The sequence below is a fragment of the Castor canadensis genome, chromosome 14 (assembly GCF_047511655.1).
Source record: "Castor canadensis chromosome 14, mCasCan1.hap1v2, whole genome shotgun sequence".
NCBI classification, from domain to species: Eukaryota; Metazoa; Chordata; class Mammalia; order Rodentia; family Castoridae; genus Castor; species Castor canadensis.
In genome coordinates this window covers 108,988,951-109,044,859 of record NC_133399.1, presented here as the reverse complement: position 1 = coordinate 109,044,859, position 55,909 = coordinate 108,988,951, and the positions used below count along the sequence as shown (strand labels likewise).

The 55,909-nt window shown below is 46.8% G+C and overlaps 2 protein-coding genes and 1 non-coding gene across 6 annotated transcripts; 1 reads left to right on the top strand and 2 right to left on the bottom strand.

Annotated features, from left to right (window-relative positions):
* The first annotated feature begins 4,857 nt into the window (after positions 1-4,857).
* On the top strand, positions 4,858-24,169 carry Ctsb (cathepsin B). Of its 2 annotated transcripts, XM_020157002.2 has the most exons (11): positions 4,890-5,008; positions 10,819-10,898; positions 16,287-16,437; positions 16,952-17,037; positions 18,479-18,593; positions 18,896-19,014; positions 20,590-20,675; positions 20,920-21,063; positions 21,462-21,578; positions 22,521-22,649; positions 23,167-24,169. In XM_020157002.2, the coding sequence occupies exons 3-11, from the start codon at positions 16,312-16,314 to the stop codon at positions 23,262-23,264; spliced, it is 1,020 nt and encodes a 339-aa protein (XP_020012591.1). In that variant the 5' UTR covers positions 4,890-5,008; positions 10,819-10,898; positions 16,287-16,311; the 3' UTR covers positions 23,265-24,169. The 2 variants fall into 2 exon arrangements, with proteins under 2 accessions (XP_020012589.1, XP_020012591.1); XM_020157000.2 differs by lacking the exon at positions 10,819-10,898 and having other exon boundaries at positions 4,858-5,008.
* A 3,739-nt stretch (positions 24,170-27,908) lies between these two features.
* Fdft1 (farnesyl-diphosphate farnesyltransferase 1) lies at positions 27,909-53,893 on the bottom strand. Of its 3 annotated transcripts, none has more exons than XM_074055291.1 (8): positions 53,724-53,893; positions 47,806-47,903; positions 46,695-46,878; positions 43,183-43,311; positions 40,428-40,619; positions 35,561-35,737; positions 34,374-34,526; positions 27,909-28,429 (listed from the first exon to the last, which is right to left on the bottom strand). In XM_074055291.1, exons 1-8 carry the CDS (start codon positions 53,799-53,801, stop codon positions 28,208-28,210), a joined length of 1,233 nt encoding a protein of 410 aa, XP_073911392.1. In that variant the 5' UTR covers positions 53,802-53,893; the 3' UTR covers positions 27,909-28,207. The 3 variants fall into 3 exon arrangements, with proteins under 3 accessions (XP_073911392.1, XP_073911390.1, XP_020012588.1); XM_074055289.1 differs by having other exon boundaries at positions 53,703-53,891; XM_020156999.2 differs by lacking the exon at positions 53,724-53,893 and having other exon boundaries at positions 47,806-48,615.
* Positions 32,097-32,260, bottom strand: LOC141416955 (U1 spliceosomal RNA). Its single transcript, XR_012441603.1, has one exon. It is a non-coding gene; the product is annotated as a U1 spliceosomal RNA (small nuclear RNA).
* Positions 53,894-55,909: the final 2,016 nt, after the last annotated feature.

Here is a 55,909-nt window from a genome sequence, read left to right as displayed (position 1 = left end):
ACTGATCTATTTTCCTATAGGTGCACACCTGGATGTTTGCAAATTTTGGCTATTTTTTTTCCCAGACAGGGTCTTGCTATGTAGCCCTGGCTGGTTTCAAACCTGAGATCCTCCTGCTTCAGCCTTCCAAGTGCCGAAATAACAGGTACTCACCACCATGCCTGGCTGGCTAAAAATCTTGCTTTTATTCTGTAATTCTAGGGAAGCACTTCCTTCCATTCAGTGGAATATATTCTAATGAGCTGAGCAGAAACAAAAACAAAAGCGGATTGGTTATTTGGAAGTTACTCCCCTTGTAAGGCGGGGCCAATAGTTCAATGACTGATTAGTTCACATCAGGTGACTTCAGGTTACCTTTTGCAAGGATTCAGGCCAAGGGAACTTCGTGACACTGGCAATTAAACTGCCCCTTTGCGACATTGGTGGTTATGTCTCTCTAGTCCTATTTCTGCCTGGTGATGTGGAACTTCCGCATGGGCAACTCCATTTTGATTTGTAGCCCAGTCTATTGGGGCCTAGTGCAGGATCTTAATCCATCACAGTGGCCTCCTTTAATTTTTATTTAACAGAGGAAAGCAACCCTCCTCCAAAGACATATTCTTTCTACCTGCAGGAGGTCTGAGATCAATCTGTCAGGCTCCTAATAGGCCCAAGGAAGGACAATGAGCCAAGGTCTTATGAAGGCCTCCTGCTGCCCAACTCTCTGAGGACAAGTAACCTCCTAGGCTGAGGGGTGCTGACTGCAACTCTAGGTTCCATTGTAGTTGGTTTTAACCATATCTGCAATGGGCTATTGGACCCAGTGGGAGCCAGTTCTGCCAGGAAGTACAGAGTATCCAACTTTATTTAAAGGATTGTTTTCCGTGCTGGGGTTTGGGATATAAGACAGGAAACAGAATAAATGGATCCCCACCAGTTTAATGCTAATGTGATGATGACATTCAACACAAGAGACAAATAAATACAACCACCATCACTAGCCAAGTACAAAATCAGAAGAACAGAGGGGTTGTGTAGCTTATACAAAGTCCTGGGGTACTTTTCCAGGCTATATATTTGCATTTTAGCAGCAAGCTCCTGAGGACAAAATACTTTGGCCAGAGAAAGTCATTCTTTCTCTGTCCTAAAATCCCTCACCCACCCTGAGCCCATCTGTGAGACTGTGAGTGGCAGCCCCTCCGGTTGTCTGAAGAGTAGAACAGCAGGGACTTTGTCTTCTCTTGGGAAGGGGGTCTTATTTCACAGAGTTGTTGAAAAGTTTCTTTTAAAAATATATCTGCTTCAGAATTATGAAAAAATAAATTTCTATTACTTTAAGTTCTTTAAAAAAGGCATATCTCGGGGCTGGAGGTGCAGCTTGGTGGTAGAACATTTGCCCAGCATGCATGAGGCCTGCATACAATCTCCAGCATCGTGGGAGAGTAAGGGGACATAAAATGTCTTACCTAAGAGCTGATCGATAGGTATTCTTTTTTCACTCACCCTCCTTCCTGTCTATGGCTAAATAGATTTTGCAAAAGAAAGCTGACTTGTTCTGTCCTGTTAAATACTGTCATCTGCCCTTTGAGGGTGGTGAGAATGTTTTGTCCTATTACTCTCATTCCTTTTGTTGGTTTGTTCTGCAGAGCAGGTATCACACTCAGGGCCTCAGGCATGCCAGGCAAGCGCTCTGCTACAGAGTTCCTCCCCACCCAGCCCGGCTGCTATCATTTTAAGCAGGTGTCGGCAAGAAGGTTCGTCTCCTGTTACAAGACCCTTTCAGCTCTAAGCCTGTAGGCAAGTATGAACATGTTTAAGCAAAAACTGGAAGGAAAGAGGGAAAAGAGAGGACTCAAATGTGTATTGTTTTTTGCTGTCATTTTTGAGACGAAGTCTCACTGCATAGCCCAGGCTGGACTTGAACTCAAGATCCCCTGACCTCAGACTCCTGAGTGCTGGTATGACAGGTATATACCACCACACAAGGCTGGATTCACTCTAATCAAGAGTCACCCTGGCTGGGTGCCATGTGCATCTGTAATCCTAGCTACTCAGGAGACAGAGATCAGGGGGATCTTGGTTCGAAGCTAGCCCAGGCAAATAGTTCCCCTATCTAAAAAAAACTCATCACAAAAAAAGGGCTGGTGGAGTGGCTCAAGGTCTAGGCCCTGAGTTCAAGCTCCAGTACCGTAAAAAAAAATAAAATAAAAATAAAAATCACCCTTTAGAGTTCATAACCAAAAGAAAGAACTAGCAGTGCCAAAACCATCAGATGTCATGGTCAATTACCAGAGAAGCCATGGAACCTCCAGAGAACTTCAGTTAACCATTCCACCAGTTGACAAAGACACAGCCACAGACAGGGCTGAAAAACAGACTTACAAGTGTTGGTAAAATGGAGAAGAAATCAGACATGTCCTCAGAGAAGGGAGCTCTTAAATGGCAGGGGGGAAAAAACAACTAGGTGTGTGAACTTGTCTGGCATACACAAGACCCTGGGCTCAATCCCCAGCACCACAAAAATAAATAATAAATAAATAAATAAATGATGGTTTCTACTTCTATCCTTTTCCAGGACTTCCCTCATCAACTTTTTCCCCTTGTAACAGCTCTTTGAGATATAACGGCCATACCACCATGTCCATCCATTTAAATCATCAATTTAATGATTGTCAGCCTACTCACAGGGCTGTGCAACCTTCACCACAATCAGTTTTAGAGCATTTAGTACTCCGCACCTCCCATCTCCACTTCTCGCCCAGACTGAGGCGATCGCTGATCTACCTTCTGTCTAGAGACTGGTCTCCTTGGGACATCTCCAGTGACTGGGACGGTACTAAATGTGGCCCTCTTTTCTCTCACTTAAAAATCTCCCCATGTTGTAGTATGTAGCACTGCTTCACTCCTTTTTTGGCTGAATACTATTTCATTCTGTGATTATATGACATGTTGTTTATCCATGTGTCAGTTGATGAACTCAGGTTGCTTCCACCTTTAGGCTATTGTGATAATGCTGCTGTGAACATTTCGTATGAGTTCATGTGAGGACATATGTTTTCATTTCTTCAGGGTGAATACCTAGGCCTCTTTCCCACATGGTCAGCAGGCAAACAGCTTTTACACTACACGTCGAGACCCTCTCTAAATTCTGAGATTGGTCCCTGAGCTCCTGAGCCCAAAAACCTGGCAGACGAGGCCAAAACTCTACACCACTTCCAGGGCTCACTTCCATTCAGTGCACACTTGTTCATTCACGGCCACACGCCAGGTACTGTTTGTGCTACAGGTGGAGGGAGCAACACAGGAGAGAATTTGCCATTCTGGGACTTAAGATTCTATGCGGCCACTAAGGAAGACAAACACATATACAGGTGTGGCCTCCCTGAAACTTCCCAGGACAACCCAAGAAGGGTCAAACTCTATTCTGGTAATATTTTTTGTTCTAGTTTACTTCAAGTGGTTTTTTTGGGGGAGTTGGAAATGGTGGCACAACCCTGTAATCCCAGCTACAAGGGAAGCACAGATAAGAGAGTCAAGGTCCAAGGCCAGTCCCTATCTGAAAAAAACTAAAGCAAAAAAGGGCTGGTGTGTGACTCAAATAGTAGAGCACCTGCCTAGTAAAAGTGAGACCCTGAGTTCAAACCCCAGTTACCAAAAAGAAAAGTGATTCTAGTTTGGGATGAGGTTCAGAGACAGAGTTCTTGCCCTAGCATGTAAAAGGATCTGGGTTCATCCCCAGCACAAACAATAACAATAATAATAATAATAATTTCTACCCTGAGAAGAAACTGAGATAAGACATGTAAAGAACTCAACACATCCCTGTCTGCTGTAGAGAGGAGTCAGGCTTACCAGCATCACGTATGTCCTTCCTCCCCATTTGTGCCACCTTACTGAGCTCCTTGACACACATGGAAGACAACATAAGAAACACACATTTGCGGTCTGGAGTCAGCAGGCAGCTGGGGCCACCTTGACTTGGAGCCTTCTCCACCACTGGCCTAAGTTTCTTGAGTCTCAATTGCGAATTCAGTAACCACGCTTGGGCTATAGAGATTTTTCTTCCTGTCCTTAACTTGGTACCAACCAGGCCAGGGTTACTGTGTCCCCATAGCTCTCTGATGAACCCTAGCAGGCTCAGGAGTCATGTGACAGTTGAGGGTCAGACCCCTGCAAGCTCTGGCAGTAACAGGCCGCACCTGCCGCACCTGCCTCACCTGCAGCTGTCTTATGGTGGGGACAGGACAGAATACCAGGCTTTCATGAGCCGCTTGGGGGAGGTGGGGCAGGACCCCAGTGGAAGGCGAGTACCACGACTTGGCAGAAAGGAGGTTCATGGCACGAGTTTCCTTACGGGAAGCTCCTAGGCAGAAAGGAGGTTCAAGTCGTATTTCCAGGTGTTGTGGTTGGCCTCGCGGTTAGAAGAATTCTAGTTTCCATGCCCCACCTTGGGGAACAAGAACCCTATAGTCTATGGCCTGTCCTGGGGGACAAAGGTGAGCAGGAGAAAGGCGAGCAGGTCTGGAAGACCTTGCTTCGTATTCTTCTTCCTTCAGTTCTAAGGATTCTGCACGCAAGTCATAGACTTTGGGGGCGTCGTGCTCTGCACCCCAACAAGACGTTCTCAAAGTATGAACCCTAAGAGGATCCACTGTGATGCCGGCCTTGTCCACATTCCCAACCCTAGCGTGGTTTCTGAATGAACGAAGTAAGGCACAGCGGCCCCCGGGCGGAGAACCCCGAAACCTGCCTGGAGGCGTCCGGCGCGCGCTCTCAGACGCGGGGTCCTGCGGGGCCCTGGGGTCCGAGGCGAGCGCATCGCAGGCGGGGGCGGGGCCTCGCGGCGCGCGGGGGCGGGGGCGGGGGCGCGGCCGGCGCGCGGTCACGTGGCGAGTCAGCCCGGCGGGGCGGGCGGGGTGGTGCGGATAAATAGGGGCTGCGGGCCCGGGAGGACACGGGTGGCTCGGACGATTGGCTTCGGCTCCTTGCGCTCGGCCGCTGCAGGCCCAGGATCTCGGCGCAGCGCTCGGTGAGTACGGGCGGGGCCCAGAGCCACCGCAGCGGAAGTGACCTTGGCGGAGAATGGGGCACCGCCGGGGCGCAGGCAGCAGGACCAGGCCCCTGGTGGCCCCGGCTGGGCGCAGGCGCGTGCTGGAGCTACAGGGAGAAGGGGTCGCGGCCCGCGGGAAGCGGGGACGCTCAGGGATTGGCTTCGCCCAGCAGGCAGGGATGGCGGCTGGGCCGGACGCTCCCAGGACCGGTCGGCTCTGAGCCAGGGCGGGTCCGCAGCGGCCCAGGCGGTACTGGGGACGGCAGGGAGGAGCCTTCAGGGAAAGGGTTTGGCCCGGCCGGGTCCTGGCCACTGCAGCTGCAGTCTCTGTTCCCAGCCCCTCAGCTCTGGGGCCCAGGGCGCTCGGGACAGATTACTGGGATGATATACCGATTTGCATCTATTTTAGGTTTCTTATTCGAAAGAGTATGTCTGGGCAACTTTCTCCATAAAACCCTACACAATTCCTGGAACCCCAGAAGACCGGTCCTATTGAAAACAGGAATGTAGGAGTGGGTGGATGGGGTGGAACCGCATGAAGAGTTAAATCGATAAACAGGAAGAGAAGCTGCGCAGAGTGAAGGATAGGAGACCGTGTAGGGATTGGGGGATCCAGCCCCCTCTGTGGAGATCTCCTGTGGAGGGGGGCGCCTTAGGCCACGGTGGTGTGCGAGGAAGAAGCAGGGCAGCCTCAGCTCCTCCCTCATTTAGACGTCTGTGCATTAGCATCCAGGGACAGTGTGAGACCTCCTCAGGCACATTAGGGGGAAGTGAACTGAATTTGGCCCCTCAGGCGACTGGATCAGCCCCTTCCCCAGGCACTTGAGAAAGCCACACAGGGAAAAGGACTAAAGCCCAGAACCTCCACCCCCACGACTCCACCTGACCGGATCCGCATACTCATACGAAGAGAGTTTGTGGAGCTCAGAGGGAGACTGGTCCCCAGGAGCTTCGGTGGGAGGAGAATGTGACCAAGGTGCATTTATCTTGAATCTACGGATTCCAGAAGGCAGGAGGTGAAGAGGCATGGCAGGTTGTGGATTGGTTGAGGCTCTCCGCTTTTCTTCCCTGACAGCCTGTCAATGGAAAATGGCTTCTCATTGGCCTTGGTGATGGCGACCTAGAACACGGGAACTTTTTGGAGAAGGTCGTGGTGCCCGAGTGTTGAAGGCATCCTGGAGGAAAGTGGCCCTGCTCCTCATTGAGCTGATCCAGAACTGAGGGTCCAGCTCCTGGGAAAGTGCAGAGGCCTCCTCTGAGTGATTCACAGGCTCAGGTGGCAGCACAGTCCAGACCCAGCCCTGGGTCTAGTGGCTCCCCTTGATCTTGGCTTAAGACAACCCCCTTTCCAAAGGGGTCAGGCAGTAGGGGGTGGAGGCCCTGGGCTCCATGTTGAAACTGCCCCTGCGATGCTGATTCAGCCGTCTGGGCTGAGGCCCATATGTGATGTGGGCGGAAACAGGGAGGAGCCATAGGTCTGCTGATGTTTGATGGTCTGACACAAGGAAAGTATTAGAAATGTGTGAGGTTGAACAATGTGAAATAGAAGTTTTGAAGGTCAAAAGGCACTTTCATGTGATTGGTGTGAAGGGAGATGGGAGTCTGACAGGAAGTTGAACCTAGGCAAGGTGTATAAGGGGTTCTTTCACATTGTTCTTGCTGTAGTTAGTGGTCTCTTCACCTGGTCCATCATCTCTCAGTGCACAGTCTGGGAGCTGGCTGAGAAAGGGTGCCTAGGAGACACATCTGGAGTCCTTACATGGCTATTGTAGCTGTTGGTTATTTTCTACCCTTGTACAAGTATGGTGGAAGATGTAAGGATCAAACCCCACTACACTTTTAAACTTTTGGGGAGCAGTGCTGGGGATAACCCTGGGTTTTGTGCATACTAAGCATGTACTCTGCCATTAACTAGCCCAACTTTAACCAACTTTCTCATTTTTAACTTCAGGCCATAACTCCCCCTTTTGAGGACCTGCGGCCCCCCCAGGCTCATGCTTGTGGGGGTCCTGGTGAATGGCTCTCTCCAAAGAGCAGGTTTCCTGGTCTCGCCCTCCTCTCTGCTAACCTCCTCCTGCACCTGCCTCCTATCTTTCAGGAAGACACTTACCTCCTTCTGTTCCTTTCCTTATAATTTTCCTGTGCTTTAGTTGCACTTGTGATAGTATCGATCCATAATTTAAGTGCATATAACTTCCATTATACTGTATATCTCCTTTTTGACCCACATTAATGAGATTTATGTTGATACAAATCTAGTTCATTCATCATAAATGAACCTGACTTAGGCTATTTCTACTTCTAATTTCCCTCCTTCTTTTCCACAGTTGCTCACAGCGCTACAGTATCTCCCAGCCACTTGCAAGAGTTTCTCTTGGCAAAAATAGAAGTAGAATCAATTGCTGAGTCAGAGGCTTGCACATGGATTGCACATCTTGTATTTTGCTAGACACTGACCAAGTACCCTCCACTGTGGTTGTATCACTTTCTACTCCTGGCAGTGAGAGAGCTCCCTTCCAAATATACGCCAGCCCTAGATCTTACCAGATTCTAATTTTCACCAATCTGATGAGTTTGAAATGGTACCCATTTTAATTTTCATGGCTAGAAATTCAAGTTTAATAATCCTTTGCGCAAGTTAAGCAGTGGTTAGTGAATGTTTATCTGAACCTCCCCGCAAGTAGATTGGATTTTCTGTTTCTTGTTTCATTGTAGCCCAGGTTGGCCTCTCATTCACTCACAATCCTCCTGGCTCGGTCTCCTGAATGCTGGGATTGCATACAGGTGTATGCCACCAAGTCTGGTGTTAGATCATATTTTTAAAATTTTAAACTTGAGATGTGTGGGGTTCAGAGACAGGCGGCCTTACCCTTTCATTTACAGATGAGAAAGCCAAGTTCACCTGCAAGTTTGCAACACAGTTAGAGTCAGTTACATAATTGTGATGGAATTTCACTTAGCATTTGATCTTAAAGTTATGGATCCCTCCCTACTCAGGTATACCCATTCAAAGCATGCCCGTGATGTCTTGTCTCAAACCTCAGCTGCTCTCATCTGTAAAACAGAAGCTTTATACAAGACTGGAAGTCCTTTTCCAGCACTGGTGTTTTATGAATGCTGCATGCTGGGAGGGATGTGTGGTCTGTGATCTTGACTGTTATCTGTAATTAGCAGGCCCACAACTCCTTCAGTCTGGTCGAGATTATCTGGTATTACCAAAGAGCATGGGTTGAAGAGGATGGGATTGATAACTACTAGACGACATTTAGATAATCTTCAATAAGACACGCAGCCATGTCAGGCTGCTGTGACCCTCTGACCTGCTCGTCTGGACTAGTCAGGATGTGTTCACACACACAGGAGTCACATGGCTTCCTGGCTTGCGCAAGTCTGGAGGGTGCCACCAGCCAAGGCTTCTGCTAGTTGAGGGTCTGTCAAGCCACATTAGAATGCTAGGAGCCCTCCACCACCCCTTCTCAATTTACATGGGGTGTACTTTGTTTGGACAATCAAATCAAACTCATCAATATTTAAGGCCTTGTCACTAATAGCATGATGGGCTTTTTTTTTTTTTTTTAAAACTAAATGGGATACTTTTGAAAGTAAAAATAATTACTCTGGACAGTGTGTGCTAACTGCCCTTTGCATAGGGGGATGTATGGGCAACCACCAGTGACCAGGGGATCTCCCTAATTGGGGCTCCCTGGTGCATCTCCTCCATCAGCTTTGTGAGGGAGCATCTGTTCCTGGGGCCCCAGGGAAGAAGAACAAGATCACCACTCTTAGACCAGGGCCAAAGCCTCCCCAGCCAGAGCCAGCCAGGAAGTGTGGTACAGCCTTCAATTGCTTCAGGGAGCGGCTGTGTTCTTGCAAGCTGAGAAGCATGGAACACTAATCTCATTTAAATCTCACAGGATCCGTAAAAGCTTTGTAATGTGCCCATTTTAGAAACAGGCGTGGGGACTGCATCACCCTCTGCATCTCATAAGCATCTCAGAAGTCACTATCAGAGCCTGAGAGCAAAAGCTTCTAGGGCTTTCCAGAGCACGGACTACCCAAATTGTTTTGTTTTCCACCAACAATAAAAATGTTTTCAACTGCCGAAAACCTTTGTGGTGTCCACTGTTTTAAGCCCACAGTGGTCATTTTCTTCTGCGTTGCTGTGGCTGACCTTAAACAATGTTCTATATAAGCATTATAACCAGATGTTCTCCAGGGCATGAGAGAAGGCTTGAGTAGGGCCAGCCCCGCTGCACCTGGAGTGGATGAGAGGCTGTCTTGGATAGTTGATGGCAGATGGGCCACAGGGGAAGTGCCTGTGAATGGCCTAAAGGTTCAGTTGGGTGACATGGAGTCGGCCTTCTTTTTATTCATTTATTTATTTATTTGTTTGTTTATTTTGTGGTACTGGGGTTTGAACTTAGGGCCTATACCTTGAGCCACTTCACCAGCCCTTTTTTTGTGATGTTTTTTTTTTGAGGTAGGTTCTCTTGAACTATTTGTCCAAGCTGGCTTCTAACCACCATCCTCCTGATCTCTTATCTCCTGAGTAGCTAGGATTATAGGTGTGAGCCACCAGCTCCCAGCTGGAGTCTGCCTTCTCATTCACCTCTCTGGGTTCCCTTGGAATGTCCGGGGCTGGTCAGTAGCATAGGTGGCTATCTGCTGCCTTTGTGGGATGCATTTGTGGGTCATGCAGAAATTGGCCACAGACAGCCCAGCTTCAGGTGACTAATAGGTCACTGCTGTTCACAAGAAGAAAGATGAGGTTCAGGGTTGGGAGCCTTACTTGTTTGTATGCTTCTTCTTTTTTTCTTTTTGTTCTTCTTCTTTCTCACCACCACCCACACTGTGCCTCCTGCTAGGAAGTGAACCCCAGGCAACTGTGATGACTGAGCTACACTTCCAGCCTCCTCTTTCAGGTGTGCAAGGGTGGAAAGCGTGTGGGCAGCTCCACGCTGGTTTTGCTCTTAAATTAAACTTGATCAACCAAGAACCTGTTAAACACTTTTCCATTAGGAGCAGACATAAAACAGAAATGATCACATCAAGGCTGTGATTCTGACTTACAAAGGGAGGCCTCTGGTGTCTCCTTCAGGTTGGTCCAGCACGCTTTTGCCCCACCACAGGCTGCTCCAGCACTGAGGTACACCTGGCCAAGTGGAGTCCAGGAGGCTGAAGGTCTGCGTGGGCTCGTTTTGTGGGTGTGCTGAAGTGGTTGGAACTTGAGGAACAGCTGCCTTTAATGATGGGGAGAACCAAGCTGGGTTTTTATGGAACAGAAAGAAACTCATAAAGTTCTGTGTCAAGTCATCCCCATTCTCCTGCTTTCCCACCAAGCCCTGGTCTAGAGTCACTCTGTCCGAAAAGCGCAGTTCTAGTTTGTGGGTCTGCTAAATGTAGGCACTCCCTCGATCCTTTCCAGCTTGGTGGGGAAGAAGCCAGCAGGGTGCTGACATTGACAGTAGCACTGGCAGGGAGAGTAGAATACTGGACAGGACTGTACGGGACTTTGGTTCACTTTTCCTGTGTCAGCCAGGAGATGACCTCCTGTTTAGACACCAAACTGGTCTGTTTGGAAATTTCAGAATTTCAGGTGTAGATGTCCTATCTCCTTACATCCTTTACAGATTTAGAATCTATTCTGCCTGAAGTCTCTGTTGTGTGTAAGAAAGCTTTTTTTCTTTTTGGCCAGTACTGGGGTTTTAACTCAGGGTCTCACGCTTGCTAGGCAGGAGCTGTATCTACCACTTGAGCCACTCTGCCACACCTCTTATGTTATTTTTCAGGTAGGGGCTCACGTTTTTGATCAGGGCAGCCTCAGACTGTAAGCCTGTTACCTACGCTTCCCACAGAGCTGGCATTACAGGTATGAACCACCACACCCCGAGTTTTTGTTGAAATGGGAACTCTGCTAACTTTTTTGCCTGGGCTGGTTCTTGAACCTCAGTCCTCTGGATCTCTGCCTTCTGGGTAGCTGGGATTGCAGGCATGATCTACCTCGCATGGCCAGAAAGCTTTCTGTACCAAGCTTGATTGCAGCCAAACCTATTTATTTTGGTTTTTGGAGGCAGGGTTTCACTATATAACTCAGGTTGGCCTCAAACTCACAATCCTTCTACCTCAACCTCTTGAATATTGGAATTATAGGTGTGTGCCACTACACCTGACCCAAAACCTGTTGTTTTAGTATGTCAGGACATAAGGTCTCCCATGACTTGGCATCAGCTCCTCTCCTTGGACATTCATTCCATCCGCCAGTGTCCCAAGGGCCACATTTTCCCACAGGAGGGCATCAGGGGAGTCTGGGAAACAGTTTTGCTGTGGTTGGTCGAATCACCAGGCTACAGGCCCTTCCTTTGCATATGACAACATTCTGTAGAACATCAGTGGAATGTTTAAACCCCTGAACCATGCATGGGTTTGGAAAGAGAAGAAATAATGAGAGCCTTTTTTTGTATCCAGAGATCAGCTTGAAAAGGGTCAGGGTGTGTAGTGGAACCCGGGTCTTCCAGGAAGCCCGGCTGACTTGGATTAGAAGTAACCTCTGCTCACCCCTGCCTGCCTCCACTCGGCCACACCTGAAAGAGGAGTCTGGTAGCTGGCAATGTTTTTCTCCTCTGTTCAGATCTCTTTCCATCACGAGATAAGGACTTTCTGTTCATCTTCCGTAACTTAAAAAAAAAAAAAAATCACAGAACAGGGAAATGGAAATGTTTGCTTAAAGTAGAGGAAGTGAAAGCCAGGCTGCCATTTCAGGCAAGACCTTGGAGCTGGTGATGGGCTGTGGACAGCACAGCTTGCTGTTTTCACCATTTGCAGTATCCAGTGTCATGAGAATGAAATTGGTACTGCCTAGGAATTTCTGGCTTCATATTCTTTGGGCTCTCAGCAATCGCAGGACTCTCACAGTAGAAGCCCTTTTGGACAAGAGATGTGGAGGCCCACTGAGCGGTTAGAGGCTGTGGCAGGCTGGCATGCATGCAGAAACTGGAGCCAGCTGGGAGCCAAACTGCCTGTGTTCTCTGCCACCACAGAAACCAAAGAAACCCTATTTAAAAATTCATGTTACCATGGAAACAGTCCTATCATGCTCTTAGCTTATGACTTAATATCTCAACAGATGCCAAGCCCCCCCAGAGGGCATCTGGGGACACTCCTGTTCTCCACACTCAAGATGGTGGGAGCCCAGGGAGGCCACCCTTCAGCACTGGATCTCAGTGGACCTGTCAGCCCTTAGTCCACATTTCGCCTACAGGGAGTAGACACTGTTTCTGCCCCAATGTCTCCTGTCTTAGGAAAAGGTTAAAATGCCAATTGTAGGTCAGAGGGTCTTGATAAAAGCACAGAAGGAATCTGGCTTTGGCATGTCTGCTTAGGAGATGCATTTATCTAACAGTTTGGAGACCTTGGAGGTTGCTGACACATGGTCATGTGAGAAGCCACCTCCCTGTGAGTCACTGAAAATGGGGACATTAAGTGTGTCCAGTGGAACATCTCTAGGGAGGAAGCCTCATTGGTGGCAGGGAGATGACTGGAAGTACATTTGGAGATTATAATTTTTTAAATTGTCTTTTTATCAATTTGGTGAGTCAAGATCTTTGGTAGCATTGCTGTGATTCTTCCTGAAACAAATCTTTGAAATGTAGGACCAACTTTTTTTTTTTTTAAAAGGGTATTTGTATTAGTTCATCTTCCATTACTATAAGAAAATACCTGAGCTGACTGCTCTAAAAAAGTTTTAACTTAGCTCACAGTTGTGAAGGCTAAAAGTCCAAGATCAGGCAGACCCATGGATCTGGTCTCTGGTGAAACCTCCATGGCTGGGCCACATCACAACAGATGACATTGCGACAGGAGTGCATGTGCTTAGGAGAGATTACATGGCCAGAGAGAGACAGAGGAGGGGCCACTAAGTCCAGCTTCTTGAAGGTCCCACCTCTAACATTTCCACCCTGAGAACCAGGCTTCCATCCTAACGTGACCCTTTGTGGGACATGCTCAAACGAGCTGTATTGAAAAAGGTTTCCCTGGTATAGTTGCTGCTTTGGGATTTTTTTTAATATTTTCCTTGTCATGTTGCATGGTGGCAACCCCATTGCATCTACACATACCCTGCTTGCTAGGCTCTCCTTACATACATGGGCATCTTCAATGTTCTTTCTTTTTTTTTTTTTGGCAGTACTGGGGCTTGAACTCAGATCCTTACAGTTGCTAGACTTTCCTAGGCAGGCACTCTATCACTTGAGCCACTCCATCAGCCCTTTTATGTGATGGATTTTTTTCGAGGTAGGGTCCTGTGTACTATTTGCCTCAGGCTGGCTTTGAACCGCAATCCTCCTATCTCTGCCTACTGAGTAGCTGGGATTACAGGCGTGAGCCACCAGCACCTAGCTCCAATATGTTTTCTGTTCAGCTGCTATTTGCCATGATTTAACAGTTACTATGCTGTCAGATGCTTCATTTCTGTCCTCTGCTAATACAAAGAATATTCAGTGAACATCTGTGGACCTGTGTCTTTGCAGCTTTATACTTTAGGCTAGTATATCTGTAGGATAAATTTCTAAATGATAAGGTACAGAGTCCATGTGTTCAGGGTTAAAAGTTGTCAAGGCATCGCCTAGCCAGCCTGGCCATTGCTGTCCTCCTCACTACCAGTTCTCTATCAACACTGCTCTGTCCCCACATTCTGGCACCTTGAGAAGTACCAGACTGTCCAGCCTTTGGCAATCCAGGACACAATAAAGACTTGCCTTGGTTTTATCTGCATCTCTCTGAGGTTAGATATTTTTATATTTTTGTGGGCCATTTGTAGTTTTGTTTTTTGGGTTTTTTTTTTGTTTGTTTTTGTTTTTTTGTGGTACTGGAGTTTGAAGCCATTCCATCAGCCCTTTTTTGTGAAGGGTTTTCTCGAGATTGGGCCTTGCAAACTATTTGCCTGAGCTAGCTTTGAACTGTGATCTTCCTGATCTCTGCCTCCCAAGTAGTTGGGATTACAAGCATGAGCCATCGGTGCCTTGCTTATTTGTAGTTTTTCTGTAGTTTTCCCATTATGCTGTTTGCCTGATTTTTTTGATTGGTTAGTTGTTTGGCTGTGTTGTTTGTGTGCAAGGATTTAAACTCAGGGCCTCACAGTCTACCAGTTGAGCCATGCAACCATTCCTTTGGTTTTACTTAGTTTTTTAAGATAGTGTCTCTTGTTTTTGCCCAGCCCTGCCTCAAACCTCGATCCTCCTACCTCCACCTCCCAAGAAGCTAGGACCATGTATGTGCATCACCACGCCTGGCTCTTCTAATAGTTTTGGGTTTTTTTTTTTTTTAATGGGCTGTTTTTTTTTTTTAAAGTGTGTTTATAGTAGTGGAGATGGAACCCAGAGCTGTGTGTATTGCACTCATGCTTTGCCATTAAGCTACATCTCCAGCCCAGCTTTCTGAATGTTTAAGAACATTAAACATTCTTGTAGATCGAGAGCACACAGCCCTAGTATTCTATTTCTGTTCATTTTTTGTTGATTTTTTTTTAAGGAGAGACTTTAATGTCTTACAGGCTGTGCTTTATGTCAGTCTCAGGCTTTCCTCAGATGTTTTTCTTCATAAGACTTGTTTATCTATTTATTTTTAGTAGTCCTGGGGTTTGAACTCAGGGCATCACACCTGCGAGGCCAGAGCTCTGTGCCTTGAGCCACTCCCCCAACCTCCTGGGTTTTGGTTTTTTTGAAACAGGGTCTTGCTATATAGCCCAGACTGACCTCAAACTCATGATCCTCCTGCCTCAGCCCACTTGGTACTGGGATTACAGGTGCACACCACTATACGTAGCTCAGACTTGGGTATTTTTATTTGAGTTCTTTGTTCCACAAAGACTTTTTGTGAGTGAGGAGCCAGGTGTGTAGGTGCAGCCTTCCTTGTTGTTATGGGATGGGCAACCAGGTGTGTAAGAACATATGTGGGAGTGCTAGTTCTCGTCCTGGCCCCCACACATCTGTTCCCACACCAGGAAGCAGCTCTGAGTGACCTGACAATGGTTTTGTTGATGGTACTGTCCTAGAACCTGCCATTTTATAATATATTATGACATCCCAGTGGACCTCCCTCAGCTTTTCCAGAGTATTCTTTCTGTCCTTACACATTTGGTCTTCCAGGTGAACCATCCCTTAACCTTTTTTCCCCTTTTCATACTATTAATCATTCACCCATTTACTGGTCAGAACACTGAGCATAGACCTGGCCTCTCTTCCCTTGGTCACCTGCTGACACAAATGTGTTACTTAATCTTAAACAACATTTAAATGTTTATTTTCCTTCAGTATAGTTCTGTGCCTATAATCCCAGCACTCCAGAGACTGAGGCAAGGAGGATCATGAGTTCGAGGCCAGCCTCGGCTACATAGCAAGATCCTGTCTCAAAAAAAAAAAACAAGAGTTCTGTGTGTGAGGCAGTATGGGTATGGTAAACACTGACATCTCTGTCCTATGGCCCTACTGCAGACTGTATCCCCGGAGGACAGAAAGCCCTTGCTCCTGTAAGCCCCTAGAGGTCAGGACAGGATCCAGCATGCCTACACCTTGCTCTGTGGCCCTAGTGTTGGCACCCAGGAAATGATTCTTGCTTTTCATAGCTGCTTGCCCAAGATGTTAATTCAAGGGTCAAACTGGAAATCACTGGTCTCCTGACTCATGAGCCAGTTCAAGGTCAAAGACCCAAGGTATGGATGTAATGGTTTCCCTTCCTGGAAGCCAAAAGCAAGCCATTGGCTGATGGGAAAAACCAAATCAAGGCCCAGGACCCGAGCGCCACTGGCACATCCAGCTCTACTTCCTTAGTCTCACCAAGACTGGCACAGGCCAGCTCGTGCTTGCTTGAGATATGTCAGTGGGGTTTGTGACATTACTCCTGTTACATTTTCCCTGTCCCATTGGTCCTTCCCTTAGGACATAATCACTCAGACCAACTCTTTTCTTCCAAATCACTAACTTGGGAAAGGTCTTTCAGACTTTGTGCAATTTAAAAATAGCCAAGAGGGCCCTGGGTTCAATTCAGTCACAGCACAGCCCCAGTATGGATCTGTCCTGGCTCCAACCATCAGGCCGTTGTGAGTGTAATAAGCACTATAGATTTCCCAGGGTCTCTGCCATCACAGCAGGCTTCACAGAAGGAGACATAGTGACAAAGCCAGGATGAGGACGTTGACTTGTCTTTCCAAGTTTGCTTTTGTGTAGGGGGCCTCGCCTGATATCCCCTTGTTCTCTCCTTCTAGGTGGGTCCAGGATCCAGCTTCCAGAATGTGGTATTCCTTGGCCTCTCTCTGCTGCCTGCTGGTGCTGACCAGTGCCCAGAGCAGGCTTTCTTTCCATCCGCTGTCGGATGAGCTGGTCAACTACATCAACAAACAGAACACAACGTGGCAGGTGGGCTACAGAACTGCTTCCTGTATCTGTCTCTGTGTCCCCCCATCTGTGGGTCAGCTATGCACCCTGTCTCCTGAGGGAGGGGGTTCTGTCTGTGGCCACAGGACATTTTCTCCTGGAAGTTTAAGTTCAGTACCACACCCAGTTCCTCCCTGACTCATATACAATATGAGTGTGTGCACGAGAGTGCACGTGTGTATATGCATGTGCACACAGGTGTGTGAAAGAACAAGCGAGCCTCAAACCAAGTGGACCCTTGAGAAGCCCACCATGGAAGATGTGATGGGTCATTAATGCTACCTTCCCAACCCCATTTCTGCCCAGCCATGAAGCCTGAACTGCTGGAACAGGAAACAACGGGCTGCGTTCAGCACTAGGGCAGGTCTCTTGGATCGCTCAGCTATTCTCCCATCCCCTTTGTCTCCCTTGAATTGGGCAGGACCTGTCACCTTCCCCAAGACAGGCCTTGTATGTGGGCAGGTAGATGACTGTCATGGTCATGGCTCTTTTCCAGGCTGGACACAACTTTTACAATGTGGACATGAGCTACCTGAAGAGGCTGTGTGGCACCTTTCTGGGTGGGCCTAAGCTCCCGGAGAGGTGAGTAAGGGGACACTGCCTGCCCCCCATACTCTGCACACTCCTGTGAACTGCAGCATTTCTGTGGGCCAGTGGGAAGGGGAAGAGAAAACTTTCCCCAGGCCCCTAGGCCTTGCTTCCCAAGGCTGCAGAGATGACTTGAGGTAATGCCAGGCTTTCTACTCTGCTTCTCGGAGGTATCTCAGAGTCCAGGTTGAAGCCCCAGGCATGGCAGAAGAGGTCTGGATGGATTCAATTCTGAATAATTCAAGGAACATCTAAGGAAAGCCATAGGAACCATTAATGCTTTTTTTTCATAGAAAACTGCAGTGGACATTTTCACACAGACATTACTCTTAGCAAGCATGAGGAACTTTTGCCCAAGGGTGGAGTAGTTGACTTTTGAGACTCCACTGTCTACACAATGTGAAGATATGAAAAAATGTGTAGCCGGGAGCCGGTGGCTCACACCTATAATCCTAGCTACTCAGGAGGCAGAGATCTGAAAGAATCACAGTTGGAATCCAGCCCTAGGCAAATAGTTCCAGAGACCCTATCTCAAAAAAAAAAAAAATCACAAAAAAGGGCTGGTGGAGTGGCTCAAATGGTAAGAGCACCTGCTTAGCAAGTGTGAGGCCCTGAGTTCAAACCCCAGTGCTGCCAAAAAAGAAAAAGGTTTGTATTACGTTGTCTAGCTTGAGCTTGTAGGGCTAAAAGAAAGACACAATTCTAATTTTTAGAGATTCAAAGTCAGAAAGATGGGAGAAAAATGAAAGCGTTTGTTTGGAGGGTTGCAACTAGACACATTACAGGAGGAAAAGTCCAAATGTAGGACTCTGCCTGGCTCTCCCTCCCTTTTGAGGACAACCACAGGACATGATCCTTGCACACTTTGTGCCACTGGGGTGGTGTTTGCTTTATTTGTTTTGAGATGGGGTCTTGCTATCTAGTTCAGGTGGGCCTCAAATGTTTTATCTTCCTGCCTCTCCTGGCCAAGTACTGGGATGACAGGCCTCTGCCACAATGCATGGCTTTTTGTTGTTATTGTGGTGGTGCTAGGGATTGAACCTAGGACCTCACACATGCTAGGCAAGCATTCTACCACTGAGCTGCATTCTCCAGCCTTGTTTGGAGATTTTTAATGCTTTTCGTAAACCATTGTAAAATCCAGGGAAGGGCACATTCATCCTGGTGGCCTGCTGAATGAATTGCAGATGCTGTCCTGTGCAGCTTCAGCATCTGCTTATTCCACTACACTGCTTCCATTAAGCTAAGTTGCTTTGAACAATAGGAAGAATGTAAAGGAAATCTCCCTGCCTGCTTTGTACATCTCCCGTCTCACTCCCCCTCTGGGGGACACAGCTCAGTCCAAGGCCAGCTGCTCTTACCTAGGGTGTCTTTGCAGGGATGGGGAACCAAGTCATGGGGTGGGAGTTTGTAATGTAGACCTTCCTTTGTTCAGAGTTCAGTTTGCTGAGGACATAAATCTGCCTGAAAGCTTCGATGCACGGGAACAATGGCCCAACTGTCCGACCATCAGAGAGATCAGAGACCAGGGTTCCTGCGGCTCTTGCTGGGTAAGACCCTGCTGGCCCAGAGGGTGTCGGGGACAGGAGCAGGTTAGGGAGTGAACAGCAAGTGTAGGGAGGGACTAGCGGTGAGAGTCAAGTGATGTGAACTTTGATCAATGTAATCGTCCCTGTGGTCATGAGTTATTGCAAGGATTAGGAGGACTGATATGCATTCTGCAGATCCTAGTCCCATATACCTAGGTGATGAAACTCTTCTTCTCAGTAAATGCCAGCACCTTGACCTGTGTCTGGAGAGGCCACAGTTGGGGTATGGTGGCCTCCTTACCATATGGGACTTTTTCCCACAGGCATTTGGGGCTGTGGAAGCCATTTCTGACCGGATCTGCATCCACACTAATGGGCACGTCAATGTGGAGGCATCTGCAGAGGACTTGCTCACTTGCTGTGGTGGCCAGTGTGGCGATGGGTAAGTCTCAAACACCCCCCCACACTTGGAGACCCCAGGCCTCCGCTGGGCAGAGTGACTCTGATGACTCTGGGGGATGGGACACTGTTTCTTGGCTGAGGCAGAGGGAGAATTGGGGGTCTGGAAGCGTGCCCTAGTGGCACTCCTGTTGTCGGGACACGCGTGGAGCCATGCTGGCCCCACAGAGACGAGTAGAGCAAAACATGGTCTCAGTATACTTGGTTGAATTTCTGATCACCAGTCTGGTTTTTGTCCTCGCTGCTCCTTTTTCTTGCTTAGGGAAACATACTCACCTTGGGCCAGTTTCCTTATCTATAATTAAGACTGAGGGACCCCAGGTGATCACACTGAACTAAATCCCTGACTCAGGTGCTTGCCAGTGCTAATGTCTGGCCCTGGGCCCACAGTTCTCAGCCACAGCTGCAGATTAAAAATAACTTGAGAACTTTTCAAAAAGAGTGCCTGAGCCTCATCCCACACCCATGAGGTACAGCCTTCCACAGGGATATGCTCTGAGACCCCCAGGGGATGCCTGAAACCAAGGATAGTACAGAACCCTGTATATGCCTGTTTTTTCAATACATAATTCACAAATCTAATGCTTTTTCCATCTTAACTAAGCACTTATCACTCATTATGGCCATACTCTTGCAGTTTGAGGCAAGGCAGCAAAACTAGCATGAATTTCTTTTTCTTTCTTCACAATTTCAGAGATGGAAGATTCATTCTCACCACAGATCTTAGCAATCTCAACATTTTTTTTTTCTTGTTGAGAACTTTCACCTTTTCACTTAAAGGAAGCATTTTCTGGCTTTTCTTTGGCAAATCTAAATTGCCAGCATCACTACTCTTGTGCTCTGGGACCATTAAGTAAAATGAGGGTTACTTGAACACAAGCACTGCAGTACCACAAGAGTGGATCTGATAACCAAGATAGCTACCAAGTGGGTGGTGCATACAGTTTTGATACTCTGGACAAAGATGATTGACACCTCATGCTGAATGGAATGGGATAATGTGAGATTTCATCATTCTACTCAGAATGTAATTTATTTCTGGATTTTTCCACTTAACATTTTTGGATTGCAGTTAATGGCACAGGTAACTAAAAACTCTGAAATCAAAACTTTGGAAAAGGGGGTAGGGGATACTTTAAAATCTGCTGTGCATTTGACAATCACTGTTCCAGAAAGAAGGGCATTCGATATAGACAGGGATATGAGCGTCCTCTGTCCTCTGAAGAAACCTAGTGAACAGGGATGGGAACTTGGATGAGTCCCTGAAGAAGTGGCTATGGAGGGAGGATGAACTTGGGATATTGGGTTCTAGGAGGACTGTTTTGCCAGCTGGGCAGTGCAGGTCCAGGAGTGACCTTGGTACTTGTACTGGGCAGTATTCTAAAGTGATCTGAGAGCACCTGGAACTTTCTGCAATGAATTTTTTGGGGGGCAGTAGTAGGGTTTGAACTCAGGGCTTTACACTTGCTAGATAGGAGGTGCTCTATGGCCTGAGCCATGCCTCCAGCCCTTTTGCGATGAATTTAACAGAAGCTTTCTTTTTTTTTTTTTTTTAAAGCTGTAATGGTGGCTATCCCTCTGGAGCTTGGAACTTCTGGACCAAGAAAGGCCTGGTTTCTGGTGGCCTCTATAACTCCCATGTAGGTGAGTGTGTGTATACCTTCAGCCTGTGTTTCCCAGGTGGATTCATAAGCAATGAGTCATAGTAGTTCCATGTTCCATTATAAAGGGAATGTTGAGGACAGAGGGCTGGAGGATAGACAGACCAGCCAGCCCACTGGTCAGGCTGCAGACATCAGGTTGGTCCCACCCCAGTTCTGCCTAGCCTGGAGGACTTTGCAGTGGCAGCTGCATGCTGACCCTTACTCCTGTTCCCTTGGTCCATCAGGCTGCAGACCCTACTCCATTCCTCCTTGTGAGCACCATGTCAATGGCTCCCGGCCCCAGTGCACAGGGGAGGGAGACACTCCCAAGTGCAGCAAGACCTGCGAACCTGGCTATTCCCCGTCCTACAAAGAAGACAAGCACTTCGGTAAGTTGGGGTCTGGACCCAGGTCTGTTGAGGGACAAAGAGGCCAGGGCCATTAAATTCCAGAATGCCAGGGAGGAAGAAGGGGTAACTCACGCCTGTCCCATCAGAGGGAGCCATGCTTCCCAGATCTCTGCTTGCTGCACCATGAATCCAACTTCAGCAAGGCAGCAACCTGTCTCAGAACCCTGGGGTCCTTGACCCCCTCTTCCAGGGCCTCACTGTGTCACTCCACTCTGCCCTAGCCCCAGCTCACTCCTTATTTAGGAAGCCTTCTTTGACCTTTTCTGAAAGGCTGACCCTCAATCATCACCAGGCAGGCCATGGTAAATCAGCAAATAACTGCCTGAGGGAGCTATAGGCAGTACATTCACCCCACCTGGCCCCTGTTCCTTCTCCAGGGTACACCTCCTACAGTGTCTCCAGCGATGAGAAGGAAATCATGGCAGAGATCTACAAAAATGGCCCAGTGGAGGGCGCCTTCACTGTGTTTTCGGACTTTCTGATGTACAAGTCAGGTGTGTATGGACCTCAGACCACAGCCAACATTGTGGGGAGGTTGGAAATCAGGAGCCCAGATGGGTTCAGGTTGGCCATCAGGGTGGGAAGGCAGGGCTCCCAAGGAAGGCTATGGAATCTTCTTGCCCCCTCGTTCCTGGGCAGACTTCAGCTTGTGGCTCCAGTAGTTTTGCTATCACAGCTTCTCCTTGGCTTTGTGCTCCCTGGCTTCGTTCAGCTCTGCACATGGTATTCCACAAGGCCTCTCCAGGGGCTTCTGTTTAGCTAATTCCCCTCCTCATGCAAGCCAGGTCAGCGGTCTTCTCTGTGGAGGCATCCCCTCCCTGGCAGCCATCACTCTGCTTTTGCCTCTATCCTTTAGCCCCCCCATCCATATTTGAACCCTGGGGGACTGAGTGGCCCATATCATTCCTCTTTGTCTTTGCAAATGCCTAACGTCACCCCTGCCCCCACCCCATGACTAAACATGGAATGTGTTGCTATCATGCCCACACTTGCCTTGAATTCATGATTCTCCAGTCTTAGCCTCCCAAGGTGTGCACCACCACACCTGGCTACATGGCAGTGCTTCACACAGTCCCCACCCATATTGCGAAAGGTGCATTTCCAGTTTGACTGCGTGATTCACCTACCAGGGAAGGTCTGGTTGGCCAGCTCTCTGAGCACCTAGGCCAGCACCTTCCCTATCAGCCAACACCAGTTACCTACCAGCCCTTTCTCCCTACTCACCTGTCCGATGTACCCGAGGGTCTTCCAGCATCCTTCCAGATGCTTCCAGATGCTCCACCACTGAGCAATACCCCTAGTCCTCTCGTGCTTCTCTTTCAGGGCAGCAGTTGGTTCCTGTGGAGCCTGCTTCTCGTGCCTGGGGGCGGCTAGCTGGGCTGGGGTGCTGCGGGAGGTGCAGTGGCTAGGTTTGCTCTGACCCGCCTTCTTCTCAGGAGTGTATAAGCATGTGGCTGGAGACATGATGGGTGGTCATGCCATCCGCATCCTGGGCTGGGGAAAGGAAGGCGGCGTCCCCTACTGGCTGGTGGCCAACTCCTGGAACACTGACTGGGGAGACAAGGGTGAGTGGCACCCCTTCCTGCTGAGATCGGAAGCCATGAGCCATTTCGGCTTCTCTAGTTCACCCATGGCGCAGCTCTAAACCCCAAGCCTAGGGTTTGGCCGTGACTTCCCAAGCATGCAGATGCCAGTGAGTCCAGGTGTAGTCTTGGAGCCTGAGAGAAGGCAGGGTGCACCAGCTCACAGCTTCACAGAGCTGTGCACACAGCTCCCGTTGCTGTGAAGGGGCACAAGGCGACAGTGGAAGTGTGTTGCCATGCTAAGAGCCAGGAAAAGCTGATAGGGCATATGATCCTGCTGGGGGTGGGGCTTGATAACTTACTCCTAGGTCTTGTGATGAATCTGAATGTACTGACAAGAGTCAAACCCCAAGGCATGCCTATGATCCCAGCACATGGGAGGCTGAGGCAGGAGGACCACAAGTTTGAGGTCAGCCTGGGAAACAAAACCCTGATTCAGAAAACAAAACAAAACAAAACCCAAGGCATATTTTCAAAGCACCTTACTCTTCTTTCCTAGGCTTCTTTAAAATCGTCAGAGGAGAGGATCACTGTGGAATCGAATCAGAAATTGTGGCTGGAATCCCACGTACTGACCAGTACTGGAGAAAGATATAGTCTGCATGCCTGACTGGCCAATCCTGGGAGAGTTCTTCCCTAAATGTAGCCAGCTAGGCTGGGAGAGAGATGGGGCAGGAATTTCTTCTTTGAGTTCACATAAGATGCAAGGGGTTTTAGAACCTGAAGGACTGGATTGGGCCAAACTCACACCCTGCCATCAGAGCTGTCTTCCAAGGAGACATCTCCTTTCCTGGCTCCCTCCCAGCCTATTCAGTGGACAGTGCTGCAGCGCAATCAGAGCCCCCCTCACCGCCTCCCCACTAGATTAGTGCTGTGTGTAGTGCCTGCTGTTCCAGCTCTGGCTGCAATCCCTCCTACCCCCACTCCTACATCTGAGCATCTCCAGAAGCAAGACAGACCCAAGGGCTTGGGGCTGCAGGTTTTCCACAGGGGCATAAGGCGGAGTTCCTAACAAGAGGACACGTGCCCACCCATCAGCAGCCTCTAAGCAAGTCACCTTCTAGTTCTGTGACAGGTACAGAGGAAGATGTGTGCAGCCCTCTGGAGAAAGCCACCTTTTCCCAGAGCACCTGCATTTGTCCTGCTTTGTGATGTTACAAGCCCTCTCTGGTCTTGGCCTTGGCCAATTCTATTTTTTAATAGAGTTTTTGGGGTTTTTTTGTGCACACTTCAGCTGGTCATGTCAGTGACCAACTCTTAATAATTTAAGAGCTGTACTAGTTTTACAGATTGTCCCCTAATGGTGTGGCTGAAAACAAGCCAAGTGGTCGCAATTTGCTGGCTGACCTACTGACCTCAACTACCACAGTGAACCTAGTTTGGGAGAAAACAGCTTTTGCTGGTTTTGTTTTGTTTTGATTTGTTTTGTTTTTTAAATCACTGCTTCACACTGTCAATTTAACAAGGAATGATCATGCCAATAAAAGACTGCTCCAGCTGGACATCTGTGCTCCGACAGCATCTCAGAGGCCATTAGGACAGTTCTGTGTCCTGGGGGCCACATGTCCTTGCAGCTCTCAGAGCCTTGTGCTAACTTCTCACTGTTCAGCCACATTCTCAAGGTGTGAAGTCTGTCTTCTCCTGGTTCCCTATTGCCCCATCACCCCTTCTCTAAAGTCCATCCCCAGCATTGCGCCCAGCCTTGAGCTTGCCCCTGCTTAGAGATAAGGAAGTAGATGTACTTCAGTTTTTATTAACCACGGGCCAGCAGCAACCTGCTCCAGGTCTCTGCTTATAGTTTGCAGGCAATGATCTCATGTGACCAGGCTGCCCTTCTTCCAGAACCATGTTCCCTGGGGTGAAGCCACTGCCAGTTGGCATATTCCTGAATATGTATGAAGTATGAATAGCGGAAGTGCCAGTTCCTAGGGAGCAGGAAATTACAGTGTTTAGTCCTTGTAGAGGACTAACTGGCCTGCCTGTTGGTATCAGTTATTTCCCTTCCCTCCTGAATGGATGGGAGTTGGGTTGGCTCTTTCCAGAAGCCTGGGAAGCTTGCCTTCCCCTAAATTCAGAGCTACAAAAAATGAGCTCTTTAACCCTGCTGAGAACTAGGGTAAGGCTCATGATAGAGCCTTTGCCTAGCTTGGCTCTGAGTTTGAGCTCCAGTACCACCAAAACCTGGTGATATTGTAGGAAAAGTTTGTGCTACTTCTCAGCTACTTCACTATGATGTATTTGAAATTGCAAGATTCGGTGAATTTTGACATAGTTCTGCCTGCTCCCAAATGGAGTCAAATACTTCACTCCCATATTGCCTTGCACCCTCACCTTGTGCCTACCTCCAACTCCAGTCCTCCCAGTGAGCCAGTGAGATTGCTCTTGCTGAATGAGCCTCTGTTGGAAAAACTTGCAACTGGGGAGGCTCTCGGTGCTTCAATAAACCACGGATTACCCCAGGGGTCATCCTTTTCAATTCAGTAGTTTTTGATAGGTACCTGTCCAAAGGGGGACAATGCCTTTTTGTTTTTACCTATAGAAGAGCATTCATTTGTGAATATTCAAGTTTAAGACAACCTTTTTGACCTCCGAGCACCATACACTAAGGGCTTTGCTACCCCATGTAGGCTGCACAATCACCAGGACTCTAGACCTTGTTTGAAACCAGTGTTAGGATGAATGTCAACCTCTGAGCCAAATTTGCATCCTCTCAGACCCCAGGTCATTCCTAGGTACGTTGAAGTTGGAGGAATGACGGAATGACGCCTTTCAGCAGTGGTCTCCAAACTGGGCCTTTGATCAGCATTCATGTCACCTGGGAAATTAGGCAGATTCTTGGGCATCACTCCAGACTTTCCTGGTCACAGAAATCTCTGGTCCTTGTAATTGGGCAGTTGTGATGCACACTGAAGTCTGAGAACCACAGCCTCAGAACTCAAGTTCACAAAACTTCCAAGTTTTCCCCTACTTCCTTTCCCTAGGATATGGCTCAGTGGGTGAGTAACAAGAACAAGCTGCAGGTAGTGTATGGAAACTTCCATCTGCAGAAGTTTCCAAAATATGGAGAACAGGCTCTTGCTCCCAGCTGCTGCAACCATTTATTATAAAGCCCTGGTTCAGATGGGTTATGTGGTCCTCTGAGGACACCACACACCACTGTGAGCAGAAGCCAAGCAGATTACACCAGGGATGCTTTAGCTTAGTTGCGTTGAAAGTGGGGAGTTGCTGGGTGCAGGTGGTTACACTCATAGTCCTAGCTACTCAGGAGGCAGAAATCAAGAGGCTCACAGTTCAAAGCCAGCCTGGGCAAACAGTTCAGCAGGAGACCCTACCTCAAAAATACCCAGCACAAGAAAAGGGCTGGCCAAGTGGTTCAAGTGGTAGCTTGCCTGCCTACCAAGCACGAGGTTCTCAGTTCAAACACCAGTACCACAAAAAATAGAGGGTAGGTACCAGATTTAGCAAATAGAAATGTAGACTACCAAGTTAAATTTGAGTTTCAGACAAGCAAGTACTTCTTAGTATATGTTCTGTGCAATATTGGGGTATAATTATACTAACAAACCCTTTATTTGAAATTTAACTGGGTATACTGGACAACCCTAGAGAGAAGATACTCAGAAGGGAAACAATACTTGCCAGAGCTAGAGCTGAGGCTTTTGTGCAAGTCGGTGAGAACAATTTACAGAGCTTGTGGCTGATGGAGCCTCACAGCACAGGTGCCCCCAGGCAGCAGATCAGAAATAAGGAAGGCTCGGACCAAAGCTCATGCCTAAATCTAAATTTCAACTACCCAAATTTGTAACAAACCTCCTTGAAACCCCAAGTTGAATTTTGGTGTTTAAATTACTTGGAGAATACTGTTGAGTCTGACTTACAGCCAGTTGTACTCTGGCAATTACCTTGTCTAGCTTCTGCATGGGAACCCATTCAGTGAAGTCTCCACAGATCCAAACCAACCCAATTTTCTCACAGTAGGAAAATCCACGGGTTCATGTTTAACAGTGCAAATCCAGCATTACTTCTGGGAAAAGCCCTCAAGTCAAGGATAAGACACCCTGCACAACAGACTGAAGAAACCAGGACACGAGGTTCTGAGTGTGTGTCCTAAAGGTTCATGTGCTGGAAGCTTGATACCCAGTGTGGAGGTGGTAGGACCTTTGAGAAGTGAGGCCTAATGCAAGGACAAAGTCATTGTCCTCAGAAGGGATTAATGCTGGGCTTCATGAGTCCTCTCTCCAGAGACCAAGCTATTGTGAAAAGAACAAGCCTGACTCTGAATCCTTCCTGCTTCCTGCCTTGTGATCTGTCCTGCAGCTGTGACCATTGTCATGCCATCCTTCACAAGGTCCCCAGAGGCCAAACACATGGGGCTACCTGATCTTAAAGACTTTCAGCCTCCAAACTGTGACCTCTTTTCTTTGTAAAGTACGACCCTCAGGTTTTGTTATAGCAGGAAACAGACCTAGGGCATTTAATGGCATCTACAATGTTGATGCCTACAACATTGGTCAATCTTTTTCAGACACCCTGAACAGGTGCCATGTCCCCCTTGCTCATGGGGAAGAGTGTGTCTCAAACTCCATTTGTGCTGAGGTGAAACCATTCTGGTAGGAAAATTCAGCTAGGATTAATCTGACCTTCTAGCCAATCACCAGAAAACATCTTTTGCCCTTCTTGAGACTTCAATGAATATGCCGGAAATGAACAAAAAGAGAAAAGCTGGGGGAAAAAATGTGATCCCTCAATTACTAACTCCATCCACCCCAGGCCAAGTGGGCTTTCTGGTGAACTGCACTTGATAAATCAGTCATTACAGCTTATTATAAACACCTTCTCAAAAGCATCGGTCCTTACCAGAGGCTCTGAAAGCAAGTTAGGCTTCCTTTGAGGAAACACTGCCAGAACATTCCTACAAGTCTGTATTATTATTATTTTTTTTTTTGTGGGACTGGTGTTTGAACTGTTTCGCATTTGCAAAGCAGCTCTACTACAGCTGCTCTACCAATTGAGCCACACCTCCAGCTCATTTTGCTCTGGGTATTTTGGAGATGGGTGTCTCGTAAACTGTTTGCCTGGGCTGGCCTCAAACCTCAGTCCTCCCAATCTCAGCAGCCCAAGCAGCTACGACTATAGGCGCCCAGCTTAAGTCTGTCTTCTTAGGAAGCATGCAAATATTACCTAGGACAATAAGCATGTATATTTACCAAAGAAAATGAAACGAGAAAAACAGGAACCAGATGGAAGGAATATTCACTTCATTTTCTATGATAGGTATTTAAAGATTGCTTCAAATTAAGTACATTTAATTATCATTCCCAGGGTTCACACTTACGAACTTGCCACGGTGCCCACATGCAGCCACTTCACCTCAAGTGAAGTATCACATTCTTCTCAAGTGCGTTTCACAGTTTCTAAACGTCGAAGTGCTGAGTTCTTTGAGGAATTAAAATAGCAGGAAAAAAATAAAGGGAAGGCAATATCCTTGAAGAAAAGGTAAATCTGTTTCATGTGAATTTCAGCTTCCAGACAAATTCAAGTCAGTGTTCTCCAGTCTGGACATAGTCTTCTGTGACCTGGGACAGGGTGCTCAGGTACTGCCAGCTCAGGGCAGCCAAGAGCATGACAAAGGACAGGTAGATGGGGGAATAGTGGCTTCGGGAGATCATCTGACAGTTGGGAAGATTCTGTGTCCTGATCGTGGAGATGATTTGCCTTGTTTTACTAGAAGATGGGTCCGAGTTGGGGATTCTGTGATAAATCTGTTAAAGAAAGGAAAGACCAGTCAGTGCTGCGGAGCGGGTGCTTCATAAACGTTTTCCATGGTTACTTTAACAATCTGTAACAAGCACATTCTTCAGCCCATCTCACCAGTGAGGAACCAGGTTCAGAACATTGAAGTAACCTGAGTAACGTCACTCTGCTGATAAGGCAGGGACATCAACCAGGCCTGTCCTACTAAGCCAGGGCCCCACTGTGCAATGCTGTATCTGGGAGCCACCAGGAGCCTCAAGAGCAGCAGCTGCTCCATGTTCACTTCATCTTCAGATCTCCAACGCCTTGTGGTGCCAGGCACATGGTAGGTGCCCAGTATATGTTGCCATGGTTCAACCAGGCTGACCAGAGCAGTATGGAGAAAGGAAGGATCCCAGAAAGACTGGGCAAAAGCCACTTAGGGAAATGAGATTCAACATATGATCCGGGCCAGAGAAGCAGGGAGACCCAAGGCTCATCCTGGAATCCTGCCTGGACTCCCCACCTCCAGAGCCCCTGCAAGAACCTCCAAAACCTTTTCAGAGTCCCACTCTCCCCTACATCCCTGCTCTGATCAGCCAAGGTCAGGAGTTTAGTGACTCTCCTCTAAACTATCCCAGCCATCAAACTGAGTCCCTGCCTCTATACCTGAGCCTTAAATTCACTCACCTGTTCACACTGTCACCAGAGAAATTTAAAACCTGTGCTCCGTGCTGGGGACATGGTTCAAGTGGTAGAGCACCTGCCTGGCAAGTATAAGGCTCTGAGTTCAAACCCCAGTACTACCAAAAAAATAAATAAATAAAAACTAAAACCTGTTCTCAATAACCAGAGCGGCCCTCTCTCAAACACAGAGCAGCTGCTCCTTCACGACACTCTCCAGATGCACAGGCCACCGCACACTTCCCCTTTCTCTTCTCCCACCATGCCTTCTGAAATGCTCCACTCCCATCCACTGGCTCTAACCTCCATGCTGGGCGAAGAACCATTCTACTACATGGAGACAAGCTACTGGTACAGAGTGGTACAGGTCTCCCTAATGAAGTTATACCTGTCTCATTTACCTTTTCATCTCCAGCCTAGCACTGTGCCTGGCACACAGGAGTACCGAACCAAACTCACAAGCCAGGTTAAGAGGTTAATGGCAGGAAATAATGAGCTGAGCCAGGGCTGGGGCACAGGGTAGAGAGAACAGAGCATTTGGAAATAAATTTTTAGCCAGGGGCTGTGGCACACTCAGGTGGCTAAGGCAGGACGATTGTGAGTTTAAGGACAGACTGTCTACATAACAAGACTCTCCCCACCCCCACCAAAATTTAGTGAGTTTTTACCCCAAATTTTCATTATACAATCAGTATTTTCTCCACAAAGATATCTTACATTCTTGCCACCTTCCCCCCAAAAAACACAGCTGGAATGTAAGGAAATTATGGCCACAGTAACATGTTAATGATAACTAATGTCTCGTATTATGCTACAAAGGACATCTAGAGAACAAAACTCAGGTGAGATGACACTACATTTTCTTCTTGAACGTCATTTTAAAATATTTTCTTTCTGTAGACAGGGTTATATTGACCTCAAACTCCCAATCCTGTTGCCTCCAGCCTTCTGAGTACTTAGGTTACCAGCACCACTACACCCAGCTCCAAAAGTATTTTAGCTAACGAAATTCTGCCTGTAGTAACAGCAGAACAGAAGTAAACTAACAAACCAAACTTCCCCACTCTTCCTCCTCATGGGCCACTGCAGTTACTTTCAGACCTCTTGCTATGCCCATAAAAGCCACATATATGAATGTATACAATGTCCCATATGTGAAGTATTATCCAAATTACATATCAACATACATAAATAGGTACTATACATAAAACATACCATTTTTAAATTTTTTTTAACTTTTTTGTTTCGTGAGGCAAGGTCTCTATAGGTACCCCAGGCTGGCCCTGAACTTATGATCTTCCTGATCAGCCTCTGCCTGAGTGCTGGGATTACAAGTGTGCACCACCACATCCAGCTTACATATATACAATTTTTAAAAATAGGATATAACCATTTTTCTATAATTTGACTTTTTACTCATAATTTTTTACTGACATTTTCAATGCTAGGACCTAAAAAAAATTTTGAAACACAGCTCCTTATAATTTAATGAATTCTCTACTGCAATAGCTTAGATGTTGAGCATCCTCCACAGGCCCATGTGTTAAAGGCTTGGTCCCCACAGTAGTGCTACTGGGAGGTGGTAGAAGCTGTAGGAGTTGGAGCCTAGTAGGGCATCCTTAGGTCATGCAGGTATGCCCTTGCAGGGAATTACAGGCCTGGTCTCTTCCTCTTTATTGCTCACTGGCTCAGGATAGAAGGGGTTAACTCTGCCATGAACTCCTACTATGATGTGCTGCCTTGCCACAGGCCCAAAATAATGGGGCCTATCAGTCATGAACTGGAACTCCAAAACTGTAACCCAAAACAAACTTTCTCTTTGTAAATTAATTCCCTTGGGAATTTCACTATAGGGAAAAACAAAGCTAACATTTCTCCCAAGTAGGGTTCAGAACAAAATGCTTCAGCATACAGACATCCTTGCACATTTTCTGGCTATTTCTATAGACTAAAAGTCCTGTAATTTCTGGGTCAGAAGATAAGAGAAAGCATAAAGTTAGATGAGGCTAGAATGGGAACCGCTTTCATGTAGGGTTGGGGAGAAGAAAGCACTCCAGAATGTCCCCAGGATTCCATGAATAGGCAGATGGCAATGTCATTAACAGCAAAATTAAAGTTCATGCCCCACTGCTCATGCTGGGTAACTGAGGCAGGAGCGATGTGCACAAGGTCAAAGTGGCAGCTGCAGCAGATGACAGGGGCCAGAAAACATCCATGTCACAAGAGGGAAAAGTGAAAATCAAAACAGTGCAAGGCAATACAGCACTGATGGAGCAGATGGAGAGGGACAAAGTGCAGGCACGGGCAGAGGCAAGAGGTTAAACAGGAGACAAGAGCTCACGTAAGCCCAGAGGGAAAGAAGAACTTCCTGTATCAAATAACACAGATGGGTCGAGGAAGATTTAAAACAGAAATTACTTATCAGATTTCTAATTAGGAGGCCATCACCAGTTCACTTCAGTAAGCAAAACCCTAATGCACCCACCGCCCAAGTGCCAATTTGTACCTTGAAAAGGGCTCAGCTCCAAGAACCAGGCAATGCCCTCGAGTAGCCACAGGGAGTGTGTAAGACAGACAGTTACAGGGACTTAACAAGATGGCCTTCCTGAGGAATCCACTTAGGCAATAGGGGGAATTAAAATTTTTGGGTGTTTGCCTACACATTTCTTCTACTCCAAACACACCCCAAAATAGTGGGCTGATCTCCCTGGGTAACAGGTGTGCGGCTGGTTTGAACCAAGGCTGCTCCAGGTATGGACGAGAGCCTTTGCTCTGCCTCCTCGCTTGCTGCTTGGGCTGACGGGAGACCTCCGTGAGCTCTCTCTCACATGCACTCTCACTGCACCACCAGGCAGGCCAGAGACTTACCACAAGAAAACTGGTTCAGGAAGGAGAAACAGGACCAGTTCTGTCTAGCACCTGACAGCAGCAGTCAGGCCACCTGGAGACTTCAAGTCAGTCTCCACTTCAAACTTCACTTGTAAAATGTCCTTAATGTTGATTTTTTTGTCCCAGGGAACAGCGCAAACGCAGTCCCCCACTACCACAAATTATGCAGTCGAGTTTCCCACATTTGGGGAAATCACAGGGGTCAGTACATCCGGAGTGCAATAGATAAGCCTCGCCCTGGGAAAACCACCTTCATGATCATGGTATCTCCCCTGCCAGGTAAGTATCTTAATGTTGATTTTAACTAGAGTAACTTCAAACAAAATAACCAATGCCCCAGATCAGAGGGCAGAGAGCCTTCTACTAAGGGGCCAAAAAATAGTTTTCTGAGACACCCTCGGGTCACAGCTACTCAACTCTGCCCTAAAATTGCAAAAGCAACCACAGATGATAAACAAATGGATATGGCTGAATTCCAATAAAAATGTATTTGCAAAAGTAAAGAGCCAGTCAACTCTGGTGTGCCTGCCCTTGCCCTTGAGCAAGCTATGAATCAGAAGCAGAATTTCATTCCAACAGTCAAAATAAACATGACCTTTAATCATTCGAGGCTTATGGTTTCCTGAGATCAGTGATCAGAATAAAAACACTGGCTGGAAATAGTCTGTGACCCACATGCTAACTTACACAGAGTGAGGAAACGGTCTTGCGTGGCACAATTCTGGTGAGAAAGGGTCACAGGCGCTGGAGGTGGACAGACATGGGTCTACCTTGTGGCTCATCCCTTGGTGTGAGACCTGATAGCAGCCTACTCGGTTGCTCTGCCAGGTCCAACCGAAACAGCAGAGGCTGAATGAGGACCACCAAGTCACCAGTGGAAGGCTTTTGGTCAACAGCTGAATATGTTCACCTAGTTACTGAAGGAATTTTATTTTATCTTATTTTTAAGATCTGGTCTCCTCTTAAGATTCCCCCCGCCACACACACACACAGGTGCTTCTGGTAGAAATGCTGGTGTCTAAAACTTGTCAGGTGGAGGAAGAAGAAACACAAGGAGAATGTGCAATGTGTAACAGACAGCAGGAGAGAATTATTTTAAGAATTCTGCTTAGGGGAAAACACTGTCGTAACATGATGCCCTGCATCACAGGTCTGCAAGCTTTCTATCAAGGGACCAATAGATATTTTTGCAAGGCACAGCAGAGGAAGTGGAAGTCCACAAAAAAACCATTGGCAGCAGTTGTCTCTGGGGAAGAATTCAGGACTAAGTAGAAGAGGGGGTTCTGGGGAAGAATTCAGGACTAAGTAGAAGAGGGGGTTCTTTCTTCTATTTTTTTTCCCTTTTCCGGCAGTACTGAGGATTGAACTCAGGGCCTTGTGTTTAGTAGACAGGTACTCTACCAGTTGAGCCACGCCCCCAGTCTTTTTTGCTTTTAGCTATTTTTTGGATATGGTCTTACTTTTTTTTTGGCCTGGGACAAGCATTGGACCTCCTACCTAAGCCTTCCACTGTGATTATAGCTATGAGCCACCACACCTGCCTTCTTTGTGGAGATAGGTTCTCACTAACGTTTTACCCAGTATGGCCTCTAACCACAATCCCAAGTAGCTGGGATTACAGATGGGGACTACCATGCCTATCCCCTCTTGTGTTTTCTTAGAACTTCTGTAGTATTTCCATCTAAGGACCACAGCATTATCTCCAACCTCTCTCAATCAGACATGACAATAAAAACATCTCCAGATATTGCCCAATGTCCTCTAGGAGGATGAAGACAAGTAATCTCCAATTAAGAACCACTGCTCTAGGGCCTAGAGGTTATGGAGAGGTCTATCCTCTAAGAGAAAACTGTGAATCTTGTCACCTGTTAGCCTCTATGGTTGGTGATCTGGCTTGACCAGGTATGTTTCGTTTTACAGAGTAGTTCTGATGTTTGAAATAAGATTCCTAGAAGGAAACTCAGAAATGATTGTGACTTGATGGTTTTCCTTTGCCCAAATTCCCTACTCAGCATTTTTCAAGTGAGGCCTGTGATGGGATGGAATACAGTGGACCAGGTGTTAGAATGTGAGGTCTGGAGTCTGGGATCCACTTAGCACGTACTGTGCTAGCTTACTTGCTTGGCCTCTAACGGCATCTCCCAGCTCACATCATTGCTCCTAGAAGCTCCAGCCCATAGCCTCACTTCATTAATCTGCTCTCACCAGGTTCTACAGAGCTCAGCCCGGCTCCCGTGCACATGCTCTTCTCCTAACGAAGGATGTCAACACTGGTCTCTTCAGATCACAGCATAGTGAGTTGTTAGGATCATCTAATCTCCAAATATGGCCTGTTTAAATAATACCATTCACAGCATTAAAGTAGCTACAGATGATACACAAAGTTAAACAAAAACCCACCTCTTCCATATACTGATATATTATAGCTTTGACAGCTGGCATGTTGGTTGCATCCATCATTAGGGTAACCGCTTGCCCCTTCCGGATCTTCACGACTCCTTTGAACACCTGCTGGTTATTGTAACAGGCAGCCAAGGTAGCAATGGCCATTACCTACAGATGACAAGGAGAAGGGAAAATTCACAAGCAAGTCAGCAATGGAGCTGCAAGCAATCATCATCATGAGAAGATGCAGTGTGCAACCGCCAGAAAGCCAAATAACTGACCAAGAGGAAGGCGTGTCCATTCACCTCTCTTTCTCAACAACAGCTATGTGTCTTTGCAAAATCAAATTATTCTGACCTTTACCACAGAAGTTTTATTTTATTTGGAAAAACACACACCCAAGTAAATCCAACATTCTCCATGCTACACCTAAAAGACATTATTTCAAAATTTCTGGAAAAACTCTAGTTTAGTTATTTGCCTACAATTAATAAAATCATCACATACTAAAAAAATGAGAGGAAAGCAACGTAAGGGGAGAGGATTTCCTGTGCTCCAAGGTAAACTCTCGTAGGAGAAATGGAAACCCAACACAGGCATACGATTTTGGTTCTTTCACCTAAAGCTGCTCAGTTAAACCCTATGACTTTCTTCACCTGTTAGAGTTAATAACCAAAATAACTGGTAAGACCAATTAGCAGGTATAAGCACCTAGAAAAATTGAAGAGCTAGCTCTACAGGATCAAGCTGTGTGATCCCAAGTCCAGGAAAAGACAAATAATTTAATTAAGTTATTATTATTAATTAAGGTACTAAATAATTTAATAATTTAATGAAGACTTTTAATAACAACCACACAAAAGGTTTCACCTGCACTCCCCACCATTCAGACTGAAGCCTTTGATTTAACTGTGAGCATAAAGATCAAGCTACTTTAGAACAGGTGACAGGAAAAGAGTAGATCCAGAAGGAAGGTTCTGGAACTGACAACCTTAAACCCGAGTTGAGTACAATGCTGGGGAGGCAAAGAGGGTGTTGTGAATCACTGCCTGCTCCCCAGAAAAATAACTCTACAGTCATCTTTTTAAGGAACCATGTCCCTAAACACAGCAGAGCAAAACAGTCACTATACTCTTTTACCACCATCCCCAGCACCACTCCTTCAGTCCATTTCCCACAGACCAACAGAGTCCACTCCCCACCTGCGGAATAGCACAGAAGTTAAACACAGTCTGGTTCCGGAGTCTGGACAGGTAGGTAATGACATCAGGGATGTGGCTCAGAGCACTGGTTATGAGTTCATTCATGCACTGCACGGCTACATCAACATTCTCTGGCTTGGCAAAATCCCCCAGCTTCTTCACGTATCTGCCCCAAACCTAGCCAAGAAAGAAGGACAAAAACAAGTCAATGCGTGTGCAGGAGAACTTAAGACATCGAGAGAGGTATGTGGAGGCTGAGGTGTGGCTCAACGTGAATGAGGCCCTGGGTTCCACCCCTAGCACAGCAAAAGGTTCTGCCACACATAGTACATCTCTTGGTTGTTGACTCATGGTTCACCAAGACAGAGCCTGTTTTAAGTACCATGCAATAGCCATTTATGACTCCCCATCAAGGTCTGGTCACAGCACCGGAGTGAGTTAGGGACCTGGGAAGGTGTCCCTTACAAACAATTAGTGCAACATGCACTAAGGCATACCTTATGACCTCAGGCTACAGAGACCTGCTAGATTACTTCTAAAAAAACAAATAAAAAACCCAGCTATAGACATAATCTGCTACAGCAGATTTTCAAGCAAGGAAACATTAAAAATTCTCAAGAGCCAGTGCCAGTGGCTCACGCCTATAATCCTAGCTACTCAGGAAGCAGCGATCAGGAGGACCAAAGTTTGAAGCCAGCCCAGGCAAATAATTCATGAGATCCTATCTCAAAAACATCCATCACAAAAAAGGACTGCTAGAGTGGCTCAAGGTAGTTCACGAGACCCTATCTCAAAAAACCCTTCAAAAAATAGGGCTGGTGGAGTAGCTCAAGAGGAAGGCCCTGAGTTCAAACCCCAATAAAAATAAAATTTCAAGATGCCCAGGCCTCAATATACTTCATGATTAATACCTCAGTTCCAATTGTGATAAAATGCTATTAAGGAACATACTAAGAGGAAACAAGTGGGTGTACGTTCCAAGAACATCACCTCTCTGGATCTCAGTAACTTGGAAGTAAAATAAGTAATATCTTCAATGCCGACAATATGACTGGTTTGATGATTTATGTATGTATTTTTGGCTTTTGAGATAGGGTCTCACCATGTAACTGACTGCCTTGAATTTGCCATGTAGCACAGGATGGGGTCAAATTCTTGATCCTCTAGCCTCCCAAGCAGCTGGGATTACAGATATGCACCACCATGCCCAACCTGGTTTGATGATCTTTAATATTCAAGGGTTTTCTTTTCTTTTTTTTAAATTTTAACAAGGATTTCTTTTAGTGTAACAGGATAAAGTAGGGGGAAATAGGGGGAAAGGGAGAAACATTTCCTGTTCCCCACACAGGAAATGGGAGTAAAGATTTCTCAAGGGCTTTCTGAAGCTAGTATTCTTGGGGAGTACTTAAGCTTCCTAAGAATGATGCTCACTATAACTTTTAACAGGATTAGGGTGTTCTATTGAAAGTCAAATTTTTCATCCATTTTTAATTTACACCTAAATCTACCCAGTTGGTGGTATAGGACTGTTCCGCAGAACCTAGAGAAAAATACTTAATGAAACCTGTACCAACCATCTGGCTTCAACAATTATTGACATATGACAAATATTGTTCCAAGCTAGCATTGGTGGTATAGTGGTGAGCATAGCTGCCTTCCAAGCTGGGCAAAGGGTCCTCACACCTGTAATCTCAGCTACTCAGGAGTTGGAGATCATGAGGATCACGGGTGGAGGCAAGCCCAGGCAAAAAGTTAGGGAGACTCCATCTCACCAAATCAGGTAAGGCATGGCGACTCACAACTGTGAGCCCGGCTCTATGGGCGGTCACAGGCAGGATGACAGCAAGACTCTTATCTAAAAGAAAAAAGGCAAGAGGCATGCTTCCAATGGTAGAGCCCTGACTAGCAAGTGAGAGGACCCAAGTTCAAATCCCAGTACTGTTAAAAAAAAAAAAAAAAAAAGTTCACTGGGTGTACTATAACACAATTCAATAGGAGACAGTGTTAGAACCCACAGGTTCAGGGCTCAATCCTACAAGATCCTACAAGGATGCACCATTTCCACCCCCCCCCAACCACCACCAAGATGTCTGCTGTAAGTAGCAAGCTGTCACCTATACTTCTGACTGACCAGCTATAAACTGGGGTTTCCATGACCCTTCCTCAGGGCTTGACTAACCTGTTAGAGCAGCTCACAGAGCTCAGAAAACACTTGACTTAGGCTTAACCATTTATTATAAAGGTTTATTATAAAGGATGCAGACAGACAGATGTTTGGGCAGCACTCCCTACCCTGTCCAGGCACCTCCACTTATTCACCTATCCAGAAGCTGAGTCCTGTATTCTCAGGGTTTTCATGGAGGCCTTACTATAAAAGCACGATTGATTAAATCACTGGATATGGGTGATCAACTCAATCTTTGGCAACTCCCTACTCCACAACCCCTCTTTCACCTCTTACCCCAGAATTGTTCTTAAAAGAATCTACCTCCTGTGCATCAGGCACACTGAAGCTCCACCTTCTTTGTCATAAGGCTGTTCCCCTTAGCAACCAGTTTCCCTACCCTGAGGCTATACAGAGGCTCACAGTCAAGCATTATGTAGAGACTCCTAGCACAAAGATTCCAAGGGTGCCAGGCATGGTACTGCACACCTGTAATCCCTGCACCTGGAGGCTGATATAAGAGTATCATAGTTCTGAGGCTAGTCTGAGCTACAGTGTCTCAAAAATCTGAAAACAAGGGCTGTAGGCATGGCTCAAGTGTTACAGCATCTGCCTAGTAAGAACAAAGCTCTAACTTCAAACTCCAGTACAATACTGCCAAAAAATAAAATTCCAAGTGTTTCAGGAATATATATAATCATATAATCAGTGCATATAATCATACAAATTTATTATAAATTACAGTAACATACTAATGATGTGAATACAATTAACTGTTAGCTTTACAAAGTTTATACAATAGTTTCAGTTCAGAAATACTAATATTTTTCACAACATAATTACCTTTTTTTGTGGTGCTGGGATTGAACCCATGGCCTCATGTATGCTAGGCAAGCACTCCACCTCTGGGTTATCTTCAATTTAAATGGCAGTGGTCTGTGCCTTGCTTTTTCAGCTTCACTAACTTGGCGATCACACCCGAATAGTGTATAGTTCTTTTTACACTCCATTGCATGGGTACGTCAAGAGTTCATTCAATCATTCTGCTATGGATGGATGTGTAACGATTCCAAACAATGCTACAATGAATAGCCTTGCATATCTTTTTTTTTGTGTGTGTGTGTGATACTAGGGCTTGAACTTGGGGCCTTCCTCTTGAGCTACTCCACCAGCCCTATTTTGTGAAGGGTTTTTAATGAGATAGGGTCTCATGAACTATTTGCCTGGGCTGGCTTCAAACCACGATCCTCCTGATCTCTGCCTCCTGAGTAGCTAGGATTACAGGTGTGAGCCACTGGTGCCCAATGCATATCATCATTTGCTAAGTTGCTCTCCTTGGTACTGGTGTTCACTTTCGCCAGCAACAGCTGAGTGACTCTGTCCCAGTCTTTCTTGAAGTATCTTATCAAACAGGATTTTCTGTCCATGTGATGTGAGAAATGCTATCGCAGGGTACTTTATTCTTTGTAAAGCTGTATTAACTAAGGCTGGTTAAGAAGTCTATTTGACTGGTAAACTGTCCTATTTCAAAGATGCAGAGAATCCCCAGAGCAGGACCTGCAGCATGTGCGCAGGAACTAGTACCCAGGAGTCACAGTACTTGGCTCACATTGCGTCTGAACAGTGCGGAGTGGCAGAAAGGCACTGGCCTGGGCCAGGAGGTTCAGACTCCACTTGCAAGGTGGCCCCTTCCCCTCTCTGCACCACTGTGGAGTCACCAAAGGAGGGGTAGACAAGAGCCTTTCTCTATCCTGGGTGCTCAGGAATCACCTGGGAAGCTTAACTGTTCTTTGAGCTCAGGGTGGTTTAAAGGTGCATTTTCTTACTAGGAGTAAGACTGATAATCTTTTGAGAACTATCTGCTCTTATCTCCTTGCCTATTCTTCTATAGGGTAGCTACTCTTTTTTTGAACTTTTGTAAGTACTTTTTATATTAGGAACATCAATCTTTTATAAGTGGCAAATATTTTTTCCCACTTTGTCACCTGTCTTTTTTTTGACTTTAAAAGCTTTGGTTTTAGGAAACCATTTTATGGAAGCAAGAGGTAAATGCTGGAGTAAACTCAGTCAAATAGCCATAAGTTACTTAGCTTTTCCTCAGTGTCATAAGCCCTTCTTTTCCCTGTTCATGTTTAATGAAGTCGAAGATCAACCCTTGTCTCTTATGGACATGTGTAGTTTTTCTATCTAGTGTCCCTCCCCCCACCCCACCCCCTTGTTCTGTGGTGCTGGGGATCAAACTCAGGGCTTGTGCATACTAGGCATGCTCTCACCTCTGAACTACATCGGCACCCCCTCCCCCTTACTGCCACAGGATTCTTCCTAGAGAAATCATCCTATGTGCACTGAGCAAAAACCTAATCCAAGTCCACCAATCAAAAAGGACAGGAACAGATTCTTAGAAAACCCTAAGAACCAAGCCCTTGCTAAGAACTTTCTGGTTAAGCTAGTGCACATGGGTTATATCCATCAGTCATCTGAAGGAAGTCTGTGAAAGAAAGGAGTCAAATCCATTTACAAAAGTCTGAATCCCTAGATCCAGCCAGTATATGGGAAGCAAAAGAAATCCTAACCCCTTCTATACATTCTGAAACATTTCCTCAGGTAGTTTGGCTTGCATTTCTGTCATTTGCAACCTCAAGGTTTGATATTTTTTTCATGCAAACTAAATTTGTTTTTTCCCAAATACCCTGAATGTGTTACCTCTTTAGGCCAAAACACTCTTCCTTCTTGGCAGTCTTCCAGATAATCACGAATGATGTTTGTTTTCTGCAGCAACAGGGCCACTGAATTGGCTAGCTCTGTATCTTCACCAACTATGGGGTCTTCAAACTCTGAGGCCGAGAACAGTTGAGAAAGGCCAATTCCCACCAGGCCAGCAACATAGTGACAGTACTGCAAAAGATTATTTTTTAAAGTCCTTTAATAATGAAAATTTCACTGAAATGTAAATGCCAAATATCATTAGCTTCAAAATAGCAGGTTCCAAACACAATATACAAGATCTCATTTTGATTATAAAACACAAATGTGTAAACATCTACAAGTCAGGACTGTTCTCTGAAAATTTAACACCGTGATCTCTCTGGCTGATGGGAATGTGGTGTTTAAGAACAAAATGCCACCACCAAGCTCTTCAGACTGTTGCGTATTCTGCATATTCAGCTCACACAAATGCAGCTGGGGTGTAGCTCAGCAGAATACAGCTTGTCTGGCATGTGCAAGGACCTGGGTTTAACCTCCAGCACTACAAAAAAAGTTTTTCACTCCACACAAACATCTTGTGAGGCACTGAGGCACAAAGAACTCGTTTAACTTGCCCAAGATCATGCACCTGGGAAGTCAGGAGCCAGGAAGGCAAAAGCAGGTGCCCGGAGACATTAAGAGTAAGGTTTTAACAACTTTGCTTAAAAACAAAGTCCTCTCTCATTACATTCTAACAAATGTAATTCTTAAATCTCTAAGTTTTGTTTCCCTAAAAGTTGAAGGAAAAAAAAATACTTAAAATACTCAATTTTAACTGCTCAGAACATATATTCAACAACCTATAATGAAGTTTCCTAACTAGATGTGCACTGCAGGAGGTACTATTAGACAATCAGTGCTGATACTCCAGCACCAATCACACATTTGTTGACTTAGACAGCATAACTAACAGCTCCAATGAAACTCCCATCAAGTTTTTTGGTCTGGTTTCCCTTTGCAGGGCTGGGAATTGAATCCAGGACTTTGGAGCCATATTCCCAGGCCACTCCATTACATTTTGAAGTTTCAAAACTTAAAGGGTCAGAGTGTGGACTCACACTGGAGATCCTAACCTAAGCACCTAACTGTTACAGACACAAAATATATAAACTTCTTAGATATTTAAAATGTCTTTGCTTCCATGAGTGTGTTAAGTCTCACAAACACAGTTCCCGTGGAAAGCGGGTAAGCCACTCCACTCCTACCTTGTATACTCAGTCTGGTCCCACAGTCAATTATGTCCCTCTGTCTAGATGAGCACTCCATGGCAGCCCCCAACTCCTAACCTGGCCTACATCCCACACAGCTGCTGGCCAGGAACAAACTCTGGCCAACTGGCCATTCTAAGTTACATTTGCTGTATCATCTGTTCTCAGAGCCCTTTCAGCTGCTTCTGCCTCCTAGGCAACATGCACCTTTACCCATGGTCCACAGCTCAGCTCCCACATGTGTTCATCTGTAGTTGCTATGGTTTTTGAATGCACATGTGTTTGAAGCAATCCCCAGTCCAATAGTGCTAGTGGAAGGTCTTACAGCAGAGTTGTGTTTCAGAGCTCCATCCTCAGAAATGTATTAATGACAATTACTTTTACTTTTAAAGGGCTTTTGCCAGGCCCCAGTGGCTCACGCCTGTAATCCTAACTACTCAGTATATCAGGAGGATCAAGGTTCTAAGCCAGCCAGGGAAAACAGTTTGCAAGACCCTATCTCAAAAATATCCAACACAAAAAAGGGCTGGTGCGGTGGCTCACGTGGTAGAACACCTGCCTAGCAAATGTGAAGCACTGACTTCAAACCCCAGGACCACCACAAAATTAAATAAATCAATTGGCTTGAGGCTGGGAGTTCAATCTCTTGCTTCCTTGCCTCTTTGCCCTTTCTGCTACATGCAGACCCCCCTGGAACCTTCCCAGAAAGAAGGCATGAGGAAACTGGTAAGCCTCTCTAAGTGTTTTGTTTGTTTGTTGACCCTTGCAGTACTGGAGATGGAACCCAGAGCCTCACACATGCTAGGCAAGTGGTCTACCAGTGAGCTACATCCCCCAACCTCCAAAAGTCTTATTTCTGTAAGAAGATGATGAGAAAGGAAGAAATAAGGTATTAGAAAGATGCTCACCCCTCAGCATAATATGCCTACAATCAGAAGTTAATACCTTTGCATTCCTACAAGCTATTTTTTTGTTTCTAAGGAAACACACATAACACCTTAACTAACAGGTATATCTCAAATGAATGTACTAATAAGTTTAAGTCATCATATGTTAGGATAGGATTAGAAATGATTCAAGACACCAAAGCATGGACACATACACAAATATTCCTAATAGAAAAGAAGAAAATAACAAAAAATATAGTTTTTAGAATTTAAAAACTACTGACATTTCTATACTACATGAAATAATCTGGCCATTTACCTGCAATTTCACAGCAAGTCAGCAACAATTTCTTAAATTCAGTGCCTGTACCGTTGAGACAAGTTAAATCTACTTTAAAAGTGAGCTCTCTAGGGCATGGATAATTTCACTTACAGAGTATTAAGCTTTAAGCCCCTATTAAGTGTTTATGAGGAGACATTCGACCTATCCAGATGAGTGGTAAAACCAGAAAACCTAGAACTGGTAGACAGCTTTATCCTCATTTTGCATTTCACCAAGGGTACTGCCGACTCTGTCTTAGGTACTACTCAGGGACCCTATTTGACAGAGACACTGACCTTGTCCCAATCCTGTTTGGAGATCATATCATTTACTAAAAATTCTGCCATACCAAATCCCATTTTCTGGCAAATGTTAGCAATCACTGTTTGATATTTCTCAGCCAGATTTCTAAATTCCAGGGAGATCTGAAATAGAGACAGTAAAAAAACAGAACACATAAAATTATATACTTACATAGTACCAAACAGAAATTTATACTCTTGTAGAGTTCAGACTCCAGTGAGATCAGTCAACTCCAATCATCACTTCCCCAATTCATATTGTGAAGCTATACTATCTCCCTCGCTCTAAAGCCATTACCTTTAAATTCTTAAACAACTCAATTCAACATCAGGCCTGCTGCCCAATATTTTTCCTTCAAGCACAAGCTCAACATGAGAAAGTAGTATTGATGATTTTTAAAATTTATTATTACTGCACAAATATTCAAAGTTCAAAGAAGTGTTCACAGGTTATCAAACTCCAACATGAAAACACCATGAAACTTTTTTTTTCTTTCGAGATGAGGTCTTGCTACATTGCCCAGGCTGGCCTCAAACTCATGACTTTCCTATCTCAGCCTCATGAGTCACTTGGATTTCAGGCTTGCGCCACAGCAGCTGTTTCCTCCATGAAACTTCTTAAGTGAAATACTATGAGACAACCAAGCTAACAGACAATACCTGCAACCAATTACCACCACAAGTACGAATTCGCCTGGTCTGTTCTGTGTTTACAGAAAAATTAGAAGTAACTTCTCAGGAAACACCTACATCTAAGGGCCTGAGGGCTGTGCCAACTGACACAAAATGCCACAGCAAATCAGAAGCTTGAAATAATGTTGGACTTCAATGAACAACAACTGTGAAGTCCCCCAGACCCACAAAAATCAATCTAGCCTTTCCAGATCTCTGTTCTTTCCAGAACAGCTGCTCCAAGTCAAAGCCAAAAACTAATTTCTAAGGTAGACTGAAACAAAATAGCAACTCTATCCAGACAGGAATCCCTGAATCTCCCTAGGACTCTGCTGCTTCCACAGCTTTAGCTCCTCAGCGAGACAAGTTCTATTTATAAGAGGACAGGCCAATGAGGGCAGGTGGAGCAGCGTAGTCTCCTAAAACAAACACTCCAAAATAAACACTTCTACTTCTGAATTTGACCTATCCTCTTCAACAACCTTTTGGAACTTATTGCAAAAGAATGTAATCCAAAAGGAGCTGGGTGCTGGTGGTTCACGCCTGCAATCCTAGCTACTCAGAAGGCAGAGATCAGCAGGATCTATCTATCAGGAAAAAAAATCCATTACAAAAAAGGGCTAGTGGAGTGGCTCAAGGTATAGGCCCTGAGTATAATCCCCAGTACTACCACCAAAAAAAAAAAGTAATTCAAAAGCTAAAAACAAAAATATCCAGGAAAGTAACAACAAAGAGCTCTGTGTTTTCCAGGACCCCAAGGCAAGGCACAAGCTTTGCCCAGTTCACATATTCTCCGAACACAAGCTCTGCCACAGGAGACAAGCCAGGAAGGCTTCTTCCACCCTTCAGGGATCTCTGTGCCAATACCACAGTTTGGATCACTTTGTGACTATGCCAAGGACAAGGAATTCCAAGCGCCTAGAGCATGGTCTAGAAAGGGAGGTGCCTAAGATCTGGGCAAGTCTGTTCCCATGGCCCCAGGGACCCCTCACCCTTTAGAAAATGAGGACGTTTAGAGCAGGGCCTCCAATGTGAGAGCTCTCTGGCCTCAGTCAAAGAGCGACACTGTGAGTGGGGCCAAGCTCAGCCAGCCTTGGACCTGGTCAAAAGCTGACTACACAACTCATCCTAGCAATTGGCCAACCATTTAAATTGTGCAGCTGGGCTTAAAGAGGCGCTAAGCTAGATCAGCCCACACATACCTCACCCCTTTGGAAGGCCGGGCACTACTACTTTCTGTAATTTCCTATGTCAAGTTGTGCCACACACTGAAAGGCCCTCTGTTTTGTTCAATACAAAACACAGCTTCACAGGCTTCATACAAGGCTAATAGAAAAGAGACATCTAGGCTGGAAGCGTGGCTTAAGCACTTGCTTTGCAAGCAGGAAGCCCTGAGTTCAAACCTCAGTCCTACAAAAAAGGTGACATTCAGCCTATACTTTCTTACTTTGACTCTACAAGGGGTAATTCTCTGCTTTCATTAGGAAAGCATCTCACTACTTTCTAAGCCTCCTACTTCAAACAAGAAAAGATTGATTTAATGTTCAAATTTCAAAGTTTCTGGCCACTGACTGTCCACTATTTCCAGTCCAATCAGAGGAAACCCATTCTCTGGTCATCAGGTGTCCGGGAGACCCAATGTACCAGCATGTTCCCTAGGTAAGAGCTCTGACTCCTCCCCCCGGTTCTTCTCCACAAACCCCTCCTTCTGATTCATGGCATACTGCATTATATTTTGGGCTTTGGCACTGAAAATGTGATTTTAGCTCTTACCCTGAAGGAGTCTTTATCAAACCTTCTTTGATAATGGGCAGACTCTCCTTTTCACTCAACTCCCTCCCCACTCAGATATATAATTACATTTGTTTCAATTGCCTAAGCCACTATAAGGACTGTTCTCCAAAACTCTGGCAATTGTACAAAAAGAAGAGCTTCTTTGGGCTATCAGGGAACATGTGACTTTGCAAATCAAACCTTTATTTTATAAGGAAGCATACTTATTTGTAGTTAAGACATGCAAATTCTAAAAAAGTGGGATCTAGGCACATGGATAACAAACTTGAGGGACCCTCTAAGGTTCAAGGTTTAATTATAATCTACTTTGCTCCCAGAATGGACTAAAGAGCTAATCCAGGGCCTCATTCATGCATGCTAGGCAAACACTAAACCACTGAGCTACGTCCCCAGCCCCAATTTAAGTACTTTATATGTATGAAATTATCCAATCCTCACAGCTCTGACATCACAAAAAAAGGACACTGAGCCACAAAGCAGTAAGAAACGTACCTGGGATCACACAGCTGCAAGTGCCAGAAGATGACCCTGCTCTCAATCCTCACCCTAAATTGTGACCCCTGCTGAGCAGCAATCCTAAACTACCAGACTCAGCCCAATCAGGCTGTGCTAAGCAGCCAACAGGCTTATTGTGAACCAGCCTGACAACCTACGCTGAAATCTGAATGCCTTGCTCCGCAGGAATAAACATCATACTTTCAAGCAGCATACTGGTAGTAAGGATAGTAGCTAATACTGTTTTAAAAGCTTGATCTATACTGACTCCCACAATGTTATAAGGTGGGAACTATCACTGTCCCTATTTTATAGATGAAGAAACTGAGGCACAGAGATGCTATATAACTAACCACAAACTAGTAAGGTGGGGATGCCACCCCAGACAATGTGGCTCGAGTGTCTCAGGTGCCAGAGTTCTCACCATCACCTCATACTGCTCTCAGCCTGTCCATTTTACCTTTCTCTACAGCAATGTGGGCTAACTAACAAGCACACTGCAACTATAAACAAGTGTGCACAGAAGAGACTCATAATTCCACTACCGTGGGGAAGTCCTCCAACACTTGTCGATGCTTCTCCTTGCTCTCCATGAATCGCCATTCTGGTTCGTAAAGGAAAGTGTGAAAGTTGTGCAACAGTGGGATCTTCTTCTCCACACTGATGGACATATCGTCTTCCAGAGTGTCCAGAGCTCGGAGAACCAGGTAAAATATACATACTGCATGGCTGTGAAAAGGGAAAAGCTATTAACATACCGCAACAAGCATCCAAAGATACTTACTTTAAAATAACATCTGACCCAGACATGGTGGTGCACACCTGTAATCCCAGCACTTAAGAGGCTGAGGCAGGAGGATCAAAAGTTTGAAGCCAGCCTGGGCTACACAGGGAGACCCAAATTAATTAATTTTGTAAGATAACATCTAATTTGTGTCAAGGTATTTTCTAAACCCACCTACACACTTAACTCTACAGAACTAGGAAAGGACATCCAAGGCCTTACAACATGCTTAATGAAATTGACATAGTTTTCCTGTCTTAAATGGGAGTAATGGACTTCTATAATTTATTAATTAAAAACCAACCAGGTGGATGTCACACTACTGCTCCCAAAATGAGTTACATTCAGCTACTGTACAACAGCAGAGGCAAACAAGCCAAATGCCTACACTGAAATTGCCTTTTGTACATAACAAAAGTTAAAGATATCTAACTTCTCAGTATACTATTGCACATAGGGCAACGAGTACAAACCCATGTGTGTAGCCTGCACATAAGCAGCTTACAATTAACATTAATAGGCTAAAAATGTAAAGCAGCACATGATAGCCAAGAAAAATGCCTGACCTGCTCAGACGCAGGTTCAGCTGCCAGGGCTAACAGAAGTTAATAAACACTCCCATCCCCCACTGCTCTCAAAGCACTGGCCGCTAGTAGATGGCCAGGTGCCTGGAAGGGCATTCTAAAGTAAACACATGGGCGTTTCCATTCCCCAGCCCCTCAAACTGCTTCACTTAGAAGGGGCTACATTGTGCCTAAGCCACAGCACGGAGCCTGAAATGCTAAGTGGTGACTCAAAAAGTAGCTGGAGTGACTCCACGGCCCCTGGAAGAGGTCTCCTCCCAAGTCAGAGCGCAGGCCTCTGCCACTCACCGCATTTCCCCATCCAGCGCCTGGATAACAGCTGCGAAGCTGCGACTGGTCTGATTCAGATACTTGTAGCAAGTTTTCAAGCTGCTGCTGAGCGAGTCCTGCGAGCAGAGAACACACAGGGCGGTGGGCGACGCGGAGGAGCTGGAGTGGGGCTGGGGCAGGCAGCCGACCACGGGGCTCCGCAGCCGACACCAATCCTTGGAGGACCAGGCAGTGGGAGGCAAGGGGCAGCCACGCGGGGGGCCGCCGGAACCCCTGGGCGCAGTGACAGGACTCAGCACGAAAGTGCGTTTGAAGAGCGACATGGCCTTGGTGCCACAGGTAGCTACTGCCATGGGGGAATCGCCCAGGAGCTTTTCCTCCATAGACCCCAGCAGAGCTGGAAGGCGCCCACCGAGGGGCGGGGCGTTGCACGGACTCCGTACACCGCAGCGGGAGCAGCTCAGGCAGAGTCCTGGGGGCGGGTGGCACACGTGCAGGCCCCGCCCCGCCCCGCGGCCTGCCCCTACCCCCGCACTCTCGGGATCCCACAGGCTGCGGTGAGAGGTGGGGCACCTTGGAGGAGCTGCGTGCTTTTCCTTCCTGTGACTAGGACTCTCCTAGGCCAGCCTTTACTCAGGCTTCGCTCAATTCTCTCCCCAACTAGGCTTGGACTTTGGTTCTTAGGGGTCTGTCTTTGCATTGCCCAATTTTAGCGAGACTCCTCCAGCCCAAACAGAGGATCACACTGGCCAGCCTTCACCAAGAATCCGGTTAGTGGAGCTGAGCCAGAATCCCTCCTTCCTGCCCGCGCCCCTCTCCCCGCTCTTCCCATCCCCACCCACCCCCCGCCGTTTCCTCTTTATACTTTTCCATCCATCCACCCACACCCGCCCTCCTTGAATTCCCACGTCTTCTCATAGGTAATTAAGACTGGGCTCACTTAACCACTACTACGATAGCTCTTAATAAAATCTGCCTTTACCACTTTAAGTACAACTGCTCAGCTCTGATGTCTCTTTAACACCTTCCGGGCCTCTATTACCCTCTAGAAGCTAGCTGTTCTTTAACGATTTTTTCTCTTCTTCCTTGAAATGAGTGAAATGCAGTGAACAGCTTCCTGAACTTCACTCTGCCCTTAGGAAATGGAAAAGGTACTATGCCTTTTTTGGGGGGTGGGGGGGCTTATTAATAATGCAAACAATATTAGAAAGAATTGCTGTTTGTGTGCACGTATTTCTTATATAAACCTTTTGAGCAGTTTAAGGTTTACCAGAATCAAATGAACTATGTCCCTTTTTATGTGTATATATTTCCTAAATTTCCTAAAATGGATGCATATTATTTTGTCTAAAGAGACTTTTTTTTAAAAAATTACATAATCCTGAGAATTTTATTGTTTTTCCAGGAAAATTATTAGTAAACACTAATATTTAATGGCCACCAAATACACCATATAAGTAAAGTATGGTGCCTACCACATAAAAATATCCAGTAAAGGTTTGATGAGTAAATTAATATATTCATATACTATTTTAAAACAATTCATCAACTCCTCTTCTCTCAAAATGTGCAAAGACAAGATTTCCTAGAAAAGAAAAGAAACCAAGTAACAGCTCCTCACATACCCCATATTACCAGGCCACATCTCTTCTCCTTTCACTGCTCTGCCCACTGTTGTCACCTTCAGCTGATGTGTAGAGAGCAGTTTCAATAAAGGCAGTCACTTTGGACTTGAAGACCCAAAGGAGTGCTAAGGACCCCTCCTTTCCAATCCCTGGAAGTTGGCAAGCTACAGAACCCAGATCCCTGGCTCCTGCCCACATCATTCTTTTCCTGTCACCTGTTTCAGTACTTCACCTTGAACAACAGTTCCCTGAAATTATCAAAAAGAATACTGTAGAGGAAGACACTCCTCACTCCTGATATCCGATGTGAGTGGTGGGACTGGGGCTATTGCTGACTGTCCCTAGAGCCTCAGGATGCTTTCTTCTACTGCTGTCTGAGGCCAGGTGTGCTCTCAGAAGTCTCCAGTGAGCCAAACAGGACTCAAGGGCATTTAGAGGAAGGTTGTAGAGTGCCTACAAATACAAGGCTCAGCCCTCAGGACTGGGGCTCCTGCCTCAGATCAAAGACACAAATTCACAAACTTCAGAACTGGACTTAAACAAGATTAATAATGATCACTCTTTAGATACTTACTGCATGCCAAACATAATACTTTAATCCTTACTAAACTTTTAAGGAAGATATTATAGGTGACTGCACCTGAAACCTTCATGGTCTGACATGCAGAATTCACAATTTTTAGTGCTTTAGAAAGCGGGCAATAAAATGCAATATAAACGCACTCCCATTGTGTGGCGTAGCATCCCATAACCAATTATTAATATTTCTTCAGCAAAACATTTGAATATTTATAACCAGTGGGATAAATGAAGTCTCAATTTTTATTCAAACCAGTTGTTGCTGCCAAGTGATTTGAGCCTTTCTTAAGAAAAAAACAAAAACACTTGGGCTGAGGTTTGGCTCAAGTGGTAGAGTTCCTACCTAGTAACCACAAGGCACTGAGTTCAATCCCCAGAACTTTGAAGAAAAAAAAAGAACTTTTCATAAGCAAGGCATGGTGGTACACACCTGTAATCCCTGCACTAGAGGGGCAAAGGCAGAAGAATTGAGTTGGAGGCTAGCCTGGGCTATATAGAAAGACCCCACCACATACACCTCCTCAAAGGAAGGAAAGGAGGGAGAGGGAGAGGAGAAAGGGCAAGCTTTCCAGTCTTCAGACTGGAGTGCAGCAGTTTATAGAACTGGGGGTGACCCAGGCACCTCCTTTACTTCAGCCAAGCTGTCTTCCTTGTTCCACACACAATTCCTGCTCAGTCCCATATATGGCTTTTTAGCTTTTTCTCACTGAGTATCCTCTCCACCAATCCAAATCTAATGATACAAAGTTCTGTACCTTACAAACCACTTTTCCCTTAAGTTCTGAAACCTTCCCTTCTAAGACATGTCCACTTCACTAAAGTGCCAGAAGGTTAAGGTATTGTGACCTGCGTCTCCATCTTACAGATGAAGTAACTGGCTCAGAAGTTAAGCTACTAAAGGTTGTTCAGCTAACTTACTCTCATTGAAGCAGGAATCAGACTTATCTGAGACTTAAGAGAAGATAATGGTTAAATAATAAATAATAGGGGTCACCAAAAAGGAACTCAGTACCTCCCTCCCCGCCCAGTGCTCACATCTTCCATACCCACAAAAGTGTACTAAATGCCAACAAATTAAAAGAAAAGAAATAGAGCTCAGACTTGACAGAAGCCAAATCTGATTACAAAAGGCCTGCTTCTTTCATTTTGTGGCCTCTGAGTAATGTCACTCAATTTTGGATGTGGCAGAATGTCCTTAGATTTGTGAATATAGTCCTAAAAATTCAATATAAGCCAAATTAGCTGAACCCTGAATTTCCATAGCCAAATACTTCTGTGACAGAAATAATCAGCCCTCAATATTGCTGAGGGTTCATTTTCCCTCGGTTTTTTTTTTGTTACATAAGAAAAAAAACAAGATATTTTCCTACTTGTTTCCTCTAATTATAAGTACGTGTAAATTACAAAAATGGTCACGAAAGTTTGTGATTTTTCCCACCAACAGGAAGTCTTTCTCTCATTCCTTGAACCTAGCACCTCTTGTCATTTTTAAGTGTGATTCAAACAGAAGCTTGAAAATGCTCAAGCCATCAGGGTGTCTATGTGGAGAGCCCCAGGCCAAGCCTGCTGACCACCCCAGCATCCAACCACAGCCAACTGGCCATCTGAGCAAGCCCTGAAGAATTGAGGCAAGGCGGCCAGACCAGAACTCCCAGCCTGCCCAGAGAATTTGTGAGCTAAATAACAGCTGTTACTTTAAGTCACTAAATTTTTTGTTTGTAAAAGTCAGGTATACAGATATAAAATTTACCACTTACCCTTTTTGAAGTAGTTCAGTAGTATTCTTACACGTTGTTTTACCAAACTCCACCACAAACAGTACTGGCAAACAGTAAGTCAGTAGACGCTATTATCATTACTAATTTGGTTATTCTAACTCCCAATATACTCTCCTCTCACTCCCCTGCAAAATAATCCCCAAAACACTGCTTACGGCTCTGCTTCTAACTTTTATCTACTCAAACGCAGCCCCGCTTCTGGCTGAGCCCCCATCTTGCCTACACTTTCTACTTCTAAGCCACCCCAGTTATTTCTAGCCAGGTTGGCTTCCTTGTCATTCCACACACAGATCCTGGTCAAATCTAAGGCTATATGTTTCTATACCTCACAAACCACTTTTCTCTTAGTTCTGAAAACCCTCACCTCTAAAACAGTTCCACTTCATTAGAATGCCCTGAAATCAAAATTTACTTCAGATTACTAGGATTTAATTTAATTCAGATTGCTAGGGTATGTTACTTTTGAACACCTGTTTTCTATTGAGATTGTGAACGTTTAGGGTAGGCATTTTCCACTTTGCATCCATCGAAAAAAAGTGTGTTCAGCTTTTAGCTGGGCCTAGACGTCTGCTGTTTAATATGCCTTTGTGGTTCACATTAAAGACTCAGAGGGTCACAGTCCAGCTGTCACTTAACAGCTATTGGACCTTAGGCAATTAGCTACCTCTCTGGGTCTTGGTGTCTTCCCTGCAAAATAGGAAACATAATACCAGCTTCCTCTAAGTGTTACTGGATTTCTAAATAATAAAAAAATAATAATAATAATTGAATTAAAATAGTACTTGACACATAATAAGAGCTAAATAAACATAAGCCAATTGTTACTATGGCACCATCTCTGTGAAAGGTTGGTATCTAGGTTTCAAAAGCCTTCCAGCAAGGAAGTCACCATGCAAGAGGAACAGGTCCTGTCCAGTGCAATTAAGAGAGCTAAGCCACCACAGTTCCAGCCTGAATGAAAACGCCCATGAGCACTGATACGGGGTCAGCAGAGGGTGTGAGATGCAGAGAGCGCTTTAGTTGTGTTTGGGTATTTAATTTATGAAGAAGAAAATGAAGCAGATGCTAACCTCTGAGACAGACACCAAGGGGTTTGTTACAATTAAATTTTTGTTTGAAGTATTGCGTAATTCAAATGCATTTTAAGTTGAAGCAATCTTAAGGTGTATGAATTAGAAATGCCAGCATCTATAAGAAAGTAACTTAAAGTTCTAAAGTGGCCACACCACATCTGAAGGACACTAGACTTTAAAGAGGGAAACCAGGCCACTTCTGTTTCCGGTGGGCCCGCCACCCCCCGGCTGCGTGCACGAGCGGTCTCCGGGTGGAAGGCGCCCCGGCCCTAAGAGCCCGAGCGGCCGCTCGTGACTGCGGCTTACGGCGGAGGGGCGAGGCTCACGCAGGCCGCGCCCCGCAGCCCCGAGCCCCGCAGCCCCGCAGCCCCGAGCCCCGAGCCCCGCAGCCCCGAGCCCCGCAGCCCCGCAGCCCCGAGCCCCGAGCCCCGCAGCCCCGCAGCCCCGCAGCCCCGCAGCCCCGCAGCCCCGAGCCCCGCAGCCCCGCTGGCTGGACCGGGCCACTTCGCTCCGGCCGACTTTGGAGCCGGGAGCCTCGACCACCGCTCGCACGCGCGGCCTCGCGCTGCGGTCCTCCGATCTCAGCCTCCCACGCGGCTGGGATCCAGCCGGGCGCCAAAGCGCGGGGCGCAGCTCTTTACGGCCGCAGACCCCGGCCCCCGGCCCCCGGCCCCCGTCGGCGCGCGGACCCGCGGACGCGAGGCCGCGGGGCTCTCGAGGCTCTCGGGGCACAGGGCGAGGGGCGCCCTGGAGCCAGCGGCCCGGGCAGGGCCGTCCAGGCCCGCGGGGCGGGGGTCACGGACCGAGCCCCCGGCGCCCCCACCCGGCCTCGGCAGCGGGTGCAGGGATGCTCGGCCCACCTGGTCCATCTTGGGTATCACCTTCTGCTTGCCCCCCATCCGGAAGCGCAGCAGGTTGTAGAACTCCTCGGGGTGGCCCAGGCACTTCACGAACTCCATCCCGGTGTCGGCGACGGCGGGCGGTGCGGTTCCGCGACCCCTATCTGGGATGTCGGGCGGGCACACGCCGGCTTAGAGCTGAGTGACAGGCGGAGGCGGCGCGGAGGCGGGCCTAACACGGCGACGCCCCGCCCACTGCCCGCCCGTCTCAACCGGCCGCGGGCGCTCGCGCTGCTGCCTTGGGCGCCCGCGGTGGACCGACGGGCGCTGATTGGCTGAAGCCTCTCGCACCAGGAAGACGCTAGCCAATCGGCGGCGGGAAGAGCCTGGCGTGACGACCACAACCTGCAAGCTCATTGGACAGCGAGAAAGAGCCTGGTGAGCGCCATTGGTTTCCTAATGGAGCCTTTGTTTTCCTCCCAGACGCAGGACAGGGCTGGAGTTGAAGTGCGTAGACACCGAGCTCCAGCAGCGCGCAGCGAGAGCGGGCAGAGAGCTGCTTCCCGCGGGCTGGAGCCGGCAGAGATTGAATCAAAACTGCCCGCGTGTTCAGATTTTTATTGGCTGGTGCCTGCCGGATTAGCTCTTTCCGCGGGCTCAGAAGCCACCAAGGCCGGAGCACCAAATTGACGCTCTAGCCTGCCGGCCGCCCGAAAGCAGAGGAGTGACGTCGGAGTGACGTCAGAGTGACGCTGAGGGGGCGATCTCGCGTGCTCCAGGCGCTGGGTTCGGTTCCCAGTCCCGCCTGCGGTGCCCAGCACCCCGGCTGCAGAGCAGCTCCCGGTGACCCGCCGGAGAAGATGGGGTAAAGTGGATGCTTACGTCACCCCGGGTCTCCGCAAGCCCTGCACGCCAGGGATCCTAAGACCCCACGGCCTCCCAGAGAGGACTGGAGCCCCAGGAGCCCCCAGGGTCCCGCAGCTCCGGGACCGGCCGTTCACAGCTGCGGTCCCCGACCTCCCCCGCCTGTCCTGCGGCTCCCTCCGTCTGCCCTGGTCCCCGTGGCCTGTTTGCCCCCGTAGTCTCTCGCGGTGTGCGGGGCCCGGTCACCACTCAGGCCACCTCCGCGGCCGGCGCTAGGGCTGGGCCCGCCTTGCCCCGAGCTCAGACTCCGCGACTGCAAGAAAAAAGAAGGCAAAAGCAAGTTGCACTGGTCGGCCCACTCTTTCCCGCCCGATCAACTGTGCGTCCTCACGCCGGATCTAAAGGACACGGGGACAGGCAGGAAAGGAGCGACAGCGACGGTGACACGAAGGAGGCGGGGAACAGGTGCCCCGCGGCGCCCAGCTACCTTCTGGCAGTCGCACAGTGGCATCTTCCTGCAGCAACAGTTAGCTTTGGCTGAGACTCCTGAGCCCATGGCCCCCAGAAATCACCCAGCAAGGACCTCCCCAGCTCTAGCCGGCAGCCAGACGCCTCGTTCCCATCTCATTGCCGCTTCCATTTCCTGCAGGCCTCCTCAAATTGCCATCCCGTCTTCCAGGATGTTCACAACAGTCAGAGGACGTGGAGTCCGATCAGATTTCCAGATCCTTCATGTCCCACGCGGAGGAACTCAGGGCGGGACCCTGGGTGCAAATGGGGTTTATTAAACGTTAGGGAAGGGAATTACAAATGGGGTTATGGTGGGACCAGGTGGAAGCTGGACGCACAGAGAGAGAGAGATTGGGCACAGGAGGCTCGCGCCTGTAATCCTAGCTACCCAGGAGGCAGAAATCAGGAGAATCTATCTTGAAACACTCCATCACAAAAAGGGTTTGTGGGGTGGCTCAAGGTGAAGGCCCTGGTGGGGGGGGGGGAGGTGGCACAAACAACGTATACACATGTAAGTAAATGTAAAAAACGATAAAAGGAGAAAAGAAGAAAAAAAAAGGTGAAGGCTCTGAGTTCAAACCCCAGTACCAAAAAAAAAAAAAAAGGAAAAGAAGGCTCAGAGAAAGAGAGAAATGTTCATATATTTTTCAAGAGTCATATATTTTCCAAGAGTCCCAAACTTTCTTAATTCTAGCCTGCCTGAAGGACACCTTAGTAAGTAAACCACTTCCCATTCCCTGTTCTTGGAAATGTCCTCCAATTTCTTGAAAACTATTATGAACCTATCCTTAGTATAATCCTCAGCATGGTCACTGAATGCCCCGGCCTGCGTGGGTGTGCTGCGTGAGCCTGCC

Excerpts from the sequence above, each read along its gene's own strand:
- Ctsb (XM_020157000.2), top strand. The coding sequence starts at position 16,312 with ATGTGGTATTCCTTGGCCTCTCTCTGCTGCCTGCTGGTGCTGACCAGT. Across the intron at positions 18,594-18,895 it reads GTTCCTGCGGCTCTTGCTGG|GCATTTGGGGCTGTGGAAGC; the intron begins GTAAGACCCTGC and ends TTTTTCCCACAG. Across the intron at positions 20,676-20,919 it reads CCTCTATAACTCCCATGTAG|GCTGCAGACCCTACTCCATT; the intron begins GTGAGTGTGTGT and ends TTGGTCCATCAG.
- Fdft1 (XM_020156999.2), bottom strand. The coding sequence starts at position 48,170 with ATGGAGGAAAAGCTCCTGGGCGATTCCCCCATGGCAGTAGCTACCTGT. Across the intron at positions 35,738-40,427 it reads GAGTGTTTTGGCCTAAAGAG|GTTTGGGGCAGATACGTGAA; the intron begins GTAACACATTCA and ends TTTCTTGGCTAG. Across the intron at positions 28,430-34,373 it reads TATATCAGTATATGGAAGAG|ATTTATCACAGAATCCCCAA; the intron begins GTGGGTTTTTGT and ends TTTCTTTAACAG.